Genomic DNA, 63,939 nt, shown 5'->3' on the forward strand with positions numbered 1-63,939 from the left:
GGACGGAAGTGGATAAGTTGGCAATAACCTATCAAAGCAAGGAGAATTTTCGTTCTGCATGAAGTTAGAACAAGACGTGAGAAGTGGCTCTGTTCACGCTAGCAAGAAACAGGGGATAAAAGACGAGTACTTTACTTTTTCTTTTTTCTTTTTTTTTGGTGGATGAATGGAAATTTTAACCAACCAAAGAATTGCAACACGCGCCGGCACTCAAGCTGGAAAACTCAAGCCAACAGACTACAAAGGCAAAATCCAAAACAAAATCTCTCAATCAAATCCAAATCACAGAGAGAAGCCTAAGACAAAGCAAGTACACATGGGTGTCAAATTTGAATGAAATCGATAAAACCCACAACCCATTGCAAAGGGGTTGTGGTGTACGTGTAGTACTGTAAGAGAGGGGCAAAGGCGAGAGACTGCGCACAACCCATTGCAAATCCTATACCAAGCAAAAACAACAAAACGTAAAACGCGAGGAGGGGATAGATGGTTTTTGTATGAAGCAAAGGGTCTGTTTTTGTTAAAGTTTGAAATTTAAAATTTTACACGTATCATCTTCCAGGCAGTTGGCTCTAACGAACGGCCTGGATTGAAGCTATGGCTACCACGGCAATTCCTAATCCGACCGGCAGGTATCCTGTTTCGCTGTCTCTAGCTATCTCACTCACTGCCAGATTCGATGCAAAGAAATAAATGCAAACGCAAAAGATGAGGTAACGACTTACAGTGCTAGATCAGCTGTCGTCTTCCAAAACCGCGGCTCCTAAAGCTTACTGGTATAGACGAACTTGAAGAAACGATTGGGCCAAGAGCTCAGAAATAAGAGAACTACTACTTCGTCTTCTAATGGCTAAGGAGATGTATAGGAAGGGGCGTAGACATGAAAGTCAGCCAAAATTCCACATAAATCCTGCTGCCCATTACGCTTATGCCACGTAACCTTATATTATACCCACCTTCTATACCAACTATAACACAGTCAGTTATCATTTACTCAATCTCTCCCTTCATCTTCAATTCCAACTTTTAAATAGCTAGTCACAGACAATCACAACTTTATCTACATCTTCCCAATATATAGATTCGTAGACAGCCAGTCACAGCTTTATCAATAGTTAATTTGGTTCGTTTTGGTCAGTTAGGTAGCGATTCGGTTAATCGACAAAAAAAAAATTATTCTAATTAACGAAACTGAACCAACTTCAGTATAAATTTTTTATGCCGACTAACTAACCACTGGAGGTCCGGAACTCGGGAGAAGTAGTAGAGATATAATACGTTTTCAACTTTCGTACAATTTTTTTAATATTAATTTTTGGATATTTATGACACACATATAGAAAAACAGATCCAATAGTTAGTTTAAAAAAATAAAAAAAAAATAAAAAAAATTATTAGAGTTATACGTACAAAAGTTGTGTCAAGAGTTGTACAATAATAATTTCTCAAAAGCGGTAGGCCATCCAATGACGATTCGGTAGTGGCAGGTAGGCGTAGTCAATATTTTGTCTAGAATTTGATTACATTCACAATTTTGTATAGAAATATATATGTACGTTCTAACTATATATATATATATATATATATATATGATGGCTTTACCGTCTTTACAGAATGCCCACCACGCCAATTAATTAGGAGATATCTTTTTTCTTTTTCTGCTAACAATTTAAGAGATGTAGATATGTAATAGATGCATTAATTAGATCTGCTCTATTACTGTAGCATTGTGTCCAAGGAGTTACAAAACATATTGGATGCTCTGTCGCAAACAAAGGGCTCAGCCATGAGCGTCTAAAGCATGATCGATCAGGAGATAACTCTCTCTATATATGTAGAGGCCTGGCAGAAATAAAACAAACCCAAAATTATACACAAGGTCTCCTAATGCCTACTACTTTCAGCTTGAGCTTATGCTTGGACAAGATGGTGACCTCCAATGCTTCAAATTGATAGAGCCTACTGAATCATTCATCAAGCTGCAAGGGCTTGAAATATTTCCCATCTATGTATGAGATAAGTGCCAATTGTAAGCCGAATTGCCCATAAATCTTTGGGCTTTCTTAACATAATTCTGCATCAATCTTTACACGAATAATAAGTACGTAATATGTAGTATAAATAAGTATATTGTTATACAACGGCCATCAACTTGGTGTCGTGATAGTGAAAATTAGCCATTTTGATCAGCACTTACAAAAAAAAAAAAAAAATTAAAAGAAACTTTATTTAACCCCAGCCTTAAGAAATCTCATGACATTTGCAATTACCTCCAAAGTTAAAACACTCTCAATTTAGTGTATATAACTTTCAATTTTTTGCAATGTCACCACTCCATTAGAGTTTGTGGTTAAATCAAACGGCAAAGGGGTGAAATGACCTTTATACCCTTGATTTTTTATTTTTTATTTTAATAAAATTTCTAAATTTATCCTTAATTAAAAAAATTGAATTTGAATTTGAATATACTAATTTGAGAGTTTTTGAACTTTGGGGGGAGATTGCAAAAGTGATGAAAAATTCAGAGTGAAGTTTTCTAAAAAATAAGGGTTGATTTTCAGTGTAACATTATCTAAATTATATGGCAATCGTATAGCAATCTAGTAAATAGCAACAATATATATGTACTATCGAGAGTTATGCATGCATGAAAATTCTCACATCACCAGGGTTGAATAAGCCAGAATTCACCCGAAGGCATGGAACAGATGTAGCGGTCTTTATCATTTTGGGAGCCTGAATAACAATAAGAGGGGAGCCTATCTCAAGTTTTGAACTTTTTGCCTGCAGCCGGCCGGTCTCAGGCGATTGATTCACACTTTGTTTTAACCACTCTCAAGCGATTCATGAATTGAGGGGACCTGGAAAATATCGTTGTGGAACTGGAAGTGGAAGAAATGGATAATGCCATGACAAAAAGGATATTGCTTCTGTGGTTCTCAAAAAGATAAAGTCCCGTCAAGTCTGGAACCGTCCAATAGATAAAGTCCCATTAACAAATTAAAAAGGGGGCCAATAATCATTGGGCTTCTACTGTGAGGCCCAAAATAGAATGGACTAGGCCCATGGAAAGGGCATAAGTAGCCTAGTCTACTAAAAAATGGAAAATATTTTGCATACGTTAGAAGAATCCTCTTTAGGAAGCAAAAAAATAATAATAAATCAATTTTTTGTTTTGAATCAAGAAAGTGCTTGAATAATCATAGTTGAAGGTACATAAACTTATTTTTCCGCTAAATTTTTCTTTCACTATGACAATACACTTATAACCCTCCAGTTATTATCACATTTTCACTTACGCCTCCAAATATTAAAAAATGACGCCCCCCCTATTACTACTATTTATTAAATTAAACACTTCGTTTGAAATTTGCATTGCATGTGACTACTTTTTAATTCTTTTTACCTAAATGTCCTTAAAATTATTAAAACAAAAAACAAACAATTTTTTTTTTAAAAAAAAAAAAAAAAAAAGGTGATATAAAAAATAAAGAAAATTGAATTTAAAAATAAATAAAATAAAATAAACAAGACCTAGGAGTTGGATCCCTAAAAGCCAAAACACCAGCCCCCAAAATGAAAAAGGGAGGCACCCCCAAAAAAAGATTGGGGCCTAACCACCCCCACAAAATGAGGGGTGGTTCAGTCACCCCATGTTTTTTTTAAAAAAATAAAAATTTTTGCAAATTTTTTTTTTTAAGGTATTTTGGAGAGGGAAATGCATAGGAGGTCATGTGTGGCTTATTTTGACTATAAATACTAATGGAGTGTTTAATTAGACACATGATGGTAGTATAAGAGCCTTGATGTCACTTTTTAAAGTTTGAAGGGACTAAAGTATACTTTCCAACTCTTATTTAAAAGGGGTTTGTAGTTGCACAAATTGTTTTCAACGCCTTCCCACTCAATAAAATATTACAGAAGAAGAAGAAATGAATAATCCATATGAATCAATAAAGATCTCCAGTTAAATGTAGGTTTAATTTGCATTTAAATTCATAGAGTTAGTTATTTTAGGCCTATAAAGAATGCATCATACAAGGGTTCATTTGATGATAGACAGGCAAAAATATGTAAATAAAACCAGAGAAACAAAAATCCCACAACTGAAGTTTAGTTGAGTTTAGTTATCCAAGGCTGAATAACCGATAGACTTACACCACAACTGCTAAACCACCCAACTAATGCATCTCTCAAAAAACAGAAGTTAAAACTTTGCAAATGGATTTTGTCTACCAATAACTCTAATATAATTTATTTTCAATGCATCAAAAATTCAGTTATTTATTCTTTCCACTTTCCTTGTTCTTTTTACCAGGTACGTAGCTAGGTTGATTCAATTTAGAATCTAAGCTGAAGAATGCCAGAAATATTGAACAACGGAATTTGAGTAAAAAGAGAATGCTGTCACAAACTGTAGTAAGTAAAGAGTTTTCATTGAATATGTGCAAAAATATAAATATTAAAGAAAATTGATATAAGAGCTAGCGACATATATAAATTCACCAAAAAGGAAAAAGTACTACAGGGTGAAAAAAGAAAATAATAAGGAAAAACAAAAAAAAAAAAAGGCTACTTCTGCCCAAGTAAAAGTGCCTTTGTAATGGCTTCGCTCATCCCAACAGCGAGTGGAAATAAGTGTCCAGCACCTGGTAACTCATGGAATTGAATCCATGAAAGTTTTCTTGCAATATAGCGTTGCAGCATAATTGGCACAAGCTTATCTTCATCGCCTTGCCATAGATGAACTGAGCCTTGATTATTTGGAAATGGGTTCTGAAGATCCAGCGGAGTGAATTCCCAACTCCCAAATCCAACCATCAAGTCACGATGGATGGACTCAAACTCTCCTTGCTGCTTCACCTGTGCCTGCTGGGGGGAAACGAAATTCTTTTGGTTATGCATGTTGATCTGACAGTCATAGAAACCCCTTTAGCCGAGTATAAGAAAAGAAAATGAAGTACCTGGTGGTGCACGTGCATCTCTCTCCCAGCAAGCTTGGAAATTATTTCAAAATCTTGGCGAGAGAAGATATTTTCAGGCTTATTGGCTACAACACTGGCTGCAGGAAACCACTTCTGAGTGTTCCACCAAAAGGTTAGCCATGATACATAGTGAGCAACACGAAGGCTCCACTGGTCCTGAGGAGGTTGTTTGTAGTAGGCGTCTGAAGACAAGTTGGCAGGAAATCCTTGCCACCAGTAGTTGACAACCGGAGCTATTAATGTTGCTCCTGCTAACCTATCGCCATTAAGAGAGACAGACTTTAGCCAACATACTAAAATGAAATTTATTTAAAAACAAAAATGTTACTTAAATTTTTCAAACAACATAATGATCAGCTAATGCAAAAAGAGCTCCCTCCTCATATTTATTATCAATGCTTACTTAGATGACAGATCGAGCACGACATTAGAAATGTATCTTTTCAACATACTTGATGTTGAAAATTCCATTCACTATACCTCTATTCAAATTCCATTGCAAAGGATGTTTTTCTAGTTACCTATGAGGAATATACTTGAGGCAGCCCCAAACCACCTGACCGCCCATAGAAAACCCAATTACATAAAATTTGGATCCAAGTCCCAACTGATCAGCAAGCTCTTCTATATCTAAAGCCAAACTTTTCGCCGATCGTTTTGGATCTGGATCACTTTCTCCATAACCCGGTCTGTCAAACGACACAATGTAGAGTCCTAGTTCTTCAACAAGTTCCTGAAAATCATTCCCACCATCAAGTCAATCAGTGCAACTTTTAGTATGACAAAACAAAGCCTAGGAACCCAAGTATATATGATGAATTCAGTACTTGAGGGAGGTTTGTTGTAATCACTGGATCATGTCTACAAGAGCCGAAGCCGTGAATAAAGATAATGTTATAGTTAGCAGCTTCTTTAGACACTCCATCGTCCTTGTAGGCCAGATGCCTTCCATCCCTGAGCTTTATTCTAGGTGCTGTTACAGGCGGGCCACCAGGGGAGCCACAAATGCTGGGAGGTGGAGGGCGAGTGGCTTGATATGCCCATGCCACAAGCCCAATTAACAGGATCACCCCAATTCTTATCAACATCCCTGAATTGGAAAAACAAAAACACATACATTTGTGAATGCAGTACAGAAATTCTGAAGAAAATTTTATAAGGTCTTTCTTTACATTTTCATTTGGGATGAATGAAAAAAGAAAATAGTAACTAACTAACTTCATATTGAACCAGGATATGAGAAAAAGAATAATCACTAATACAAACAATTGGAAGCTATATGGTGCTCTATGTTTCTTGAAAATTATATTTACAGATTACAGATTTTTGCAGATTTCAAATGGAAACAGAAACAATGTTTACTTAAATCATAAGTTTTTCGTTATGCACCACAATTGAAGAGCAAGATAGAGTAGAGAGTGGAGACTGAATCTTCACCTTCCAAACCCACTTTAGCAATGCAAGAAAAGGAAGAATCTATGGAGGCATATACATCAACCAGCCTCAGAATTGGAAACACAAGAGAGAGAGAGAGAGAGAGAGAGAGAGAGAGAGCTTTGAAAGCAAAATTTAAAGTGGGAATTTGTGAAAATGAAGTGATTTCTTGGTTGTCTTTCAGCTGATTATCTTTCCGTTGACTCCCACAGCTTGTATTATATGCATATACATTATAATGAGAAAAACAGAGCACCCATCTAGAAGTTATATTACAGCCACTCAATCCAAATATCCAAACGTTGTATATGTGGAGGGTAGTTAAGCCACTCAACCACCCCGCAGACTAAACGCTCTCTCCTAAGCCCGATGAAGTTGAAATTGGGTTGATGTTGTTATCAGTTGTGTCGGAAAGAAGGTGTTACCCAGTTGCTCTTAAACTTAACATAAATATAATAAATGAGTGTACTTTTTAGAGAGAAATAAAATGAGAAATAATACACATACATCCACTACATATCTCTATACAATCAAGTTTCAAATCTATCATTAAATTTGTTGGACCCAATGTGACTCCATAAATCAAATGATAAATTTAAAAATGAGATGCGTAGAAATTGTATTTGTATGACATGTCAGATATTGTTGTACATGTTATGCTTGTTGTAGGCTGGAGAGCCCTATATATATATATATATATATATATATATATATATATATATATATATATATATATATATATATATATATTAAGCCAAATATAAAAAAGGGTACAAAGGGGGATATTCTAATTGTTAGGGTTTATGCCCTAAATCCCAATGTACAATTGACATATAAGTTTATTATGAATAAAGTTGTTATTTACTGATCTATTTTTTAGTACAAGGCATATGTTATTTTATATGCTTAATATTGTTCTATGTATATTTTGCATGTAAAATGACATTGGATTACATTGAATATGATCTATAGTGTGAGTAAAGAGTTATCACACAAGATCTTAGTCCATAATCCTTGTAGTGTTAAACTTTACATAGTTCACAATCAATAATGGAATTGAGCATTCTATTTGTGAAAACTGTTACACATCAAATCTTTGTGATTTACCTTGAGCAAGCGAAGTTAAAGGTTTCAGGTTGAACATGTAGGTGTTATGCACTAAACGGACCTTGTGAGTTGTTTTTCCATGAAAATACAGTCAAAAGAAAAACTCATACTCCCAATATTACTTATGATATTGATTCTAAATCATGAGAGGATTGTGTACTCAAATGTGAAGTGTAGATCACTTTAATACATTTATGGGTGAAATCAAATTGATGTTCAACATATTTAGTACATAAGGTGATCGCAATTAACATTGTGAAAAAGCTTTTTTTAAGAAGAAATCTAAGTCCTTTATTAAAAGCATAAGAAATTTTTCCTTTAAATTGATTTTATGGATTGGATTATTCTAAGTCTCTGGCCAAAGTATTTTGGTATGAGATACTGAAATACAAAGTACATGTGATCATAAGTCTTTCAAGAGTACGAAAATAATATATAAAATCAGGGGACTCAAGGAAAAAGAGGTAGATAATTAAATGGCAGTTTCTTGGCTTTAATTCTACTACAAAGATTTCATAGAGGAATCAAAAATCGAAATTATGTAAATTTAAAGGATTAATCGTTTTAATCAAAAATATAAAGTAGAGTGCAATTACAATTGTTTAGTATAATCAATTGTAATTAAATAGTGACTGGAAGAGTCTAAACTATTTTGGCTAGCTAGTTTTTATTTTTCCTTTAGGTCCCTCGGACCCTTACCAAGCTAATTTAATTTAACCAGATCAGGTTTTTTATTTATTGGGCTAGTTGTTTTTATGAAAAAATATAAAAAAGTCCCATGAACTAACAACTGATTTTAGAATAGTCTTCTGAATTTTCAAGTGTACTAATATGACCCATCAAACTACCAAAGTGTGTCAAAAATGTCACTTTTATCGAATATTCCTATAATACCCATTTTCTCTTAAAAACTTAAAAAAACTGAAAAAATAAAGCAAATGTCTTTAAGGTAGGCAAAAAATAACAATTTAGTCATTGCAGTCAAATTCCGTCAAAATACATGACGGAATCTGTTAGTGTCAACGTCAACACCAATAAAATGATGACATGTGTCACTCTTACTAAAAAAACATATCAATATTTTAAAAATATACATTTATAAAACTAAATCACTCCCTGTAGTCAAATTTCCGTCATAACACTTGACAGATTCCGTTAGTGTGTCACGTCAGAATCAATAAAATGACAATACGTGTCACTGTTAATAAAATTCTTGAGTTAACTCTCGAGAATAAGATTAAATTTTTAAGAGCAAGTTGAGAGCCCACTCTCTTGGTTATCATCAGTCATTGGTGAGATGATCTGAAGATTCATCACACATTCTTTCCCATATAGCCAAGGAGTGACCGTTTATTTTTAAACACATTCAAGTGAGTGTTTCTGATTTGCAGTTTATTTTTAAAATAGAATTATTCTTCGCCTGTTCTTCATAAAGTTTGTTCCTGAATTTGAAAATTTTATTTTCCGCTGCGCAATCTTGTTTTTGCAAACCAATTCCTAACACCAATTATGTTTACCAAGCATCATTCATTTGTTGATAATTTTGTAGTCTTAAAGTCATTGTAAACTGTCATCCATTTTAAAGAGAGAGAAAACTCTGTGTGATTTTGAAAGTCTATTTCACTTGGTGATTTACACTGCAGCATGTGTCAAAAATACTAGAATTGGTGTAATTCGCTATATTTTTCTCATTGACTTAGTACGAATAAATAGAAAACTTTACACCCTATTTTGGGCTATACACGTATCAAGCCTAGTATCATGCCACAATCACAACACAAAAATCGGTTTCCTTCCATAATAGGAGAATATATTCTACCGCCATATACTTTCCCATTTTATATTATATTACAGCTCACACCAACACTTCCCCTCAAGTTGATGCATACAAATCTCTCATGCACAACTTGTTAAGTGAGTTGTAAAACTCTTTACTTGATACTGCCTTTGTGAGTATGTCTGCTAGTTGATCTTCGGACTTCACAAATGGAAAGCAGGTTATTCTCCCCTCCAGCTTTTCTTTGATGAAGTGTCGATCCACTTCTACATGCTTTGTACGATCATGTTGGACTGGGTCGTGGGATATTGCGATAGCAGCCTTGTTGTCGCAAAAGAGCTTCATTTCTGAAGTAGGAGCAAACCCGAGTTCAGTAAAAAGAAGTCTCTTGATCCAGAGTAGTTCACATAGTCCTTTTGCCATTCCCCTAAATTCTGCTTCGACACTAGAGAGTGCTACTCCCTTTTGTTTCTTGCTTCTCCATGTGACCAAATTCCAGCCAACAAACATAAAATACCTTGAAGTGGATTTTCTGTCAGAGATATTTCTAGCCCAATCTGCATATGTATAGCCATTAATTTTCAAATGAATATTCTTTGAAAACATGAGCCCTTTTCCAGGCGACACCTTCAAGTACCTTAGTATCCGGATTACAGCATCCGGATTACAGCATCCATGTGGTCTACACTAGGATTATGCATGAATTGACTAACTACGCTTACCGCATATGCAATGTCTAGACGAGTGTGTGAGAGATATATCAGTTTGCCAACTAACCTTTGGTATATCCTTTTGTCCGTTGGTGTCTGGTCTGGGTATTCTCCTAGTCTATGATTTTGAACAATTGGAGTATCTACTGGCTTGCAATCCAACATTCCTACCTCTATTAATACATCCAACACGTACTTCCTTTGGGAGAGAAATATTCCTTGATTGGACCTGGCAACTTCATTTCCCAGAAAGTACTTAAGTCCTCCTAAGTTCTTCATTTCAAATTCAGTGGCCAATTCCTTCTGTAATCTTGGTATTTCTTCTTCGTCATCTCCCATGATAATCATATCGTCCACGTATACTATCAACACAGTTACCTTGCTCAATCTATGCTTTATGAACAGTGTATGATCGGAGTTGCTTTGCTGAACCCATATTTCCGCATTGCCATACTAAACCGCCCAAACCACACTCGAGGTGATTGTTTCAAACCATATAGTGCTCGTTACAGTTTGCACACAACTTTGGTCTCTGTGGATGCCGTGTATCCCAGGGGTTTCTTCTTCAAGATCACCATGTAGAAAGGCATTTTTTACATCAAATTGATGTAGTGGCCAGTCAAGGTTGGCTGCAAGAGATAACAAAATCCTTACAATGCTTAGTTTCACAACTGGTGAAAACGTTTCTTGGTAGTCGACCCCATATGTTTGTGTATAGCCTTTTGCCACCAATCTTGCTTTGTATCTTTCTACAGATCCGTCTGCCTTGTGTTTGATGGAGAATACTCATTTGCACCCTACTGCTTTCTTCCCTTCAGGTAGTGGGACTAAGGTCCATTTGTTGTTCTTTAGTAGTGCCTCCATCTTGAGGGAAAGGAAAAGGGGGTCTCTTTCCTCGCCCGATGGTAGAGGTCGATCCCCTATCACCTTCGGTTATCACCTTCGGTGCCTCCTTGTGGTCCTTCTCTTTAGCTTTTCCTCGGCCTTTAGAGCTAGTTGATAGGCCTTGACTCGACTAGTAAGAGTATGTGATACATCCTTAGAGTAACCGTAGGTAAGTTAAGGGAGTCATCACATCTATACTACTGAAAGGTTATATTCTTTATTTCAGACTGGGGCGATTTATTCAATTCAACGCTCCGCCCGGTGCATGAAAGGATTTGGTTCATTGCCTGAGTCCATTTTGGATTAGACAAGGCTTCCTGAACTCCAGCTAGAACTTGAGTTGAGGAAAGTACATGCACAAATGCTCTGAGGGGTTCAGATAATCTCCTGGTAGACACGTAGTTGGCAATTGGGTACTTTGATCTTCGCTCTTCATCCTCATGAGAGTATCTTTTATGTGGCTTGCCACAATTTTCCCTAAAAGGCAGTGTATATCCAGCATGAGTATTCAAGTTAATGATATCTGACTATGTGTCAAGAGTGCTTACCCCAGGGATATTCTCAGGGGATGGGACGGTAGGTACTGTAGAAGGGGGGGGTGCTTGTCTCAACTTCTGAAGGTGTGTCATGTTTTGACGATGCATGCTGCTATGTATGTTCATTTAGCCTTGTGGGCTCAACAAGCCCTAATTTTGGTGCTTCACTTGTTCCTTTGTTCCTGTGTCACTATTCGACCAATCAAAGTGTATCCAATTCTGCTCTTCATCTCGTGTCTCCCTCTGGCAGAGTTGGAGGTTGGGAAAAATGGTTCAGACTCCACGAAGGTGACATCCATAGTCACATACATGTGGTGGGTAGAATGGTCATAGCATCGATAACCCTTCTAGCGCACAGCGTAGCTCAAGAAGAGACAGCGGAGGGCGCATGGGTCCAGTTTGGTGCGTTGGTTCTTGTGAAGATGCACATAGACCACACACCCAAATACTCAGGGAGGGAGCATGAGGAGTGTGGGTAAGGAGACATGAGACGTTAGGACTTGGAGTGGGGTCTAAAATTGAAAGAATTTGGGTCTGCTAAGAAGGTGGGCAGCAGTGGAGACCGCATCGGGCTAGTATCGGGTCGGCACATGATTGCCATGGAGTAGAGCTCGGGCAGTTTCAAGGATAAGACGATTCTTCCGCTCAGCCACACCATTTTGCTGAGGAGTTTGAGGAGAAGACGTCTCATGAATGAGTCCATGGTGGTCGAAGTATGTGCGGAAACGTTGATTAACATATTCTCCGCCATTGTTGGAGCGGATAACTTGAAGTTTGGCAGAAAACTGAGTTTGGATCATCACATGGAATGATTGAAAGATCGAGAACACCTCATCTTTATGTTTCATCAAGTATAGCCATGTCATACGAGTACAGTCGTCAACAAAAATGACGAACCAACGAACTCCCGAACCCATAGAGACAGGAGAGGGACCCTATACATCAGAGTGAACTAAGTAAATGGAACAATACTTTTATTCAAACTTGGTAAATATGAAGTACAATGACTTTTGGCTATAATGCAGGTAGTACATTTAAGATCAGAAAGCACCATATTCGAAAAAAGATCAGGTAATACATGTTTCAGATAACCAAAATTTGGATGTCCCAACCGTTGATGCCATAACCGGATTTTTTGTTCCCTTCCATCACTTCGTACGTGAAAAACATGCCCCATGCTGATGTAATCCACGTAATATAGGCCCCCCCGTTTAGTACCACACCCAATTATCTCCTTGGTGAGAATATCCTGAAGAAGACAAAATGTAGACTAAATGAGTACAACACAATTTAATTCTTCAATAACTTGGCTAACAGACATTAATTTATGTGAGAGCGATTGGACAAGTAATGTATGTGATAATTGTAGAGACAAGGACAAAGACACTGTTCCGGCCCCAGTAACCAGAGAGACTGCCCCATTAGCATTTGCAACACTGGTGCGTCGCGGGGAAGATCTCATAATAAAATCAGTCTCATCAAAAGTCATATGGTCTGAGGCTCCGGAGTCAAGGAGCCAGGCATCACGGTCACCATTACCTGAAGAGGTAGCGAAACCCGAACAATGCTACCTATACCTGAGTTGGGTCCCGCATTCTGGGATTGGACCAGGGGAATTAGGGAAAGGTGGGGTTCAGTTGACACTACAGCCACCTTGCCCGTGCTTGCATCTGTACCAGTTCCGTCATTTTTCTTCTTGGCCTGCAATTCATACCACCAGTCAAGATAGCCATTTTTTAAAAAACAAGTATCACTCATGTGATTCTGTTTTCCACAATGAGAGCACTTCAAGCCATTAGGGGAAGTTCCGGTATTTCGTGACCTAGGGGTCACATTTGGTCTTCTCGGGTGAGGGTTAGAGACCGCACCAACGTATGAAGGGGCTGGATTTAGCTTCAGCCCCTTGGTGGCCAGAACGGCGCCAAAGGTGATGTCTGGAGCGCCGGTGCTCATGACTGCCTGCCAAAGAGCCTCTTGGCAAACATGGACGTAGGCTTGCTCGATGGAAGGGAAGGGCTGCATCTGAAGCACATCGCTTCGGATGTTGTCCAGCCGGTCGTCGATCCCGTCAAGGAAAGTGCAGACGCGGTCCTCCTAGAGAAGGGTGTTGTAGTGGTGGATGTTGGCGGGGCACTCCATCAGATTCAGCTGGCGGAATTCGATCTCGCGCCACAGACCTTGCAGATCGGTGTAAAACTTCTCAAATGAGCCGCAGGCTTGTTTCAGGCGAGCAACACGTTGTCGGAGTTCATAGACTTGAGAGGTATCACTTCCATCAAAAAATGTTGTAGCAATAGCATCCCAAACTGCTTTAGCAATAGGAAATCGGATGAAATTTACGATGAGTGTTGGGTCCATAGAATTGATCAACCATCATTTGATGATGGCGTTATCGGTTCGCCATTTTCGAAAGGATGGGTCTGTCGTTGGTGGTGGCGGATAGTCACCGTTGATGAATCCCAATTTGTCTTTGCCAGAGATATACATCTCGACAACCTGGGACCAAAGGCCGTAGTTGGAACTGTCCAACTGGATACCAATTGGGGCAGTTGAACCTTCGGTGGAATGGGTTGGGGTCTGAACCTTGGATAGGGCTTCTGTCATTTGGTTGGTGAGAGTGGTGAGAATGGAGGTGGTCTGGGGTGAGGCATGACCGAAACTGGTGACAGTGTCGGCCATGGCTAAACTGTATGGGTTAGGCAAGAACAACCAGGTTTTTTACTAGGAGCAGGGATAGAGTCCTTGCTCTGATACCATGTCAACAATACTAGAATTGGTGTAATTCGCTATATTTTTCTCATTGACTTAGCACGAATAAATAGAAAACTTTACACCGTATTTTGGCCTATACACATATCAAGCCTAGTATCATGCCACAATCACAGCACAATCGGTTTCCTTTCATAATAGGAGAATATATTCTACCGCCATATCCTTTCCCATTTTACATTATATTACAGCTCACGCCAACAACATGCACCTCAATATATACAAGAGTTACTTGTGACTTTTACATTGTCATTCCACAGATTCTGGAATCGTGAATAACAAGAATGGTTGTCTTTCCTTGTGTGATGTATTGACTTAATTTCCTTGCAGACTAATGTGCAAATTTTTTTACTCGCAAGTGCACGAGTCGTATGTAGCATAAAATATACAAGTGCAAGGTCGAATCCGCAAGGAAGTGTGTGTAAAGAAAAAAAAAAATCAATCTTTATTTGAATTAACTTTATTTTAACCTAGAGCCAAAGATTTGGAATTTTTGTCAAACAAAATAATAAACTCAAATGACACTGAATAAGAACAATTAATAAAAGCACTAAGGTTTCAGAATTCACCTCGCCAAATCAAGAATACATTCTTGTACTTTACTCATACACCCGATAAAGAAATAAGTTTTATTTACTGTTCAAAGTTCCATGAAAATTATGTTAAATCATTCAATGAATCCAACACAATAACAAATCACAACGAATATCCAATTGAAATTAAATCATCCAATGTATCCGTTCAATGAACAAATCACAATGGATATCCTCTTTCAATCAAATCATTTGATGTATCTGTTTGGTTGAAACACATCAAATATCCAACTTTTAATAAATTGACATTCAATCAAAAGACAAAAATCAAAAAATTGAATTTGGACTTGAACAATGTAGTGAAAAAAGAATTCGGGATTGTATAAAAAAACAACAAAAACGTGTCTTTATCAATGACGAGGTTTCATCTTCAACTAGGTTTCATCTTCAACCTTAGTTGAAGATTTAACCTCTCATGGCTAAAGACGAGAATAACAAAAATATAAAACATAAAAAAATAGAATAGAACGATGAGAAAAAGAAAAGAAGATAAAGAAACAAGATAACTTTAAATAAATTTAAAGCGATAAATTAATATGACAAGAAAAAGAAAGAAGAACTGAAAATTAAATAAGCGATGAATTAAAATGACAAGGAAAAGAAAGAAGAACTGAAATTTAAATAACATAAAAATAAAGCGATGAATCTAAATAGCAAAGAAAATAAAAGAAGAATGGAAAATCGAATAACTTTAAATTAAAAGAAATAAAAAAAAAAATACAAGAGCTAAGACAAGTGCTCTGAAGAGAAAAGTTGATATGTACTATGTACAGGATGCTCTAAGTGGTGCATAGCATGGAGTATTTATAGCAGAAGATTAGGTTAAACCTAACTTTTACAAAATGGCACATCTTCCCCTCTAAATCCTAATAGGTGAAAAGAACGCTAGGGTTTAGGCAAACTTTTACAAAATGACGCATCTACCCCTAGAAAACCCTAATAGGCTTGTCAGCATTCCTCAGAGCATTGAAATTGTGCATGCTACGTCAGCCCTAATTGTCGCTCGAGCGACAATGCGATCAATCGAATATTTTGGTCGATTGATCGACAATGCGCTCAATCGACTATCTTGGTCGATCGATCGACATCGTGCTTGAGCCTTTGTGCGCATTCCAGGTACTTGATTCTCCAAGGATGCTGCCACGTAAGCCCTAACACCCGTGCTTTGAATGCCTCTAACGACTTCTTCTCCTGTTTCTTTGCAAGTCGCACAGAAAATACTGGATTTTATCTCAAAGTCTTGCAAAACACTGAAAGACCAAAACTAGCCAAGAAATCAGAAAATAACAAAGCTAAAGGTTTAATAAATGCAAATTAAGGGGTCCAAATATACAATATTTGGCACTCATCAGAGACGTCCATGCCTTTTCTGGTTGTAGTAATTCTTACATCTTGCCTTCTCTGCATGGTTGCACTTTAGGCAACCTTCTCTGGCTTTGATATTTCCTTGTTGAGCTCTCCTCATGATCTGGCATCTTGGTCTCTTGGAGTAATGTTTTTTGCACAACTTTTGTATAACTTTTACACAACTTTAACAACTTTTTTTTATGATCAACCATTGGATCTGTTTTCCTACATGTGTGCCCTAAATATCTAATGATTGATCTTAAAAAAAGTTGTTAGAGTTGTGTAAAAGTTGTGCAATAAACATTACTCGGTCTCTTGAGTGACAATTGTCTTCTTGTGATTTTGGAAAGATGGTGTCGTGATATCTAGAGGAGACCGAATATCTTCAATTGCCTTAATACATTTGGTAGGTTGTGGGTTCATTAAAGTGTCCTTGTTTTTAGTTTTAACATATAAAACATTCCCAACACTTTCAACCAGTGATCCATGTAGTTGGAAAAGTGCGATTTTAATTCAAATCAAAGAAAGTATATCATTTGCGAGTGTGTGTTAAAAAAATTGTAGTTTGAAAACGTAGAAAAAACTTTGCTTTCAAATCAAATGTTAGGTGTGCGTTTTTAAAAACGTATGATTTTAAAAGCTAAACTGCGATTTTAAATGTCAAACCGTAATTTTACTAAACGCTTAACTGTGTTTTCTAATCGCACATTTTAAAGTTGTTATTTTTTAATCGCACTTTTTGAAACCACAACTTTAAACAAACCCTTCATTTCTCAAGACATGACCTTATTACAATGTTGGCATTTTGTCCCAAACATCCTTTCTTCAAAAAAAATAAGACGTGCAATCCGTGAAAATCAACATAATTTTTGAACTAAAACTATGGATAAATACTTTTGACCCCTTTGGTTGAAACGGCTTTATTTTTGCCTCATGTGCTTTATTTTGTATTAGAGATGATGTCTCGTTTATGGCTAAAAATGGATATAGTACCTCCATGCAACTTCCGTTTAAAAATTGATAGTAGTCCACATCAGCATACTGAAGAAACTAACACGTGTCCTATGCCCCATTAAAAAAAAAAAAAAACTTAAAAACCAAATAGAGAGCCATCTTCGTTTGGCCTTAGGATGGTTTCAGCCACCCCAATGGCCAAATCCTAAGACGATTTGTTTTTCTTTTTCCTTTTGGTCTTGTGGGAGTGGTCGAACCACCCTCAAAGGCCATGGGGTAGTTCGGCCACCCCCAAACTGGCTGTAGCGGGTGATTGAAACCACTCCCAGGCCAAACGAGCCACCCCCATTTTGCTCTTTGGGGGTGGTTGAACCACTCCTAAATAGGCCACCCCCATTTTGCCCAAAGGGGTGGCTCGAACCACCCCTATTTTTTGTTTTTTTTTTTTTTTCAAAAAGTTTTTCTTATTTGTAGTTTTAAAATTTTTTAATTTTTAATTAGGTATAGGGACACATGTCAATTTTTTAAGGCTAGTAACGTAGACTTCTGTCACTACTTTTGTTTGCTTGCTCAGACAGACCTGATCCAGAAAAAAAAAAAAAAAAAAAAAAAAAAAAAAAAATGATGACCGCCATCTACAAGAAACTTCCGTATATAATTTGAGTGAAATATTAATTTAAATTTGATTTAATGTTTAATACATAAAATAATGGATGTAATATGCAATGAGAAGTATGTGTTACACCTAATTCATTTATTACAGTTTTTTCGTGATTAGAATATGGAGTTACGTTTTATGTATTGGTCCTTTACCTTGGCAGCTGGTGTCAGGCACAAGCAAATGCCGAAATGATACCAAGTACTTTAAAGGTTTATGACCTCCTATCAAATTATTCTTTAGGTTTTTTTTTTTAATAGATGCACTCTTTAGGCTTTTAAAGACATCAAATCACATCTTAAGGTATGTAAAGTTATTATAAATCAGTCTCCATTAGGTTTATTTAACTGTAAGCAAAAACACATAGGTTCATCGCCACATTCTATTCAATCAAATTTTGACATGGGTGCATATGTTTGAGGCTGCACCACTGCATTTTTTAAAAAGGAAAATAAATAAATAAATCCTCGAGCAATCCTACATGAAAATTTTACTTCCTAAATTTTGAAGTCCAACTTCTTACTCTTTTTAAGTATTTCGCGTTTTTCACTTCTTTATTTCTGTCCAAATCTAACCTTTGAGGTGGCCGAACCGCCCTCAGTGGCCTTTAGGGTAACTCAATCACCCCAAACTCCGAAGGGGTGGTTTGCCCACCTCCTAAGGCTTGGTTGAAGACGGTCAAACCACCACCACTCTCAAAAGAGGATGGCAAAACACCTCCCAAAGGCTACTTTTAGAAAGTGAAGAATATTTGTGCAGCCCATAGCCTTTGCAAACCACCCCCTTTAAATTATGAAGTGATTTGACCATGCCCTACCAAGCCTCTTGGAGTGACCTAACAAACCCCAAAAGGCTACAAGGAGTGGTCTAACCCACCTAAAGATGGTAGGCGAATCACCCAAAAAGATCACTGAGGGTGGTTCAATCACCCTCCAAAAACCTAGATGGAGATAACCAAACCACCCTATATAGCCTTTGAGGCTGGCTCGATCACCTCCAACTACCTCTATCTTTCTTTTTTTCTTTTTTTCCTTTTTTTCTTTTTCTCTTTTTTGGTAGAATGTTTTAAATGATTTGGTGGTGATGACTTAAAAATATATACACATCAAAATTTTGATTAGATATGCCGTGACTAACAACCTAAATGGTGTTGCTCGCGATTGAAAAATCTAAATGAGTGATTTGATAACGGTGCATACCTTAAATAGTGATTTAATGCATTTAAAACATGAGTTATTTGACAAAAGGTCAAGCCACAAGGACCTCTATAATATTTTTTTCCTAACAAAGAAAAGAATAGTCATTATGGAACTATAAGGATTTGCAGTGAAATGTAGGGTTGAAATTTTCCACTGAATTACACATTCATTTTAGGCATTTGAACTAATAATACAAATGGTACATTTGATGATGCAGATGAACAATAACATGTAAATAAAAATAGACAGGTAAAACTCCCATTAAGCTGCTCGTTTCAATCCCTATTGAAGAATCAACCAAATGAATGCAATGTACTTGCACCATACCAAAATACAAGCATATTGTGATCAGCTAAGAATAACACAGCATAAAAAAGGGCTTATTCCATTACTTAGTTGACCTTGGCATTGTAGGATACTGTATCTTTCCGAAGCCAGAAGTTAACGAGAAGAGAATCCAGAATAATCTACAGCAAATATTTATGTCAGTAATAACAAAGATAAATACAAAATATAGGTGAACAAAGAGATGAATAACCTGGTTTAAATGCGCTGCAACACAAGGAAGAACTAGCAAACCAGATTCACCAAACGCACCACCGAGCTGCTCCACAACAGCCACCATCACAGGCAGAGTTTTCTACAACACGGCAACACATCAAGCAGCCTCAACAATTTGTTTAAATGAGGAAACCTAGGTACTTACATGATACATGTTTGTTTGCTTGCTAAAGAAATAATTATTTCCTCAAATCAATAATCACCTGGCTGGCAACAAGTACAAGAGCACTGGCATTTTCTTTCTTGGAAAAAATGGATTTGCTACCAGCAGTGACAGCTGAGAGGCTCTGTATAGCAAGGGCATTAAATGCCAACAAGATAACATGCAGAAGTCTGCAGTAAAAAAAAAAAAAACAAATTCCACTTGTTAGTTTATGCTACTATATTAAAGCCCAAAAAGTTTGCAGTAACTGAAAATCGAGAGTGAGTGATTCAGATCTTAACTCATATCAAGTTAGGAGGATACATACACAAATTTAAGCATATATAGGAGTCTCCTATTTATAGGAAGCTTAATAGAAAATTAACAGAAAAAAAAAAAATGAAACTTCACCATTTCAAAATTTCCAAGTATTATATATTTTGAACATTATCTAAATAGCACCGATAGAGAACTAGATTGAAACCTATATGGTCGAACTCTGCCCCAATAGGCATGCAATGAGAAAGTATGGGTAGGCATAGTATCACCTACACACCCTATAGACTGGTCAATTGACAGCTGCATTATTGCTGCCCTAAAATTAAATGACAGATTATTTACATTTCATGGCAAGTTGATAACCTACAAACTGCTGTCAAGCAGGAAAACGAATTTACAAATAATATCATTAAGAAAGTAATAGATAAATGACACTCAAATAGTACAAAAAAAATATGAGTGAAAAACATACGCCCCCATTCCAATAGCTATGAGAAAAACCGTAGGCTTAACCATCAATAGCAGTGACCTCGACCTACTCACTTGTATCCATGGTACCTAAACAACCATTAATGTTCAAATCATAATCACTACCAAACGCAAAAGACATGCATGTGTCCCATGCCAAACAAGTAAAATCTAGATGCCTACAGGAACCATTTTTGACAAGTAGAAAAATTTCCCAAGACATCTTGAAAAAATAGTTATGCAAAGGACTTGTATACCTAAGTATTTGCAAGAAAGTTCGGAACAAGTGTGATACCACCAGTTGTACATGAGTCATGAAAATTATGAGTAATTAGAAATCATTACTGCACATTTTATGAATTGGGAAAAGAGACATGGATATTGCTTATAAGTTATCAATCATAACAATTCCATATAATATGAGCAACATTAGAGAAGAATAGGCAAGAAATAGACAATTCTCCGGATAACTACAACGTAAACAACTATAAATTACATCACATTCCAAGTTACTTGAAAATATATATTGAAGTTATTTTGTGAAGAGAATAACTATTAAGCATGTTTTGTTTAGAAAATTGAATACAAAAGACCAGTAGATGCAATACTTCCATCACAACATTATTCAATTTTATAAAACAAAATAATTTACTGGAAAAATACAAAGACAGAAAAGCAAAAAGAAGACCATCATCTACAGCTGAATATTTAAAATTAATTAATTGACAAAACAAAAAGTAAAATGAATTTTTAAATCAAGCATTGGTGTTTTGCAATGCATTTAGAGATCTTTGTGGGATCAGAAAGGGAATATGGTTAGGATTTCATAAGGACCATAAGATATATGCCAAGAAAAAAGCCTATAAACCTCAGCACTAAATGGCTGTATATCCGAACAAAAGCCCCGCACAATCAACCCAACATGTAAATTCCCGTAACAATTATTATTGTGAATGCAGCAACTAAAGTGATTATAATCATGAGATCACAATAAAATGAAGAATAAAAAAGAAAACTAAGCAAGGTATAACACTTACTAGACTAAGAAAGAGTGCACTGAACTTCGAAAAGAGTTTGCGGTTTTGATCAACAAAGTCTGCCAGACCTGCAACTCGCATTTAATGAGGACTACAACAATTAGAAAGGTATTTAAGATCATCAGCATCTTCTAATATAACTTAGGTATACTAAAAACATGTCGAGATAGAAAAGTTGGAGGCAGGAAAGGACTAGTATTTTTCATAGAGGCATTTGGTAGAAGAAATGGAAACGCAGAAGGAAAGAGAGTTACTTATTTTAGCGACCAAAAGTACAAATATGTAAAATCATTTGCCATTCCCTGTCCCTCCCATTTTGGAGAGGATATGGGATACAGCTCCTCCCCCTCTTAAATTTTTCCCTTTCCTGTCATTCCAAACAGGGGAAAAACACCCTCCATCCCCCCCCCCCCCCCCCCCCCCCAACCACCACAAACTTTCCTTGCTCTATTCTCCATTCTCTCCTATTCCTCTCCTGCCAAATTCACTTAATAGTATAAATACATTCTCACTGATCATCTTCTATTGTAACATATGTATAAGACAGTCCGCATGCACAATTTCACCCATCACAAAAAGGGCCATCAAAATTCTGAAATAGAAAAAAAAAGATAAAAACTCACCTTTAAAAGATTCTCGAAAGACCTGTTGAGCAAAACAGGTGAATTACTATTGGAAACAAGTCAAACACGACAATGAAGGTAAAAGACAATGATGTGATAGTACTTATCCAAAAACCAGATTCACATGCAAGAATTGAAGTTTGGCTCGTTTGTATCTCTCGATATAACAAGGAATTTATTGACAAAGAATATCTTTGAAATGCATAAAGAAACTACAAGATAGCGACTGCATATGGGAGAGAACAGCAGTAAAGTTTCCCAAACCAATAGAAATCATTGTATTTGGTGCTATTCAACAAACTGATGTTCATCCCATGTCTATCCTCGAGGTAGAAAGTCTTAACCTTCTATTCTAAAAATGGGACTCTCTCAGTTCCCTTGGTAGTTCCAAATAATGTTATAATCCCCTATCCACCTTCTACTTCATGGACCAAAACATTGTCAACATGGGAGGGAAATGAAACACTTTTGTCAAACAACTATCCAAGACATTATGTTTGTGCGTGTGTTTACTTGAAGGCAGTTATGTAACACGTACACACATGATAAAATGTATGCCAACATAACAAAGTTAAAGACTACAGACATAGCAGAAATATAACAATTCAAGCAAACATCTTCCATAAAGAAAACAAATTCTAAAAGGTTCAAATTAATTTTCAAAAACAACACACATCATTGTAAGAGGTTTTTCCAACCTGAAAATTGTAAAATAATTGTAACACCCTTTTAATTAAGCATGTTATGATAGGGTTTCCTCCAATTGAAACCCTTGTTCTAAATTTTCTTTTCTTTTTTTATTAGTAGAGAGAGAGAGAGAAAGAAAGGAGCTTTTTAAGCCACTCCTCCCCCTTCCCCTCTTCACCTCTTTCAATTTTCCACAAAGAAAAGGAAAAGGATTAAAAAATGAATAAATTGTGTCATACGTGTCATATCAACCTTAGAGTCAACATGTATCCAAAAACATAAAATTCGTATACTGCTGGATTGTGCATAGCACATCATATTGTATGTCAACTCAGTCACATCTGCTTTATAGCCACATCCATGATTCCTTGGGTGGCCATTACAAGAAAATTGCCATGTAGCTGACCCAAAGTGGTTGGATAAACCTTACTATACATGAGATGAAGTGTGTCCATAAAATGAACGATGCTCCAAGCTTATATAAGCTTAGATATATAATATAGTGGCAGTGTAAGAACTACTCCATATTCAACTCTAAGTAATTCCATAACGTAATGAGTATATATAGACAGTAGTCCAAGCTTCAATGTATTTGTCAAAAATTATGCCATAAAGAAATACAGTATACATTTATAACTGGAAATTTTATCCAAAAATGATATCTATAACGCCTGTCATGCAAAGTTTACAATAAAAATTCTTAAGAAAGAACTTGTATTCACTTTCGGCTAATCATGGTAACCTATATGTGCCAAAAGATTTTTTATTTTAATTAGTAAACTAAAAGTGCTCAAATTTTTATTCATATTTCAATATATAAAACCATTTTCACTTTCAGGAAACCAATTGAGAGCTTTCCATGATGTGCAAGTATCATATAATAAAAAGTCATTTCAGTTTGCATTTTGAAATGCTGATACTACAGGAATTACCATTTTTTAAGTGCAAGGAAATGGATAAGTTACCTTCCCCAAGATTAGTGGGACTAGAAGTGTGAGAACAAGACTCCTAAACAGCTGCTTAGTTGGAACAGATACACCAACTCCATCAGCAATGAATTTTGAAATAGAAAATGGGACCTAAAAAGCAATATATCATTAGCCCAGATATATAAAATAACACAGAAAAACTTTGATGTTAGCAGGTCATACTGACCCAAAATCACTGTATATAAAGAAGAAATTAATGACTACAAATGGAGAGAATATAAAGTCCAGTTGATCATGCTGAAACATTGAGAAAAAATATATATATTTTGCTGCTTTTAATCCATATACAACTTCAAACCATATGAATATTGACATCAAGAAACAAAACAAAGACATCACCCCAGTTACGAGTTCCAACCAAGTATTGATTGCCATAGTAAAATAAAAAATTATACATACACAACTTAATTGCACGACTAATAACAATTTAAATTGTTCTTAAAAACATAATGGAAAAGAATATCACGAATTAGCAAGGACTTGATATTTAGTGGAATATTCCGCATGCAAAGTAAAAATGAAGAAAAATAATTCACTCTCAGCAGACAAAAAGTTCTCCTATGGAAAGGGAGGGACATACCAAAACCCTCAGAAAGGACATTTGAGCCTCAGGAGGAGTTCCCAGGCATCTTTGATGTAATAACTCAGTGAAAGGGGGGAGGGGGAGGAGAGAGAGAAAGAAAGAAGAAAAGAGCATCTTTAGTGTGGAATTACTGTTATAACCAACTAGAACAACTTCAAGGACTGATGACAAGTAAATTTTGTTGGAGACACCACAAGGAAAAGAACAAATAGGCAAAATAGGATTATAAAGCAGAAAAATAGAAACAGTAAAAGAGGACAGAAGATTGAACTTCTTTCAAAGTATAACCAGATTGAACTTCTCATTTATCTGATAACACAGAGGCAACAAAAGAGGCTAGACCGAGTGATAACAGAAAATGGCTATGTCCCAAAACTTCTTTTTTGGCACCCCAAGTCTGGGTGCCCAAGTGCAAACACATAATGTAGACAACTTATATATCATTAATAAAACAACACAAAACTACAGTACTGCAATAACTATGCATGGCGAGCGCCAAATTAAAATTCAGACTGCACAACTACCAACATGTGTTATATGCATAATGATCAAAGACTGCAGTAAATTCTCCAAAGACTTTAAAATAGTTGTACACGCAGAAATGTATTAAAAGGGATGCTAGAGATCTGGCTCCTGCAACTCACCATTAAAATTCCTAACATATTAGATATCACTGTCATGGCAAGAGCAAGGGCGGAATTCCCTCCAGCAAGCTGCATTTGAGGAATGCAACATTCTGTTAATCTTCAAACCTAAATATGTAAAAATAAGACGAGGAAGGAGATAGTTAGGAAATTAGCAAACCTGAGTAAGTGCCACTCCACTTGATAATGTAGTTGGCATACAGCTAAATATAGCCAGTCCTGTATAACCAGAGAAACCACTGCATAGTTTGCAAATAAGGTGGAGACGATAATAAATTACTGCTTTCACAACTTTGTCAACTGCAAAGTTACTTAGAAACACAAGCATTTTTGAAATGCAGTAACCAGAGCTAAGAGCATTAACTGTTGAAGAAGGAAACTTCTGACATGCGTTATTTCCTATTATTGTAACATACAATAAGTGTATTTCAATAATATGTTGTAGGACTTTTCTATTACTTTTGTATGGGTACAAAACAGTGCAGTGGAATAAGACAATATTCCCTTCTATTTCAAAACTTTTCGACTTTTTTCTTTCAGTTTGGTATTAGAGCGGTTGTGGTTGGTTTTCGTTTCGTGCATGTGTCGCCTAGATTGGCAGACTCACGCTCAGTCTGCACTGGTCAATGGTCACCACAGAAGACCCACGTTCGAGATTCTTTGGGAAATCCTTTCGGGTGAGTTTGTGCCACCAGCATCACCGCTGCACCTGTGTCAATCAAAACTTTCTCATTCTCGATCTGCTTGGTTGCGTGAAACGGATTGTATGTGGGTGAGGAGGCTTAGTCCTATTTTTCTCCTCCTGTGATTTCTCTTCAAGGGGAGACAGGTGAAGAAGAGAAATGCTCTATAGATCCTTTACCTTTTTTTTTATACGTAACTCTATAGATCCTTTACCTATAATGACAGATTCCTTATATGTACCTACGTTGCGAGAACAGGATGTTCCAGAATGTGATAGTCAACAACCACAGCAAAATGTTGGTGAGCAAGTTGAGTCACTTGTAGAGGGATTACAAGTTTATTCCAGACATCCAAGGAGTAAGACTATTCTTCAGCTTCTCAACCAAACATCAACTCTTGACTCAGGTAATAAAGGAATCAGATCTTGTACTCAACATTCCGTATCTAATTTTGTTTCTTATAACAATCTTTCATTACCCTATCGTACTTTCTTTGCAAAACTATTCTGTGTCTATTTCCCAAAGTGTCCAGGACACACTTGAGGACCCAAAGTGGAGGGAAGCAATGCAGGAAAAGATTAGAGCTCTTTATAAAAATAACACATACGACCTAGTTGAATTACCTAAAGGAAAGAAGGCAATAGGATTCAAATGGGAGTTTACAGTGAAACATAAAGCTGATGGTTCAGTCGAGAGATACACGGCTAAATTGGTTGTGAAAGGCTTCACGAAGACTTATGGGATAAACTATCAGGAAACATTTGCTCCAATGGCGAAGATGAACTCAATCGGGGTCGTACTTTCATTGACAACAATGGAAAGTGCATAAACTGAAAAGGCACCATTGTTGCCAATGAAAGTAACACCCATAAGTCTGTGTGAAGCATAAAAGAAGAGGTATACATGTAAAAAACGCATTTCTTCATGGAAACCTAGAGAAAGAGGCATACGTGGAGATTCGGCTTGGACTTCAAGATTCTTCAGTCAATGGTAAAGAGCGTAAACTGAAAAAAGGCACTGTATGGTTTAAAACAATCTCGTAGTGCGTAGTTTGAAAGATTTTCTTGGGCTATACAAAAGTGTAACAACAAGTAGAGCCAGGCTGATCACACATTGTTCATTAAATGGTCTATACAAGGGAAGGTAATTACTTTAATTGTTTATGTGGATGACAAACTACTGACCAAGAATGATGATGAAGAAATGCAAGACTTAAGGAAAATATCTCGCCCATGAGTTTGAAATGAAAGACTTGGAAAGTTTGAAATATTTTCTTGGCATTTAGGTAGCTGGATGGAGACATGGGATATTCGTCTCTCAACGAAAATATGTACTTGATTGACTCAAGGAAACGGGAATGCTTGGATGTAAAACAGTTGACAACCCACTAGAAGAAAACAAGAAGTTAGAGGAGAGTGATGAAAGTTATCTAGTTGATAAAGGCAGGTATCAATGATTAGTTGGAAGATTAATATATTTGTCGCACACTTGTCCAGATATTGCCTATGATGTCAGTGTAGTGAACCAATTTAAGTACCCACCTCGGGAATCTCATATGGAAGTGGTTTACAAAATACTTCAACATTTGAAATCTTCACTGAGTAAGGGTTTTTGTTTGCCAAACATGATCACCAGAAAATAAAAGCTTACATAGATGTTGATTGGGCTGAGTCAGTCACAGATCGATGATCTACTTCAAGATATTGCACTTTTGTGAGAAGAAATCTAGTTATCTGGCGTAGTAAGAAACAATTAGTGGTTGCTAGATCAAGTACAAAAGCTGAATTTTGAGGCATGGCCCACAGAATATGTGCATTATTGTGGTTGAAATTTCTACTAAAAGAACTCAAATATGATTATAAGGATTCGATGAGATTATATTGCAAAATTAAGATTGCCATTAATATTGCTCGTAGCAAAATGTTGCACACACTCCCACTCCCACTCCCACTCCCACTCCCTTACGTGGCACTAAAAATCACCATTCGATCCAAAATCTAATAGTGATCCATCCAAATCTAATGATAATTTTTAGAGCCATATAACAAAGTGTGCATTTGGGAGTGTGAGAGTAAGTGTGTATCATTTCTTTTGCTCATAATCCTGTTCAGTAAGTTCGCACTAAACCCATTGAAATTGATAGACATTTCATCAAGGAAAAATTGTATGTAGGATTGATTTGTACACCTTATGTGAAGACGGGGAGGACAAATTGCAAATATTTTGACAAAGGGAGCGTCCAATAGTGCTCTTCATTCAGCATTGTGCAAGCTAGTCATGCGAAACATCTTTGCCTTAGCTTGAGGGGAAGTTTTTTTTTTTTATGAATAATAATTTATTAAAACCGAAAGGTGCCCTTGAATACAAAAGAGGCTCCAAAACGAGCGGAAAACCCAAACCCTCCAACCCAAGACCCACAAACCCAAAACCCGACAAACCCTCAAACCCAAACCCCACGGAACAGCAAAGCCCTAAAAGAAACCCCAAAGCCCTCAACGCTAAACAGCTTCAAATTTGTCTTTTCCCTGCCTATTGGATGCACCCTTTGTATCATAGTTGATGGAGCACTCCAAGTTTTGAATCTCCCGTTTACCCTTTACCTTCCGAGAGTTACACACAGCTTCTACTTGCACTGTGTTAGCTTAGGGGGAAGTGTTGAAGAAGAAAACTTATGACATGCGTTTATTTCCTATTATTACCTGATTTGATTAAACCTGTTTATTTCCTATGCAAGACCAAAGGTAGAGGGAGCTATTGAATCTGAAAATGTCCATTAACTACAGTGATGCAAGTGCGTCCTCTCGGCGAGGGAAAAGCAAGACTCACATGCTGTAGCGTTGAGTGCTTCATGTGGGTTTCGGGTTTGAGGGCTTTAGGTCCTTGCGGGTTTGTTGGGTTTCTTTTTGTGGGCTGGTTTGCTTATTCCTGTGTATACTTCATGTGTACTTTGAAGCACCTTACACTTTTTTTAATAAAATCTTTATTACTTATCAAAAAAATATACAATAATTTTATTTCCATAATAGGTTGTAGGACTTTTTTTCTATTTAGAATCTTGTAAGCATATGCTTACAACGCTTACAAGCATACACTTACAAGATTCTAAATATGAAGCAGTGCAGTGGAATAAGACTATTCCCTTCTTCTTTCTCCAAATTTTTCATCTTTGTCTTTCAACTTGAAGTTCAAAGATTAAAATTATGAACGTTTTAAGGTGCATTAAATGTAATAGAAAAATGCCTTCTAAGGTGCATACATGCATGCAGGAGCAGAACTACATGTAATGTCTGCCCCAAAATTTTAAAATTTCCTCTAAATTATTTGTTTTTTAATGAGATAGACCCTCCAAAATTAATTTTTTACTCCAAAAAGTCTTTTAGTTCCCCCTCCCCCAAAACCTAAAATTCTAGTTTTGTCTCTGAATGCAGGAACAAACATGTACATGCACAGAATGGTGAGCATTTGCATGCATATGAATCCATCATTGAAGATAAAAACAGTAAATCTTTCAATGAGTCAAAATTTTGGTAGTACTCATATTTTAAAGAAGCCACCAATAGATTCATATTTTCCAGTATCTGTCATGCTTACCAAACATCATGCCAATTAAGATCAACAGCTGTATCATCCATAACATTGAAAATTGGAGTTAAAAAAAGAAGATGTGGACTTTATTATCTAATGGCAATGACAATGGATCAATTCGATATTTGACATGCATGTGGAAATGTAGGGAGCAAATAATCCTATAGTGGTTTTGGAAAAATATAAATTGTACAAAAGTTGTTGATTGGTGTATACTAACTTAGTTTTACACCAGTGTCAACAGATATATTTGTGTGCGCGCGTGCACATGTGCATGTGTACTTACTATGTGTACAAATGTATAAGTTGTGTATGTGAACTTAAGTATGTTATGCATGTACTTTGTACCAATCCTACAAGAAAAATAATTACAATCGTCAAACCTGTAACAAATTCTTGGGGTTGCATCTGCATTTGCAGTATTGCTCTTGAAAAGTATGGAGAGATCATCAGAATGGACACCTGCAAAGAGAGGAGAAGCAAGAATTGATAACATATATACCAGTCCAGGTTATACAACAGTAAAATAGATACCAATGAATTGCGAATGTATACCAGTCCAGATAAGAAACCAATAAATTTCTAATGTTCAGCAATGACGCTACAGTAGAGCGGCGATGATGGGCAATAAACTATGTTGCCAACCACTTAACCATGAGAAGAAAGTAGGTTCCTTGCCAATGGCTGTTGGGCCAAATGGCAGCTCCACCCCCCATTAAGACTGGGATGGTGGATAAGGTTATGGGTTCAAGTCCCAGGGGTTGTGTGAGCGATTAGCATAAGGGAAAAACATAATTAAGGAAGTCGCAGGAGGTCAAGTCCCCAGTTAGGCAATTAGCTTGCAGCAGCAGCAAGCATCTGTTAACCAGTCTAAGCTGTAACGAGGTTATTCATAGATAGGCATCACACACAGAGTCCCTTAAAAATGGCAGTAAGTGATATATAAGATCGTCAAACAGGGGACCATGTAGAAACTTAGAAATGTAGGAATCTACAACATGCAGAGAATTGAATCTTGAATCAACTTAGATTTATAATCCATAAAGTGATTTCTATTACCATTTTTACCTCTATTTAATCTTATCAAATGTAAATAAGTTTCTTCACCTATTTATGCAACTTCAATAAGCATCAGCACCTTTCTATGGTTTCATATAATTACTAAGCAATATAAATGCATGTGTTAAGCTCCTACTAGTCACCTAATCAATAATACCTAATTTCATATCTTATCATAGTTTTTCTTTTAGTTTATCCAATTGGTTGAATGTGTTTTTAATACTATTTCCCATTCTGTAGCATGTTCAAATATTGTCTTTATTGGCCAAGAATCCTTATACCTGCTACATAGCAAGAATCCTTATACCTGCCACATAACCTCAAAATAATGGTAATAGATAATTATAACCATAATCATCAAAAATGTTGAAACTCTGACCTATTGTTCTTAATCATCCTTAGTGCCCCTTAAGTCAAAATTATAAATACTATGGTTTTGTCATAGCAAAGACCACTCCTGCTTGTAAAAGTATCTAAAAATGTGGAGAACGAGTTAATATATATATATATATATATATGAAGGTTAGCAACAACATTATTGATTGTTAACATTTGTAGTGCTAGTGATTTTACCCACTAATATGATGACCTGCTTTCCTAATTTTTTACAATATCACATCACATATTTAATAGTGCCCATAGTGTTATTATGGTACAAATGTACATGGTTTAAAGTGTTAAATATGATCATAGAATGTAATCCATCACAAGTAGTGTAAAAACTCTAAACAGATAAGATGTGAGTGAAATACCACCATCCAAAATAAAATTTTCTTCATTATTTCTTAGTGCCTGAAGGTACCATTTTTTGGATAAGTAATTGGCCCAAGGGGAAGGTACCACTAAAATAGATTCATGCATATGATACAGAAAGGAAGTGTTGGAATAAGACTTTGATCCATTACCATAAGGCAGTTGCATAAAGGTATGGGAAACAATCAAAATTCTGTCCATGCTACGGAAGCGGTTGCTCAACATTTTATATTCTTGGATAGCGCCACATCATTGTTTGAGTGTCTTTACTTTTGTAGACTTTTTAAATTTACTTTCTGTTCGACCCGTTTAAGGGCTCTCTTGTATACTTCCCGTGTATAAGGGATGCGCCCCTTAGCGCTTTTCAATAAATTGCTATTACTTATCAAAAAAAAAAAAAATCTGTCCATGACTTCAATCCACAACACATTCAATCAAAAAACAAAAACAAAAAATGTCCACATATAAGTCGAGGAAACAGAAGATGCAAGAGAGAATAATTTTTTTTTAATTAAAAAAAAAAAAAAAAAAAAAAAAAAAGGAAAGAAAGAAAGAAAGAAAAAGGAAACTCTGGAGGATGAACCTCAAAATGCATGTGATAGGACATAAGAAATTCGAGGTCATACAAGCCCAAAAACTCCTACGGGCCATGCTTCTGCAGCTGCACCAATGTCTCCACTACGCAACGTCAACCCTATGAAATCACACAAAAATAAACAAACAAATAAATGAATAGTGTGGTGGCCATCATAGAACCGTATAAAAACCAATACAAAAAGGGGGGAAAAATGCCAAACACAAACCTGATATAATAAATATCCCAAATGTGCTAAATTTTGAGAGAGAATATCTATCTGCAAGACAACCAAGACTAGGATATGCAAGTCCTAATGCTACTCCACTGACAAGAGCTGCACGTAAGGTTACACGTACATATAGAGTTCTAATCAATAAATGAGATGATACTAAAACATTAGATAGCCTCAAACACGTAAAGATATTGCAAGGGAATTTTTTTTTTTTTTTTTGAAAAAAAAAAAAAGGTCGTTCTTTTTATAACAAGGACTGTATATAATCAAATTACCTACTGGAAGGAAGTTATTCGCCACAAAATTCAACAACGGTTTTGCCCACTTTAACCCACTCGCTGAACCCGAAACCCGATTAAGTTTATCTCCATTTCCATCTCTCTGATACACAATTGATATTTCTTTAAATAATAACAGTATTATAAGCAACTTGTAAGACACCAATTTAACTTACAAAAAATCTAGGAAAATGCAAAAGATACTTCCAATTCTAAGTATATTTACATCCTACTGCTACTTTGCTTGCCTAATAGTATAATGTACTTAATTTATATAATGTAATACATACACAATGGGTATATATCTTATTTTCAAAGTTATCAGAAACTGTGATTTCTTTTCTTTTCCTGCATTTTCTCGGTAACCAAACACAGAAGAAGCAAGTAATTGAAACTGATGGAATTAGAGAAGGCCGAACCTCATCGGACCGCTCCAAGGCTCTGATGGGTCTGTAAATTGACCGATTGTGATTGAAAGTGATGGAGGTGCTGTGGAAGAAACCGTGATTTGGCGGAAAACGTGGGGTCCCGAGACGGAACGACAGCGTTTGGGGGGATGGAGGAGTGAGAATTAGGGTTTGGAGTGTTCCCGCCATAGGAAAGGTACAGAGTGTACTACGCATTCACAGTGAAGGATGAGAGAGAATTCATACTGTTTTGAAAGGCCTTCGTATACATACAACCCCCAACTACTGCCCAACCTCAATAGGTCACGTTCCAATGTGCCTAGGAGGTTGTGCAATAGTTGAATAGGAATTGTAATTTTAACATTTTCAGTTTCGAAATTGCAAAGTGAGAGAACAAAATTGCGGGGGTGGTTATTAATTTTTATTAAAAGATCACTTTCGATATATATAAAAGGGACCAAACGGTTTAATGTTCAAGGTTACAACGGTTCCCTAATAGAGTAAGTGAGAAACAGAAAATGGAATTTTCTCCAATTATGCAAATTCAGACTCAAACCATAACAAATCACATCTGCTTAAAAACAACCTAAACAATAGAAGATGTTTTTACGTTATAGGAATACCTATAAAGATCTAAGAGATGCCACGTATTATGAGCTATAAATAACTTTTACAAACCAGGTAAACTAAAACCAAGAGAGCAGACTGTATAAGTAACTAATAACATTAGAACACTAAATCCTAAAAGGTCCTAACTCTCCCACTCTAAAGAGAGGAGTTTGAGTTTCTAGAGAATTTTATAGAAAAGATTGTTGCTTGGGGGGGGGGGGGGAGGCAGTGGACTCCAACCTAATCCTCCTGGGCTAGGTTGGTTCTTTTTGTTCCTCCGTGGTTAGATTTATTGGAGGTTATGTGCCAACTATCCACTAGGGCTGTGGAGTTTTGTTCCTCCCGGTTGATCCTGTAGTGGCTGATTTTCTCCTAATCCTTCTAGGACTATGGAGCCACTACAAAAAAAAAAAAAAAAAAAAAAAAAAAAAAAAAAAAGAAGTCATTTATGGACGATTTTTTTTCTAGACAGTTTTAAAAACCGTCTAGAAAACAAAATTTGTAGATGGTTTTTTTGAAACCGTCTGTAAAAAATTTATTATGGACGGTTTGATTAAATCGTCGATAAAATTCCAGATGGTTTGAACTAAACCGTCTGAAAATTTTCATTTCTAGACGGTTTTTTTTCGAAACCGTCTATAAATGTTATTTTCAGACGATTTAATTAAAACCATATAAAATTTTAAGGACAGTTTTTACCAAACCGACTATAAATATATCTTTACAGACGGTTTGGAAAACCAAACCGTCTGAAATTCACTTCATTTCATTTCGCATTAAATGTTCTTACAGTACTTTCATTCGCATTAAATGTGAAGTTTGAAAAAAAGTTTCTCTCTCCCTCCGCGTTCTCTCTCCCTCTGTGTACTCTCTGCATACATGGTTGTTTTCTCTCTCTCTCTCTCTCTCTCTCTCTCTCTCTCTCTCTCTCTTTCAGTTCAGCCACCAAGGTACCGCCAGCGGCCGCATAAAGTCATCACTGTCATTTGAAGGTATGTGGTCTGACTTTCTCTCTCTTTCTAGCTCTCGCTAGATCTGTTTTCCTCTCTCTCCCTCACAGTACTCTCTCTCTCTCTCTCTCTCTCTCTCTCTCTCTCACACACAGCTCCGGCGAAGGTTGAGGACTGGCCACCAACTTCCACCGAGGACCACCGACGACCAGAGGTTGCTCTAGCTCCTGTTGCATTTTTTTGGTTTTTCACCAAAGGCTGCTCTCTCTAGATCTGTTTTGCATTTTTTTGGTTTTTCTTAACTCACCGACGATCGATCTGTACTGTTTTTTTTCTCTCTCTCTTCTGTTGCTCAATGCATATATGTTGCTCAAACACTATTTTTTTTTTCCTTTATTTATTATGCTTATTTTTTCCCTATGACAATATATATATATATATATATATATATATATATATATATATATATATATATATATATATATATATATATATATATATATATATATGGTGCAGGTGGACCTTGTTGGGGGATATTATGATGCCGGCAACAATGTGAAATACAGGCTTCCCAGAGCATACCGCAGGACAAAAAAACTGAGGCTTAAAAATTAAGGACGAAAAGATGAACCCAGAAGCTATGATCGCCCGCAGGACAAAAGAAAAAAAATATTGATGATCATCCAAAAAAATTTTTTAAATAATAATAATAATAATTATTATTATTATTATTATTATTATTATTATTATTAATTCTGGACGATTTTGCCCAAACCGTCTAGAATCCGAATTCTGGACGAAAAATCCTGGACGGTTTTAAACCGTCAACAAAAAACCGTCTGGACTTTATTCCAGACGGTTTTTACCATTTATGGATGGTTTGAAACCGTTCAGAAATGGTGATTTTTTTGTAGTGAGCTTTGTGTTTGTGTGTGTGTGTGTGTGTGTGTGTGTTTTTTTTTTTTTTTTTTTTTTCTGGTTTATTTCTTTTGGTCCAAGCAAGAAAGCTCATTCAAGACGTTTCCAGAAGGGGTTCGGCTGCTTTGGTTTGTGTCGTCGGCCGTGTGCTTGGCCGGATGGTCATCTTCAAACTTCTAATTTTTGACGATAGATCTACGCATTTCTGTCAACTTCTGTGAGACGCACGCCTCTCAGTCGTGATTTTCGGCGTCCTCCGATCCTTCCACCGCAAGCTACAGTTGTGTGGGCCACCGATGACCGGGGAGTGGTCATCACGAGCCAAGGAGACTTCTCTCTTTGGGCCGCGCGTGATGGTCACGCCCCACTTTTTTCGTGCCCTGCAAGGTGGTGCTGGGAAATATGGAGTCCGATCTGTTGCAGGGTCATTCCAGGGACAGCGCGTGTGCTACATGTTAGGTGAATGATTTCTTGATCACGCAACGGGATAATTTGTTAGGTTCCGAGGGAACCTAGACCTTTTCAAACACAAATTTTGGGATTAAATTTGCATGTTTTATTCATCCACTAACAACTCTTTAAATAAAGATTACATCATGAGTCCTAATTGAAAGATAACACTAAGAGATAACTATCACCTTCTACTAGCCAAGATAACACTAGCAATTTTGAAATAAAAGATAACACTGTCTATCGCAACAACTACTAACCTACTGGCGATGGACATTTGAAATTAAGATAGACTCTGCTGCTACTCAACTACTAACAACAATAAGATAGCATAAAATAAACTAACACCAATAAGATAGATAACGATTGACTCAGCATGCATTCTAATCTTGTGGGTATCGTATCATTCCTCCCCCCTTGAAAGTGTCCTTGTCCTCAAGGACAAAGTCGAAAAATTGTGCTTCATTCGCTTCCTAGGCGGGCAATCTGTTTGACGGGTTGGCAACGTGGCTTGCAGAGACTGCTATGTAGGCTGGCACCATGGCTAGTGACGCGTTTGTGCTACCTCTAGTAATGTTTGGACCTGTGGCTGGGGTGGTCGGTGCAAGGTGGTGGTGGTTGTTGGACAAAACTGCAATTGCGACTAGGAGCGGTATGGTGATGTTGGTGGTGCAATCTAAGGAGACGGCGACATGGGATGGAATGGCTGCGCTCGTTGGGGTTTTGATCTTTTTGGGTGCTGATGGGTTGATCTTTGGTGATGTATCTTCTGGTGATGTGATGGGATCGGGTTTGGGTGGTGGTGTTATTGAGTTTTCCAAACTAACGGGTTTGGTGGTCGTTGAATTTTCTCCGGATCCATTAGCCCCTTATTGGCTAAGTCTGTCCTCCACTCTTTTTAGCCTCTCTGAAAAAAAAAACCCGATGGCAACGTCAAGCGTCTTTTGGAGAGTCTCCAACCAATCATTCCACGAGTCTGCCATTGGAAAACCTAGCTCTGATACCAAAATGTTACGTGAATGATTTCTTGATCACGCAACGGGATAATTTGATAGGTTCTGAGGGAACCTAAACCTTTTCAAACACAAAGTTTGGGATTAAATTTGCATGCTTTATTCATCCACTGACAACTCTTTCAATAAAGATTACATCATGAGTCCTAATTGAAAGATAACACTAAGAGATAACTATCCCCTTCTACTAGCCAAGATAACACTAGCAATTTTGAAATAAAAGATAACACTGTCTATCGCAACAACTACTAACCTACTGGCAATGGCATTTGAAATTAAGATAGACTCTACTGCTACTCAACTACTAACAACAATAAGATAGCATAAAATAAACTAACACTAATAAGATAAATAACGATTGACTCGGCATGCATTCTAATCTTGTGGGTATCGTATCACTACACGTGTCGTTTTTTCGGCTAAGACAGCCTCTCTACTGTCAACTTGGGTTGGATTTTTCTGTTTTGCTATGTTTGTGTATTCCCATTGTTTTTCTAGTCACAGTCTACCTTTGTATTGCTCAAATTTTACTGGAATATTTGTTGGCTTGTAGTTAGATAGGCCCTCTTTTCTTTTTAGAGTGTGTGTTTTTGTAAAGAGATGTTCAAATATTGTTCTTGTAAGGTTTGTGTTCTGCTTGGACAGTTGTTTTTTGGGAAAAATCATAATTAGTCCTTAGGTTTTTATCTTATTTGAATTTAGTCCTTGGGTTTTTAATTTCAAAAAAATGGTCATTAGGTTTTGCACAAATTTTAGATAGGTCCCTCTGTCACTTTTTTCCTCAAGATTAATAGTTTGTCATATTTCATGTGTGTCTCAATTGACAAATCAGCGTCCCTGTCAACATCTAATATCAATGCCACATCATTAAGCATCAAGTCATCCATAGAAAAAAAAAAAAAAAAAAAAAAAAAAAAAAAAAAAAATCATTTTCTTCGTCATCTTAATCTTTTAGATTTGTAACATTAGATGGAAAACCGTTAAATTTGATACTGACATGGACATTGACATTGTATTGGGTGCAAACATGAACCATATAGTGTCAAATGAAACATATGTGACAAGTGAAAAATCGTTAACTTTGACATTAAAATAATAGAGTGATCAATTTGAAACTTGAGTAAAACCTAAGGACCTTATTTTTTAAATTGAAAACCTAAGGACTAAATCCAAATCAAATGAAAACTTAGGGATTAAATATGATTTTTCCTTTGTTTTTTTAAATCAGATCCTTCTGGCTTAGAGTGTAAGGGGTCTTGTACATTCATTCTCAAGATGTATGTCTTCGGGCTTTTCAACAATATATTGTAGCATATGCTACTTGTTCTTTAAAAAAAAAAAAAAAAAAAAAAAAAAAAAAAAAAAAAAAAAACTGAAGAAACATAAAAGAGAATGGCCATGGTTATCTCCCAAAAAGTCTCCACATTGGAAATGTCCCATAGCAAAGTTTGTCTCCACGCTAGAAAAGTCCCAAATCAAGGATACGAAACCATGTTATAACAAAATAGTGGTGCCACTTGTAGGCAACAAAACCACATCATTAGCCTGTAGATAATGCCCATGTACCAAAAACAGTTGTGCCACCTGCATGCCGCATGGATCGGTTATCATGCTCCACCTATATATTGTAGATAATGCCTCATGTACCAAAAGCAGTTCTAATCACAAAACTTGATGTATCCTTATGCTTGCTGCGGAGGAAAAAACCGTGGCAGTTATGGAACAAAAACTCACAGGCAACAGTAACTGCTCCTTCTCGGATACCCTTTTTTCAAGCACAGAAACTCGGCCCTCGAACAACTGGTAGTAGCAGTTGATCCTCCTACCACCATCGCTGCAAGCCACCGCGTGCAACCAACATATAGGGACCACTGTTTATTCCACCAGCATCATTTCCTTGGACATCATATCTACTATCCTTCCCGACTTGGCAACCAGTAAACTTCTCCGCTATCTGCTTGACCATACTGGAACAAAAACTATTTTCACCCAGGACCGTGAAAACATTCATCCCAAATTGGGTGTCCTTCCCCGAAAAAAAACCACAACCAAAAACATAAAAACTACATCTCCATTCCAGAAAAGGATGAGATAAAACTACTTTCTTCTCTAAGGGGACAAACGTCGCCCTAAGAAATAAAACACCCTACAAAATCCTAAAATCAAAAACACAAAACACCATGGGAGGAGACAAGGCTTTTTTCTTTAGTTTCTCTCTAAAAAATAACTGCTACAGAGCAACGAAAAAAAGGTTGACAACAACAATCTTCATTTCAAGAAGAAGGGGTGGTTATTAATTATTAATAATTAACTGCATAACTGCAAATAATTATAATCAATTAACCAATAATTGTTTAAGTTTAAATATCTTGGGTTATTGATTATAGAGATTGAGAAAAACAGTAACCATATAACCAGTAACCGGTTTATTATATATAAAAATACATATTAAAAATAAATGAAAAAATAATAATAATTACAACCTAAATTTGTATAGGAATTTTTTGAATTTTTTTTTTTTACTTTGTATACGGGGTTTTGAGTTATCTTCACATTCTTTCAAGGAAAAAATGCATCATCAGTCCTTATGATTGGCCAGATATACAAATCATTTTTTGTGGTGTCAAAGTGAATTCAAATATCATTGTGGTTGGCCTAATTTATAATTCATTCCCTGAAGTCAAATTCTATTAAAAAAAATTGATAGATTCCATTATGTGTCACACCAGCGCCAATAAGATGACGACACGTGACATCCTTAATTAAAAAATATATAAATATATTAAAAAAAACCTAAATAATTATTATTTTTTTTTTTTTAAAAAAAAAGGTGGCTCTTGGTTGGGCAGCCACCCCAGGGGCCGGGGGTGGCCTTCTGGCCACCCATAGATTCCTTTGGGGGTGGCCTGCGAGCCACCCTCGGCCCCTGTGGGTGGTCGCGCACCGCCATTTGCCATTATGATTTTCTACTCCTCACAAACATTATGACTTTCTATTTTTTTTATTAACATTAATTATTACAACCAAAACATCTACTAAACATCATTACATTAACTGAAATTATACTATACACATCAACATTACAGAAGATCCAAACTATTCTTAATACACAATCGAGCCTTAAATGCTAAGCGTACAACATCACTCAAAAGTACTAATTACTATAAGCGGCCTTCAAAATTCAACAATCAGTCCTCAAACATTAACTGGAACAATATCACAATGCTAAAACGGCTGCATCAACATCGAGGTCCATATCAAATTCGACATCTAAAGGTAGTCCAACTATGAAAACAACACATATTTTACAGGTGGAAAAGATATAAGCGTAAGTCCACGACTTAGTGAGTGCATAAATACGCATGATACACATGTTATCACATGGTGAAGTCAACTATGTAAGATATAAACCACATACAACAATGTAAATTTATAGTTTTTCATTTGACAAAATGATCATGAATGCAATATAGATATAATATATGATGTAATAAGAGAATCACATCATAGTTGAACTCCATATGGTCTACCCAAAATATGAACATCTTCCTGACAAAATTTGCGCTATCCCGAGATACATGTAGCACAACACTAGTGCCCCGGATGCTGCAGCTATAGTGTCCTACACAAATTAAATGCTTATGTCACTCAATTCTTCAGAACATGTATTTATACATGCATACATACATACATACATATATACATATAAACTTTCATTGCCTTATAAGTATAACCTCATCCTATGTCCTCCATGCACCATTTCTCTTCCATGCAACGTATTCATCCATCTCTTAAGAGAAGGAAATTCTAGAGAATGAATAAGAAATTTTGAGGTTTACTTCACCTCATTGGGGTAAGCCTTGGTCCTAAGTTCGTTTTTTAATTGTTATTATGTCCTAATGATATTCCATGTTTTTACAAGTTCTTAGCATGCCATAATAGGTTTAGAAAATATTATCTCTTTAAAAGAAATTGATTTTTCAAGAAATGCTAAAATCACCTTTAGATTTCATGATTCATCGCATTAATATGTGTTAACATATTGTTTAGGGTATTAGTTAAGTTTTGTACGCTTTGGTATAAGGTTTTAAGTATTTTATGCATTTTGGTGCCATCGAGCATTCTACAGCCCTTGAATGAACGTTCGCTACCTGTAGAACGAACGATCGAACCTAGGACGAACGTTCAAAGGTTCCCAGGATTATTGAATTATGGTTTTCATTATAGTTTATATGTTATACTTGTAAGTGGTTATTTACTATGATAGGTTGCTTCGTGGTAGCGGGTATTCAAGAAGTCCAAACTTATGAATAACTTATTCAAGCGTACCATCCAATTTAATGAGCTTGAGCGCAATTCACACTAAGCTCAAGCGCATTACCCAAACACTGTAACGACCCACCTCCAATGACACAATATTGTTTGCTTTTGGTTTCCCCGAACCAGACTTCTCAAGAGGTCACCTATCCTGGTACTACTATCGCAGAAGCACATTTAACTGCGGAGTTCTGATAGGTTCATGGCCATCACGGCTTTAAAACACGTTGTGTCAAGAAATGTGCGTTTATACATATAAGCACATCCCCATTCCCAGGCAATGTAGGACATTATAATCACCCCTTCTTGGGACCCAACATCCTCCCTGGCGACCCTCATGGGCTTGTGCACTCTCCCCCATCTCAGGCTGGGCAATGACTTTGGTACCATTTGTAACGACCCACATTACCTATGTTATATTGTAACTTGAGTAAGTTACAATGAACCTTTAGTATCATAAGGTGACCTTAGCAAGTAACAATTTGGTCTTTAGAGTAAACTACTCTGATACCATAATGTAACACCCCGCTTTTTACAAAAAGGCGTAAGTGAAAATTTCGATTTCCACTTGACATTACGACATCATCAGAGTTAAATATTGGCAACATAATATATATATATATATATATATATATATTCTTTATAATGACACATCAAAGCTGACTGAATAACCTCAATATATAAAATAATTACTTTTCATTCTAATATAATAATTACATTTAAATTAATAACATATGAGCCACAAGCGGCACTTAATAAAGTATTAATCATACCATAATAAATATCACATCACTAAGAAACATATGAAAAGAGTCTGACACAGGTGCATGAAAGGATAAACTAAGCAAGGTAGTCCATCACATCCAAGAGTCCACAACACAGGAGGCATCCTAGCCTCAAAAAAGACCTCCATTAGGAACCATCTAAACATCTAAATGGTCATGATACTCTTCATCCTCAAACCCTGTATTAATAAATAATACAGAAGAGAAACAGTAATACAAAAATACCTAAGTGAGTTTGTTGTTTTCAATAATATTATGAATGTTGATTTATTTATGAAATGCACCACAATGAAATAAAATAAAATAAAGAATATATATATTCCACTGCCAATATTTAACTCTGATGATGTCGTAATGTCACGTGGAAATCAAAATTTTCACTTAAGCTTTTTTGTAAAAAGTAAGGCGATACAAACATGCTCGAACACGACCAGTACATTAAGCTCGAGTACACATTAAGAAGTTTGAGCACAAACCTCAATCCACCTTCTAAACTCAAGTGTAGAATCAACTAGGCTCGAGCACAGCCTAAGCTCAAGCGCAAAAATACTTAGGCTCAAGCGCACCCTGAGCTCGAGCACATAAATACTTAGGCTCAAGTGCATTTGTGCAGCAGAAGCTGATAACAAGGCAAAACTAGAAAAGGAAAGAAGTTTCACTTCTCCCACTTGGACTAGAAGTCCTAAAAGGCCACAAAATCAACTAGGGTTTCTCTTGTACTCTATAAATACACATTAAATTCATGCATTAGGAAAAAACCACAATAGAGAATAGAATTCAATAGGATTAGTGGCTAGCTTTTGGGGAGACAGTGCAAAATTTTCATTAGCTTATTGGGATGGAATTCTCATCGACAAAGGCGATTTTCAGCAACTCTATGAGCAGTTAAATCATCCATAAGGTATTGATGTAGCCATTTCCAAGTAATTATAGGGTAATTGTGTTTGTCTTTGGAAATTCTATGAACATGAATTATGGTTGTTTAATCTTGAAATCATGCTTTAATGTTTACATTCAATTTTAATAAATCTTCTTATCATGTCTTAGAAAGTTGTTTATTTCTATTGAACTCAACTTTCTTATTTTCTGTGATTGTATGAAGGATGGTTTTACAACAGTTTTAATGGATACAAAATCAAGAGGGTTTGATAGGTCATACCTACGAAGACGGATCGTACCATGTATTAAGAGATAATGGTGAATTGCTCTACACCCTAGTTAGTTTAAATCAGGTAGAACAATTCATGCATTGCCGAAAGATGAGTTATGCTTATCCCTTGATTACGTGTATGCTAATTGAGAGATTTGATAGTTTATACATTGGGAAGATGAATCGAACCGCATCTTAGTGGTTTGGTAGATGATCTGTTCCAACCGGGGATAGGTTATTCTTATATCTTAATAAAAGAAATTTCTTGACGACATTGTTCAGTGCTTGACAAACACACACTATTCATATCATTCATAAAAGTAAAATTTTCATGTTAAATGTAATTTACCATTATTATGAGGTTAGTGGTGAAATCAATCCCTTATATTTTACTTTTACTTTTTAAGTTTTTATTTAGTTTCAATTGAAAAACATAAAAATCAAACTTCTTCTCTGAATTAGATTAGAGTTAATTTCAATAACTTAACAACAACCAAACAGTCCTTGAAGTTCGACACCCTCACATAGAACTATCCTACAAAGATTCATTCTATTGCGAGTGGTTATTTTATTATTGATACACTCAATACTACTTCAATTTTTACCACCGTTGCCAGGGACTGTTACAGTTACAACGTTAAGATTTTTGGATTAAATCTAATTTGATCCATAGTTTAGGACATAGTATATATTAATTTTTAAAGTTTATGTTCTGATTTTTATATTTTAGGTTCAATACTATCTAATTAGGATCAAGGGCATTCTGATTGGGTTCGAGCACAACTTTGCTGCAGCATTGGGCTTGAGTGCAAGTTCCCAGATTAGTAGTACTGTAGGCACTACCCCGCAAACAGCGGTAATACCTGAACTTTTTCTTATTAATTTTTTTAACTATTTTTTGTTTTGTTCTGTTCAGTGAATGTTTGGTTAACGATCGCTTTCATTACCTACTATATTTTGCGATTCAAACATCGATTGTACTCTGAGAAAACTTCAAGCCGAAAAGGGATTCTAATCTGCTCAGAGAACATAACTCTGAGATCATGGCAAAAGAAAGGGAAGAACCAATGTTGCTGAGGGATCACTATATCCCATCCACGTACACTTCTCCGTCCTTCAGTGACCACAAGTTGCAGTCGCTCACTATGAGATCAAGTCCAGTATTATTTAGATGCTCCTATCTTTCTACGGGCTTAATAATGAAGACCCTTACAAGCACCTCGACGAGTTTCTTGAAATCTACTCTACCATCAAGCTATAGGGTTTTTCAGAGGATGCTATAAGGATGCAGCTTTTCCCATTCTCTCTCAAGGATAAAGCAAAGTATTAGTTCAATTCCTTAGAAGCAAATATTGTCACTTCTTGGACTCAACTGCAACAATCTTTCCTCAAGAAGTATTTTCCTATCAAAAGGACCAATCAAATCTGGTGAACTATCACTAGTGAAAATAAAATAATGACTTCTAATAACCAAGTGTGTGCTCGTGTGCAACAAAATATCTTAAATGCGAAAATTAAAAGAGACAAGATATTTGTTGATGAAGTGGAAACTTTGTGAAGGGAAAAACCACTCTAGGGTAGCCAAACCCAGAAAATTCACAATCCAAAGACAAAGCAAGTTACAAAGCACTCGTACTCATAAAACCTATTGCAGTAGTCATACCTTTAACTATAACACGAAGCTCATCGTGAACGTTTCCCAACCAAGTCTCCTACTTGAAGGGGTCTTTGATAAATTCTTTTACCTTAGAGCTGACCCCTACGATAGACTTCACACAAACAATGGTAGCACACACCGGCAAAGGCTAGAGAGCTAGCGGATCTTTAATTCTCCCTAAACACCTTCTCTAAGCACTATGGAATTTTATATTGAATTCTTACAAATAACAAGCCTAGAGTCCTCTATATATAGGCTAAAAGAAAACTTAATTCTGCTCAAAATTGGACTCTGACAAGTTGGCGTCCGGAGGAAAGTTAGCCTCGTCCAAACGGTCTTCTGCGACCTCCTTTCTAGAATAGTACAATTCTTTCCATAACAGGTCCACGTCCGGACTGCTTGGCCGAGCGTCCGGACGGTTTTCGTTGTATCTCATTTCCATGCTCGTAAAGGAAACCCGTAATGTTAGTATTTTGGCCTCATTCTGTGTTTGGACAAAATCACTTATGTGTAAAGATGCTGTAAACAAGGATTCCACTTGTCAGAGCATTTTCAGAAGACTCTGCACTGCGAAAAAGATAGAAGATTTCAGATTCCCTGTCAGCTGTCCGGACGACGTGTCATCCTGTCCGGACGTCCATCTGTCCACTGTTCCATCCTTCCGGACGATGTGTTCATCCCGACCGGATGCCAAACAGACAAGCATCATCCGTTCGGACGACGTATCTTTCCGTCCGGACTCTCCACTGTATCGAGAAGCTTCTGTTCCAGCTTACATCCGTCCGGACCTCTCAGCAGCCCGTCCGGACGTTCATCAGTGATCGATCAACTTCAGATTCTTTCCAAATTCAGAATATGGGAAGATTGATACATCGTCCGGACGATGTGGTTTCCCGTCCGAACGCTCTCATAAATAAGGCAAGAATCGCAATTCAAATATCACCATCCGGACGTCAGTCAGCATTGGTCCGGACGCGCGCTCATCAGTTAAGGAAATTGCAGATTCGACTTCAACCGTCCGGACGTCTGCATCTCATGGTCCGGACTCACGCATAGCAGATATGGAAATTGCGTGTTGAAGAATTACCGTCCAGACGTTCATCCCCCTTGGTCCGGACGCACGAAGCCTTATATGGAAATTACTTGCAACGGACATACGATCGTCCGGACGTCAGTGTCTCACCGTCCGAACGCGGCTCTTAAACGGGAAAGATTTTCAGCAAAATTTTTGGAAAATCCTGTTGCACAATTGTCCGTCCGGACGGCCCGGGTTCACAGTCCGGACGGTGTCCGTACATATAACTGCAGTCGCCCATTCTACACCTCAGCCTATAAATAGAGGCCCATGGGCATTGAGAACTGTAAGAATTCGGTATTGAATTCCACAAGAGCTCAGAGAAGTTCAAGATCCCTCTGAAGCCGTTACAAATGTGTTGCGTTACAACTGAAGTCTATCTTAGAGGTCGGCTCTAAGGTAAGGGATTCCATTGAAGACCCCTTCAGGTAGGAGACTTGGTTAGGAAGCGTTCGTGTTGGGTTACACGTCAGAGAGCAAGGTACGACCACTACATCGGTACATGTGAGTGTTACTATCTTGTATCTAGCTTTGTCTTCTGAATAGTGGAATTCCTGGGTTTGGCTGCCTCGAAGTGGTTTTTCTCTTGATTGAGTTTCCACTTCGTCAACAAAATCTCTGTGTCATTTACTTTCCGCTGTGTTTATTTTTGTTGACACTTTGCGCACACACTTGTCATTTTATTTAGAAGTCAAATTTCAATTTTCACGGAATATTCTGGAATGTTGGATAGCGTCCGAACGTGTTGCCACGTCGTCCAAACATCTTGCAAAAACTTCCCAAATAAGTGTCAACTGAAATCCAACTTTGTGTACAAATTGGAAAAGCTTAACCTAGCGTTTGGACAGTGTTGCCCTAATGTCCGGATGTCTTCAACGCTGAAGCTTCTAGACACTGCAAGGCATCCGGACGCTTTCAAATGCCCGTCCGGACGGTTGCACAGGAACCGGTTAACTGACTTGGATTTTGCATGGAATTTTCATGGACATCTTCTAGAAACTTGTGACCAGTCACATGGCTTGAAATAAACACTGTCCTTAAAAATATGAAGACTTTGAAATGAACCGATCGTCCTATTAAAATGTAACCATTACACAAAATATTTTTTTTCATCCAGAATGTAGCCAACATAAAATACTAACAACTAGTTTCTCCCGGCATGAGGGGGAATTATTTTATGAGACATGGGAACGGATGAAGGACCTTTGCAGAATGTGCCCGCATCACTCTGTCCCTAAGTGGCAGCTTGTGCAATGTTTTTATGGCGGGTTGATTGAACCTCACAGATAGATGGTAGATGCTTCATGTGGACGCACATTTATGTTAAAAAGCGAGAATGAAGCATGGGCTCTATTTGAAAACCTTAGTGAGAACTCGATCCAACTTGCATCATCCAGTCGTAGGACACCTACTACTAAAATTCCACAAGGCCAAAGGTATGTATGCAGTGAGTGATCTGTTGGATGTGACTACCAAGGTAGACACATTATCTAGAAAGCTTAAACAATTCATGGCGACTGGCTTTGCTTCTACCTCAGCACCGTACGCTTACATTCAGCATGAGGCTTGCTCATTTTGCTCTAATCCTTCACACCATGTGAATGATTGTCCTGCAGTCGCCTTGTTTTCTAAAAATTCTCATAAGTAGGTAAGTGCAGCTTTTGCTAGATCAAGTAATAATCTATACTCCAATTCTTACAACTCAAACTGGAGGAACCATCCTAATTTCTCGTGGCAAAGTCAAGGTACATGACCTTCAGCACCACCTCAGGGATTGCACACTCAGGCACATCAGCAGCCCACCAATCAAGCCTTCAATCCATCCTCCAATTACAGATTCTCCTAGTAGCAGTATTAGTGAGCTCCTCCACCTCTTAGAAATTATGCATTGAGGACAAGGCGTTGAATGCTCTTAGCAATCTAGAAGCAAATACTCAGCTGCTGAACTCCCACTCTTAATCCATTGTAAAGTTGGAAACCCAAATCAGGCAGATAGCAAATACACTCAACCGGAGAGCAGGAGGGAAACTCCCTAGCCAACCAGTGTACAACCCATGGGACAATATATGTTTGATGGGAATATAGCTAGCATCTCTCATCATGAGCAAGTCCAGGTCATCACTGTGCTGAGGAACAGAAAAACAGTGGCAACAAGGTTGAGGAAAATAAGGATAAACAAGTTGGACCTCCAAAGAAGCCTACTCTGGCCAATGACAAAAGAGTGATACAAGATGTTCCATTTTCAGACACTCCCACTCTTGACATGCCATATGAACCTAAGGCTCCATTCCCTGAACGCCTCAAAGAATCGACTCAGTTTGGAAAACAAGGAGAGATGATCCAAGACATGCTGGAGATCTTCAGGTGAGTAAAAATCAATATCCCTCTCCTTGATGCTATCAAGTAGATTCCTTCATACTCCAAGTTCCTCAAAAACTTGTGTATTAAAAAATGCAGAACAAGGAATCACACTCCGAAGAAAGTCTTACTTGCAGAGCAAGTCATTTCTCTCCTTCAACACAGCATTCCGCCAAAGTTCAAAGACCCTGGAGCTCCTACAATTTCTTGCATCATTGGAGACCACAAAATTGGAAAGGCCTTCCTCTATTTGGGTGTTGGTGTGAATCTGCTGCCCTACTCAGTATACCTGTAGCTTGATTTAGGGGAATTAAAGCTCACAACGGTTATCTTACAACTAGCTAATCAATATGTCAAGAAACCACAAGGAATCATTGAAAATGTCATAATTTCCAGTGGATTTTATTGTTCTCGATACAGAACTTGTTCCCAATTCTAACAAGATGATCCTAGTTATCCTCGGTCAACCTTTCTTAGCCACAACTAATGCATGCATAAAATGTTGAACGAGGATTATGAAGATAACTTTTGGAAATATAAAGGTCAAACTTCTTCAATGCCTTTCAACATCCACCATATACAAGTGAGTGTTCCTTCTTAGAAATCATAGAAGACTCTATTGAAGGCTCACTGCCCCATCTACTAATGAAGGATCCCTTAGAGGCCTACTTGACTCATTTCAGCATTGAAGACTTCAACATAGAGTAGTGCATTGGCCACGTTCACTCTTTACTTAATACTGTTGTCTCGATCAACTTTTCTCCATGGAAAGCATCTAAGGAAGCTCTGCCTCTGACTTCAAGCATTCCTCGTATTCCTTCTCTGGAATCCCCACCGAAGCTTGAGCTGAAACCTCTCCCTGATAAACTCAAGTATGTCTTCTTGGGTTCGAATGACACTCTTCCAGTCATCATTGCTTCAGATTTACAGAAAGACGAGGAGAGTAGTTTGTTGAAGGTGTTGCAAGAGCATGAGGAAGCTATTGGATGGAGTGGCAAATTTGAAGGGAATTGACCCTTTCATTTGTATGCATCAAATTCATTTGGAGGATGATATTAGATCTTACCATGAAGCATAATGTCAGCTTAATCTGAACATGAAAGAGGTAGTCATGAAGGAAGTTGTCATGTTACTAGATACTGGCATCATCTACCCGATCTCAAATAGTAAGTGGGTTAGTCCGACTTAAGTGGTACCAAAGAAGTCAGGCATCACAGTAGTTGAGAATTATGTGGGGGAGTTAATTCTGCAGCGCACAACCACTGAATGACATGTTTGCATTGATTACCAAAAACTCAACTCCAGCACTAGGAATGGTCACTTTCCACTCCCATTTATCGATTAGATCCTAGAGCATCTTGTTGGCCAGAGCCAATATTGCTTCTTAGACGGCTATTCCAGTTATTATCAAGTGGCCATCTATCTTGAAGATCAGGACAAGACGACTTTCACTTGCCCTTTCGGGACATTTGCTTATAGGTGCATGCCCTTTGGGTTATGCAATACTCCCACTACTTTCCAAAAATGTATAATGGTTATCTTCTCAAACATGGTGGAGAAATTTTGAGGCATATATGGATGATTTTTCTCTCTTTGGACCCTCTTTTGATCAATGTTTCCATAATCTTTCATTGGTTCTTCAACGCTGCAAGGAGACAAATTTGATTTTGAGTTGGGAGAAAAGCCACTTTATGCTTCAAGAGGGTTCTGGGACACATTGTATCCAAAAGAGGGATTGAAGTAGAAAGAGTAAAAGTTGAGTTGATTGGTAATCTTCCCGCCACCTGCTTCGATAAAGCAAATTCTCTAATTCCTCGGACATGCCGGCTTCTATCGCCGCTTCATCAAGGACTTCAGCAAGATATCAAGACCCTTGTGAAATCTTTTTGCCAAGGATGCTACCTTCAATTTTGATGCAACATGCCTCAAAGCATTTGAGAAGCTTCATTCTCTTCTATCTTCTACCCCCATCATGCAACCTTCTAATTGGTTTCTTCCCTTTGAGATCATGTGTGATGCCTCTAATTATGCTGTGGGTGCCGTCCAGGTACATTGTGAAGACAAGCTCCCTCATGTTATCTACTATGCAAGTAAGACTCTCTTGGATGCTCAATTGAATTATACTACCACCGAGAAAGAATTACTCGCAATTGTCTTTGCCTTGGACAGATTCCGCTCCTATCTTTTGGGTTCCAAGATAATTGTTTATTTTGACCATGTTGCTCTAAGACATTTGTTGACCAAAAAGGAAACCAAGCCTGTTTGATTCGATGGATACTCTTATTACAAGAGCTTGATATGGAAATACGGGACAAGAAGGGTAGCGAGAATGTCGTAGCCGATCACCTCTTCCAGATTCTTCTTGAGGCATCTCATCCTAGTCTAGTTAGTGACTCATTTCCAAATGACCAGCTGTTTGAGATTACTCAGAAAGAGCTGCCTTGGTATGCCGACATTGTCAATTACCTAGCCATAGATAAAATTCATTCTCATTGATCCAAACAAGAAAAATATCAATTTTTCAAGCAAATCCGGTCTTACTTTCGGGAAGATCCTAAGCTCTTCAAATACTGGGCTGATCAGATCATCCGTCGCTGTGTTCCTAAGAGCGAATTTCATAGCATCCTCAGGTTTGCCACACTTTGGCTTATGGAGGAAACTTTAGTGCTATAAAGACCGCAGCTAAGGTCTTACAGAGCATATTCTTCTAGCCGCCCTTGTTCAAAGATGCTTATAATTTTTGTCGGGCATGTGATAGATGCCAATGCCTCAGAGCAATGTCCCAGAGGGATATGATGCCTTTAAACCCCATCTTGATTATTGAAATCTTTGACGTTTGGGGAATCGACTTGATGGGACCTCTTCCACCTTCTTTCAGATGTGAGTATGTTCTGGTGGTGGTGGACTATGTTTCCAAGTGGGTAGAGGCTGTAGCAACCAAGACCAATGATCACAAGGTTGTTGACAAGTTCGTTTATGCAAACACCTTTAGTCAGTTTGGTGCACCTTGAGCTATCGTCAGTGACAGGGGGAAGCATTTTTGCAATCGGTTTTCCAAAACCCTTTTACTCAAGTACTCAGTCACACATAAAGTTGTTACACCCTACCATCCTCAAACAAGCAGCCAAGTGGAATTATCCAATAAGGAAATCAAGCACATTCTAGAGAAAACGGTTTAGCCAGACCACAATGATTGGTCCTTGTGCCTCAATGATGCACTTTGGGCTCATCGTACAGTATTCAAGACACCGATTGGCATTTCACCTTACCGGCTTGTTTATGGAAAAGCATGCCATCTTCCTGTGGAAATTGAGCATAAGACTATGTGGGCCATCAAGCAGTTCAACTTTGATATGCAATTGGTTGGCTTTCACCAGAAACTGCAGTTGAGTGAACTTGAAGAACTCCGAAATGATTCCTATGAGAGTGCATGGATTTACGAAGACAATGGCCTTTCATGATCTTCACATTCGTCCTAAGACCTTTGTCCTCGAGCAGAAAGTGTGGCTCTTTAACTCCAAGCTCCAACTCTTTCCAGGTAAGCTCTGATCTAGATGGGATGGCCCATTCATTGTCACTTCAATTTTCTCTCATGGAGTCATATAACTTCGGGACCCGAGGAATGATATCCTCCTCAAGGTCAATGGTCAAAAATTGACGCTCTACATAAAGGGCATTAAGCATACTATTGATGAGGAATCCGTCGACTTGGCAGATCCCATCTATCTTGATTAATTGAGTCATCTCACCATCAAGCTAGCAACGCAAAACATTAGCATCTCACTATGGAGATACTGCATGTCTCATTTCCTCTCCTTTTCTTTTTATTTATTTGTTGTTGTCTTTTTCTTTTTACTGTCGTTTTTCTGATATTTTTGTCCGGCTGAAGACGTTAAACTTAGTGCTCGTGGAAGGCAACCCATTTCATAACATTTTTCTTTTGTTTTACTTTTTGGGGCAAGTCAGTTTTTCTTAGGATCAAGTGCATGTCTAACTGTGCTCGAGCACGTCGAGCACAGTAGGTTGCACCTTGGTAACTCAATTCCCAACTCGGGTAAGCTTTGGATTCTCTCCTTGGTGCCACCCAGCCCTTTGCTCTTCCAACTCTAGGGTTCATCGTACTACAGGCCCCACGCCCAGTAGGTGTTTGATCAAGCGCCCCAACCAGTGTTAATCATGCATACCACTCGGGCCTCAACTTCTCGTTCCTCTGACAACCTAAGCAACTTCATGAATGGTGCATGAAGACATCGAGCACTCAACCCTGAGACTCACTTCATGATCATGGAAGAATTCAAGCACTCTGAAGCTACAAGGCGGGCTATCCAGGAGTTCATGTAACGCCTAAGAAATATATATATATATACACAACTAATATATAATACAACTAGAAAAGAAATAACTATTCTGATCGATTGCGCTCGATCCCTAGAGTTCGGCGCTCGAGCGACATAGAATTACAGAGTGCAGAATCACGTAACACCTGTATTCCAATTTTTAGCAAAATAATGATTGCCTAGTGATATTTTCTTCTCCATGCACAAACCCAGTTCTTGGGTGTTTAGTTTCTAACTACCCAGAAGTCCAAACCAAACTAATTAAACGAACCTCTTAATTCTAATAGTTAGAAACCTAGTTTCCTTAAAATGGAAACTTAACTTACACTTAGTTAAAGATAATAGATATTAAGTTGTGATGATTACTGCTAATGACTCACCACCCAGCTCATCGACCACTTGCAAGCACCCCAGCCACGGATGAATTTAACCCAAACTCATCCAACCCTTTAGCACTTCGATAAAGAGAAGGCATGCAACGATCGTTCTTCTCATTTTTCTTTGTGAACGAAGTGCAGCAAACTCTCAAACTCTCTTTCTCTGTGACTATTTCTTCTCGGTCCTTTACTACCAAAAAAAAAAAACCCAGAAGAAAATCCTCTCAAAACTCTCTCTCTCTCATTTGGCTAGTACCTGGAAAATAGGAAACAAAACTAGAAACTATTTATCTGCGTCTCTTCTCTCAGTTTTGTGCAAAAAGACAGTAGACCATATGATGACACCTATATATGACTAAATTATATACACCTATATGTACATCATTTTTCCGCATCAAAATATTAGTATTTTCATCTCATTGGAATTATGCTTAATAACTCTTTAACTAAACCTTTTTTACTTGGCATAATAATGAAGGCAAAATCCCTCAATTTGTGAAAACTTATGTCTACAATTCTAGAAATGATTAATGTTGCTTAAGGCCTTTTTACTTAACAAGTTTCATAATGGTTTATTTACTAAGTCTTAGTCTTACGCAATATTTTCATTTCCTCATTAAACAACTCAGTGTTTGCAACTTAGCAAGTTACCCGTATCTAGGCAGGAAATTCACTAGGATGAAAGCGAATGACTTGTAGTAGTGGGTTTTTGGGTATTCGAGTTAGAAATGATAATGAGAAACTCTGGGGTCTGTAATTAATGATAATGTTAAGGATAAATTATATTAGGGAAAACTTCAATTTACCCCAATGAAGTTGTCACCGATTTGCAATTCTACCATCAATGTTTCAATTTTGTTAATTGCACCCCATTAAGTTTCAAAAAATTTTAATTTAGGGAATTCGTCCAAATCAACCGTCTGACTTAACGAAATTCGCCCCACGTGCATGTTAGTGATGTAAACGGACGAGAATACCCTCATTTTTTTAGCTGTTCTTTTTTCTCAAATACCAATAGAACCTAACCCCGCTCATGCCCTTATTTCATACTGGTTTAGATTTCCTGAGAGATCAAGAGAGGAGAGAAGAGAAAAGAAGAAGAGAAAAAATTGGGGAGAAGGGTAGGGTTTTGCCCATAGCTATTTGAAGGAGACGATGGATGGCTCGAAGCAGGGCTCATCCGGCGACCCAACAGCCAACTCCAATGGGGACTCGAAGGAGAGGATGGATGCAAGCTCGGAGTCCACCCAGATTGTTGCATTGTTTTCACGGCAACGAATATGCTATTGCAAGCGGCCTATGAACGTGAAAACAGCACACACCAGAAAAAATTTAGGAAAAAAGTTTATGGGTTGTGAAAATTGGAAGGCAAGTGCTAATTATTCTCTTCGATTTTAGGGTTTCATTATACATTTGGGTGATCAAAAAATTGTAGGGTTTTTTATGTGTTTTTTCCAAGCTTATAGTATGATTTTGTTTGGGGTTTATAAAACTGAGTTAATCACTTCGAATTTTGTTACGATTTTCAAAATTTTAGGGTTTCGTCTTTGTTGAAATTTTTAAAGTGTCTATAGAAATAATTAAAGAATGTGATTTGGGTTTTTGATACTGCAATAGTATTAGCTTTGTCATCCCAATTCTATTTCACTTGTGCTAAAATATTGATCCTTTTGATATGTAGATGGACCTAGTATGTCAACTTTTGAAATTTGGTTTGTGTTGTTTTTTGGCAGATTAATAGGGATTGTGGTTTCTTTGAGTGGATTGATCCCAAAATGTGTGAACATAGTAAGAGAGTTGTCAATCAATTGTTTGAGTGGCATGAAGGTTTGGTGGCAGAAGCTAAACAATGTGAAGGCATGGTTGAAGTAAAAGTTGGGAAGGTGAAAGCCGAATGGAGAAAGAAGTTGAGGCTGTAAACATCGAAAATCTTCAATATCGTAAAGAAATCGAGATTTAGGATATCAAACATGGAGCAATGAAGAAGAATTACCATACAATGCTCGTGTGTTCATGGATTATGTTTGCACTGTGCTTTTTCTTCAAATATGCAGCCCAAAACCAGCAGGGTAGTACAATTGGTCATTTGAGGTTGCCATGATGGATGCAAGCGTGGGTGGATCAGTGCATGTTTTTTGTTGAAAGTTTGTTTTGTGTTGTGGTATCAAACACTCACAATTTTTTTAAGTGATGTGTCAAGTTGTTTTGTGATGTGCTTTATGTCAACTGAATTATTTTGAAAGAAATCCGATTGTGCTCTATTAAATCTGAAATGCACAAATACATGGGCTACCAAATTTAACCAAATCATTCCAAGCCAAACATTCCAAGCATGTCACTGTCAAAGCACACAACCTGTGCACATAAATGGACTGTGTTACACAAATTGTGCACATAAACTGCTGTACATTCCAACTGCATATCAAAATACCAACATTCCAACTACATTTAAAGTGCAAAAAACAATCCAACTGCATATGCATGTCAAAAGACCAACATTCCAACTACATTTAAAGTGCAAAAACAAATTCAACTACCTGACATGTGCATTAAACAAAAGACCAACTGCACAGTAGACCAAATTCAACTAGCTGACATGTACATTAAACAAAAGATCAACTACACAGTACACCAAATTCAGCTACATGACATGTGCATTAAACAAAAGACCAAATGCACAGTAGATGGGTATCAAATACATGACAAACATTTAAAATGTTGTCCATCAAAAAACTTTCAAATGACTGTCTATGAAATTATATCTTCCAATCTAGCCTCCTTCTATTACTTTTCTCTTCAGCAATTTGAATTGCTTTTTCAACAGTTACAACAACACGTTTGCCTTTGGTTGCCGCATCAACTGTTGGATTTGCAACAGTTCCAACTCTATTTGGATTTGCACTACCTATGCTTGCAAATCCACCACCTGTGGTTGCAGGGCCACCTCCTCTTGATGCTGCCCCACTGGTTCCATCACCTCTAACTGCATGTCCACCTCGAGTTGCTGCACCTCTTCTTGTTGCTACCCCACTGGTTCCACCACCTCTGACTGCATGTCCACTTCGGGTTGCTGCATATCCTCTTGTTGTTGCCCCACTATCTGACCCACTCTCAGTTAGATCAATATGTATGGTGGGTTTGGATACACTAGTCTAAAAAATACTTTTGACCCTTTCAGACTGTCGGGTCCTTTAACCAATCGCAAGTGTTGGGACCAGATTTTTTCTTGCACCCTTACACCAATAACAAAACACAATAGCATTTCTATAAGCATAATATACAAAGGAAAAAACCAAAAAAAAAAAAAAAAAAAAAAAAAAAAAAAAAAAAAAAAAAAAAAAAACACCACAGAAATCAATGATAATAACAGTGCTGGTACCTTTTGACTAGCACCACCTCTGGTTTTGGGATGTGCACGAATGTTGGAGCTAGTACTTTGTGTCTGCACAGAATAAATAACAAAAGGTGTAAGCCAATCAGTTTGCATGTAGTGCACAATAACAACAAGGATAATAAATACAATAACAAAACGCAATAGCATTTTTATGTAAGCATAATATACAAAGGAATAAAGAAAGAAAAAAAAAAAAAAAAAAAAAACACCACAGAAATCAATGATAATAACAGTGCTGGTACCTTTTGACTGGCACCACATCTGGTTTTGGGATGTGTACGAATGCTGGAGCTAGTACTTTGTGTCTGCACAGAATAAATAACAAAATGTGTGAGCCAATCAGTTTACATGTAGTACACAATAACAACAAGGATAATAAATACAATAACAAAACTCACACTTGCTGGAGGTGAGGTAGGCAACTCTTGACTTAATTGACTCCTATTCATTGGACATGCCCTTTTTTGTGCTCTTTGCCCTTACATTTGGAACATTTCATCCTTGCTCCAAACTTCCTAATTCTGAATTTATTTTGCAGATCTCTACTTTCATCAACACCCCTTTTTCTTAACTTTTTTGATCTACCCAGGGTCGCTCTAGCCACTAGGTGCTCCAACATGTCATGCTAGGTTTTTATCCATTGCTCTTTACTGGGCATTAGATATATAACTGGGTCGTATGCTTTCTTGTACATCTCCAAAGAATAGAAGTCATCAACATAATCTACTGCATCCTTACAACTATGTCATATAGCAGCACATGCATACACACATAGGATTCCAGTCATTTGCCAAACCTTACAACCACATGTTCTTCTCCTCATGTTCACCACAAATTGTTTGCAAGATTGACCAGTCACTTCAAACATGTCATCAGCAACATATAGGGCAACACAGCCATTGATTTATAAACTAATGCCTCCAACTTTTTTCCAATTTTAGGAGTTATCTTTCCAGTCAGCTTTTGAATGCCCTCCCTCTTAGCTTGATATCTCTGCATCAGTTTTCTCCTTATCATCTCCAGCATGGTCAAGATAGGCTTATCACGAGACTTTAAAATGTAAGAGTTAAAACACTCACAAATGTTGTTCTGCAAAAGGTCAAACTTTGTATCCTCAGTAAATCGTGCTCTCGACCATGCACTTAGGTCAATTTTGTTCAAGTACTCAAAGGCATCACTGTTTATATTCTTCAGCTCATCCATTACACTCATAAAATCCCCTTCAGCGTATGCAAAAGCTGCAGCCCATAACTTCTCCTTCAAGGCCACTCCTCGATGCCCCTCGATGTCCCTGAAGTTGGGATATAAGTGCCTGACACAAATCTTGTGATCTACATTTGGAATGACCTCGTCAAATGCTGGCATTAGCCTTTACAAAAATGATAACAATATATTAAATTGAGATTGTACAACATTGTAAATAAAAAATGAATGAAGTGCAAGTAAATAAAAAATAAATGAAGTGTAAGCATGTACCATAACTTACCTTCTATTGAACTGAAATAAATGTTGGCTTGCTATGCCGCTCATGGTGTCCAAGATCGGACACTAGGGTTTCCAAAAACCAGATCCAACTGTCCTTGGTCTCAGCTTCGACTACAGCATAGGCAATTGGATACATATTATCATTGTCATCTCGTCCAACCACAGCTAGGACTTGCCCCTTAAATGGTCATTTAAGGAAGCACCCACCCACCCCTATAACAAGTCTACATCCTTCCAGAAAGCCCTTCTTCATGGCCGCCAGGGAACAATACATTCTTAGAAACTTTGGATTGACCTCAGGCACTGGCCTATCCACTTTCATCACAACACAACTTCCCGGGTTGGTTGATCCCAATGTCTCACAATAGTTCCACAACTTCACGTATTGAAGCTCATGCTTTCCAAAAATCTTTTTATTAGCCTTTGTTTTTGCCCTATACATCATGCTTGGATTTACATCCACCCTCCATCTTTCTTTCACTTCATGCTGAATCACACCTAAAGGCATGTCGGGCTGAACTCTAAACTTGTCTATGAGTTTGTCAGCAATCCAGGTTGATGTCACAATTGAGTTCTTAAATTGCCTGCAACACAGATGTTCACTTTGCATAGACCTTATCTGAAATGTCTCGTCATCAGGCAGTTGTCTGGCATATACTCTATAATTACAATTTGGTTCCTTACACACAACTATACATTTTTATCTCTCATTCCTTTTAAATGTGATGTCCTTCCCCCTTTTAAGATTGAACATCCTAACAGCCTCCCTGAATATCCGTATATTTGAGAATTTCATCTATAGTTCCAAAACTGGATCCCCCATGTTAACTGCATGGAACTAAGACCCTGGAGCGGAGGTTATTTCACATTCTTCATCACTAGGTACTGGTGAGACAAGAATGTCACTTCTACCCATATCAGAGTTATAGCCATCATCAACAGCTTCAGTGTGGTCCCCATCATTTTCACTATCATTATCACTACCCTCTTTACTACTCTCTTCACTACTCTCGACCCTAGGATTATCAGGTTGTACATTAGAGGGTCCAGTACCCACACCAACATCAACATCAACATCAAATAAGGCTTCATCATCACTAAGCTTATCTACCCACCAAGGATCATCAAAATTAACCATCCATCTGTATTCATCATCCTCTTCACTATCCTCTTCATCACCCCCTTCATTCCCAAAAGACACAATGTATAATTCCAATATTACATGCCCAGTATGACAAGCAAACAGTGAAAGCACATCATGGTCTGAAATAATTAAATACAAGCCATCAACAAGACTCTTCCCAAGATCTTTAAAATACATTAAATCCTCTGACCTATACCCATATTCCTTACATATACCTTCAATTTTAAAATATGATAATTTATCAAGGTCAACCTTCTCGTGATGCACTTCAACTTCACCACCTGCATACACACGACTAAACCTCCGGTCGAACCTACCCCGATAATGAACCTCAACCACCAATTCACTACTTCCCATCCTATGAGGTCAATGATATAAAACACAATAAGCCACATATGTAATGGAATTAAATAAAAGGGAAGAGTCTTGATAACATCAACCAATACATATATGCATTTTAAATCCTTTGGGGACCACCTACGGTTTTTACACCCACATGTCACCAACCAACAAAACACAAAGCATCATATTTTGAAGCAGCCAAAACAAAAGTTTAAAACAAGAGTCTTTATAACATCAACCAATATATATGCATATCAAATCCTATGGGGACCACTACGGTTTTTACACCCACATGTCACCAACCAAAGCAAAACACAAAGCGGCACATGTCTAACAAAAACCAAATACACGGACCCAGTAAAGGCAAAGCACATAGACCCAACACCACAGAAATCAGTAATTGTATAAACCTTAAACAAAACACACGAACCCAATAAGTGAAACCAACTTTTGAGCTTGAAAAAGACACACCCAATCATTGAAAGCAAATTCCGTAGCTAAAAGAAATGCATAATAAACTAACTTCAAAAGGAATTTGATATTCCATAACAAAATACGACGGAATCTCAAATTGCACAAAACCCTAATTTGAAAAGATGAGTCTTTTTAACATACCTTGAAAAAAAAAATCACTTCGGTTTAATCACGAAACTTCCACCAACAGTGTCGATTTTCGTTTTGCTAGTTGAAGAAAACCCACACAGGATGGCGAAATCACGAAGGCCGAAAAGAACACGAACGGGGTGTGTTTAAACCCTAAAGAACACGAACGGGTCTGTGCCTTTCGGCTCTAACTTTTAAAAATGATGGCTTTTGTTCATCTTTTTTAATATAAGTGTAAAAGACACACGTGCACGACTTTTCTTCATCTGTTGAGAAGTAAGGGCATTCTCGTCCGTATACATCACTAACAAGCACGTGAACAGCATGTGAGGCGAATTTCGTTAAGTCAGACGATTGATTTGGACGGATTCCCTAAATTGAAATTTTTTGAAACTTAATGGGGTGCAATTAACAAAATTGAAACATTGGTGGTAGAATTCCAAATCGGTGACAACTTCATGGGGGTAAATTGAAGTTTTCCCATTATATTACAAATCTCAGGGTCATGTTTCTCCGCTTTCCGCACTATTTCCACTCTCATAAGTTGTTATGGATAATTCCATCAAACAGTTACCAGTTAATTGATCTGGCTACCGTCCATCACTAGCAGCCCGACCAAGTTTGACCTCGAGTGGCCCACACCACTAGTGAAGTCCGTCTATAGTGACCATCACTCAAGCATGGTTGCGCTGGTCACAAAAAACATTGGATCCAAGGCTAACTATAAAAATAAACATTTGATCATAGAGCACAACCTATATTATAATAAGCTCATGGACGTTATCTCGTACGTACCGGTGTATCATGTCATACGATACAATTTAATATTCACTATCTTTTACATGCATGCTTTTCATAACTCATCATGATTTACATGCGATCTTACCCAATACTTAACTGCATTTTTAAAAATTATATTTTCATATCACTAATTTTAAGTTACACTTTTTAAAATTACAAACGCAAAAGGATCGTAATAAACAAAGCCATAATTTATGTTTGTTTTGTGCAAAAGAGTTGGTAGTTACAATAACAAACTGTGTAAGTGATTACACAAATGATTCCATGGCACTGTCTTGAGTGAAAATTGGATATGCACTTGGCATAGATTTATTTATTAAATATCTAATTTCTCAAATACTCATTTATCTGTGCCTATGCATAGTTGGTCGGTCGATATTTGAATATCTAATTATTCATAGATTTAAGATTTACATGTGCATTATAGTAGTGTTTCCTGCACAATAAATGTAAACACTTTATATAATAACGCTAACGTGAAAATGAATTTTTTTTTTTTTGTGAAAGAAACATTATTCTTTTTTTTTTAAGTATAATTGCACCATTGGTCCCTGTGGTTGGCCTAAATTACAAATCACTCATTCTGGTATCAAAATGAATTCAGAGATCTCTGTGGTTGACTTAGTTTACAAACCCTAGAGTCAAATTCCGTTAAAAATTTTAACAGATTCCATTAAACGTCACGTTAATGCTACATAAGTGCCAATAAGATGGTGACACATGTCAATCTTAATAAAAATATAAATAAATAAAACTTATTTAAAAAGAAAAAGAAAAAAAAATGGCAAAGGGATGGCTGCCAAGTAGGAGACATGTAACGGTCCGAAAGCATGGCGACAAACTGAACGCACAACAATGCATCACTAGAACCATAGAGATTGACGATCAGATCGATGAGCTGGGGTGCGATGGGCTCGTCGTCGAATGCGGAGAGAGCCTTGACGAGAGGGGAGACGAGGAGGTGGGAGAGGAGGAATTGGGGCTGAGAGACGACGAGGGAAACTGGGAGAGGATGTAGGAGATGTGGAGAGTGGGAGAGAGAGGGTCGGCAACCAGGTTTGAGAAGTATAGGAGGCAGATGGAGCTGCTCTGTTGAGTGTGGATGGATGAGCGTGGATCGGTGCCCTTGGGAGCATGTTGGGGCCGGATCACAATAGGATATGGCTTCCGCTTCTTCTTTGAGCTCGAAGGGGTGGCTGCTGGTTGGCAATCACCCCTTTGCTATTTTATTTAATTTTATTTTTTTAAAAAAAAAAACATAAATTTTATTTATTTATAATTTTCATAGATTTATATATTTTTTTTTTTATTAAGATTGAGACGTGTAGTCATTTTATTAGCGCTGACGTGGCGTTTAACAGATCTGTCAAAATTTTTAACGGAATATGACTCCATGGAATAATTTGTAAATTAAGTTAACCATATGAATCTCTGAATTCATTTTGATACCAAAGAGAGTGATTTGTAATTTAGGCCAACTACAGGGACCAATAGTGTAATTATCCCATTTTTTTATTGTGAAAATTATTTTCACATCAATGTTGTTGTACATTTATTGTTCAAGAAACATTACTATGTGCATTAACACAGTAAGTTATTTAATTTGTGTCCATGTGTGCCACTGTGTACATAATTTATTCTTTGACCAAAAAATAAAATAAAACATAAATAGAATAGGTCGTTAATATCCGAGATTTGTTTGCAACGGTGATATTTTTGCCAAGTAATAAATGTGATAATCACCTTATAAAAATGGGTTCAAAATGTCAATTTATATACCTACAAAAAAAAATATTGTCAATTTATTTATATGGCACAAAAAAGTTAACTATAATCTTTTTTTTTTTCCTTTTGTTGCAAAAATTCGCTTGAGTTACACAACGCAGTAGTGCTCCTAAAGGATAATAAATTGATAATAAGAAAAAATGCAAAATTAGTCAGTGTGGTTAACCTAATTTACAAATTGCTCCTTATAGTATCAAAAATAATTTAGTTGTCCAAATTATAGGTGAAAATGATAATTTACTCCCTGGAGTCGATTTCCATCCACAACTTAACAAAATCCATTTGATTGTCACGTCAGACCCAACACAAACGTTACACGTGTCACTCTTTAATAAAATAAATAAATATATAAAACCAAAAAATTTTTTTTTTTTTTAAAAAAAAAAAAAAAAGGACAGGTGCCATCCCTTTGGAGTGGCCTGCGAGCCACCCCCAGAGGTGGCGGGGGGTGGCTCACCACCACCTCTAGTTGGCTCGCAGGCCACCCCAAAGGTGGCTGGAGGTGGCGTGCGGCTACACCCACCACCTGATGTGTCTGTGAAACATCAAGCATTTTCACAATTGAGCTGGTTGATCTCCTTTTCACTGCTCTAAACCTCCTTAACTTGGAAAATTCTCTCAATTGGCTTCTAGAGTCGTCCATATAATTCTATTATTCCTGAGCAACATTCAAGAGATATCATGCCTCAAAGACTAAGGCCTCTTTTGGTTCGCGGAATGTCTATTCCATCCGGAAAATGAATAACTATTCCTGAGAATAGATGAAGGTGAAATGGAATAACTATTCCTATTCTTTTGTTTGGTTGTAACGGTGGAATATAATATTGCATATGTATTCTTTTGTTTGGTACAGTGAAATACATTGGTGAATAGAATTATATTATAATCAAATTTCCTAAAACACCCTTATAATACAAATATAATTTATATTCTTAAGGACATTTTTTTCTTTATTTTAGAAACATAAACAGTCATACTATGACCTTTTTTTTTTTTTTTTTTTTTTTTAATTTCAGAGTTCATGGCTTTTTCTTCTTTTTTTTTTTCATATACAATTACGCTACAAAATGATTTATAAGAAAAAAAAAACACACACACACATACATAATCATCATATCACCATTATAATATATATATATATATATATAGATCATCTGCAAAGCCCTTTTTATTTTATTCTTTTTTATTTGTTTTTCAGCAACAAACATTCGTTTTTTTGCTTACAAAGTAAAGTAATTTATAAGAAAAAAAAAAAAAAAAAAAACATAATCATCATATCACCATCATAAAAAAATAGATTATCTGCAAAACCATTTTTATTTTTTCTTTTTTATTTGTTTTTCAACAACAAACATTCGTTCTTTGCTTACAAAGTTTTTTTCAAGCCTCCGCAAGGCAATTGGAGTCCCCTCTGATATCAAGAGGTACTCGTTTTACTACGTCTAAGTGCATTTTGTAGGCTACATCACAAGAAAAAAGAAAAAGAAGTAACCCACAACAAACTAAGTTGGGTTGAGAAACAGAGAGTGGGGGATGAGAATATAATTGCAGAATAATTGTAGAGATGGAGAGAGATACTAATGGTGCATTTGAGTGTTGAATTTTTAAAATCAGAATTAAATTCTTATTCTGTTTGCGAATTTTGAAGTTTGAATTTTTAGAAAAAGTTGAATAAAATATGATTTGTTTGTAAAAGGTTGAATAAAATATGATTTGTTTTTGAAAAAGTTGAATAAAATATAATTTATTTTTGAAAAAAGTAGAATCAGAATTATATTTTATTTTCAAAATTTCATATCCAAACACACCATGAGTTGAGAAACAGATAAAGAGGGATAAGAGACTCGG

The 63,939-nt window shown here is 37.0% G+C and overlaps 2 protein-coding genes and 1 long non-coding RNA gene across 4 annotated transcripts; all 3 read right to left on the reverse strand.

Moving 5' to 3' along the window:
* Positions 1 to 1,683: 1,683 nt before the first annotated feature.
* Positions 1,684 to 2,923, reverse strand: LOC133879313 (uncharacterized). The gene is made up of 2 exons (XR_009902034.1): positions 2,667 to 2,923; positions 1,684 to 2,005 (listed from the first exon to the last, which is right to left on the reverse strand). It is a non-coding gene; the product is annotated as an uncharacterized LOC133879313 (long non-coding RNA).
* Positions 2,924 to 4,472: 1,549 nt separating this feature from the next.
* LOC133879987 (uncharacterized) lies at positions 4,473 to 6,606 on the reverse strand. Of its 2 annotated transcripts, none has more exons than XM_062318823.1 (5): positions 6,423 to 6,606; positions 5,813 to 6,075; positions 5,507 to 5,718; positions 4,965 to 5,241; positions 4,473 to 4,872 (listed from the first exon to the last, which is right to left on the reverse strand). In XM_062318823.1, exons 2-5 carry the CDS (start codon positions 6,071 to 6,073, stop codon positions 4,573 to 4,575), a joined length of 1,050 nt encoding a protein of 349 aa, XP_062174807.1. In that variant the 5' UTR covers positions 6,074 to 6,075; positions 6,423 to 6,606; the 3' UTR covers positions 4,473 to 4,572. The 2 variants fall into 2 exon arrangements, with proteins under 2 accessions (XP_062174807.1, XP_062174808.1); XM_062318824.1 differs by having other exon boundaries at positions 4,473 to 4,869; positions 6,423 to 6,601.
* Positions 6,607 to 19,132: 12,526 nt separating this feature from the next.
* On the reverse strand, positions 19,133 to 32,795 carry LOC133878863 (probable sodium/metabolite cotransporter BASS4, chloroplastic). Its single transcript, XM_062317417.1, has 14 exons — positions 32,554 to 32,795; positions 32,132 to 32,237; positions 31,851 to 31,958; positions 31,674 to 31,741; positions 29,619 to 29,697; positions 25,128 to 25,186; positions 24,968 to 25,036; positions 23,717 to 23,830; positions 22,065 to 22,086; positions 21,442 to 21,509; positions 20,409 to 20,494; positions 19,719 to 19,848; positions 19,493 to 19,594; positions 19,133 to 19,421 (listed from the first exon to the last, which is right to left on the reverse strand). The coding sequence occupies exons 1-14, from the start codon at positions 32,755 to 32,757 to the stop codon at positions 19,347 to 19,349; spliced, it is 1,290 nt and encodes a 429-aa protein (XP_062173401.1). The 5' UTR covers positions 32,758 to 32,795; the 3' UTR covers positions 19,133 to 19,346.
* Positions 32,796 to 63,939: the final 31,144 nt, after the last annotated feature.

This window comes from Alnus glutinosa, chromosome 10 (assembly GCF_958979055.1).
Source record: "Alnus glutinosa chromosome 10, dhAlnGlut1.1, whole genome shotgun sequence".
Taxonomy (NCBI): Eukaryota; Viridiplantae; Streptophyta; class Magnoliopsida; order Fagales; family Betulaceae; genus Alnus; species Alnus glutinosa.

Coding starts and splice junctions, on each gene's coding strand:
- LOC133879987 (XM_062318823.1), bottom strand. CDS start 6,073: ATGTTGATAAGAATTGGGGTGATCCTGTTAATTGGGCTTGTGGCATGG. Junction 5,719..5,812: donor TTACAACAAACCTCCCTCAA/GTACTGAATTCA, acceptor AATGATTTTCAG/GAACTTGTTGAAGAACTAGG. Junction 4,873..4,964: donor AGATGCACGTGCACCACCAG/GTACTTCATTTT, acceptor GTTTCCCCCCAG/CAGGCACAGGTGAAGCAGCA.
- LOC133878863 (XM_062317417.1), bottom strand. CDS start 32,757: ATGCGTAGTACACTCTGTACCTTTCCTATGGCGGGAACACTCCAAACC. Junction 29,698..31,673: donor CCGTAGGAGTTTTTGGGCTT/GTATGACCTCGA, acceptor CTCTCTTTGCAG/GTGTCCATTCTGATGATCTC. Junction 22,087..23,716: donor TCCCACTAATCTTGGGGAAG/GTAACTTATCCA, acceptor TTTGCTCAACAG/GTCTTTCGAGAATCTTTTAA.